This window comes from Watersipora subatra, chromosome 3 (genome assembly GCF_963576615.1).
Source record: "Watersipora subatra chromosome 3, tzWatSuba1.1, whole genome shotgun sequence".
Classification (NCBI taxonomy): Eukaryota; Metazoa; Bryozoa; class Gymnolaemata; order Cheilostomatida; family Watersiporidae; genus Watersipora; species Watersipora subatra.
In genome coordinates, this window is record NC_088710.1 from 8,718,038 (window position 1) to 8,790,126 (window position 72,089).

The 72,089-nt window shown below is 35.8% G+C and overlaps 3 protein-coding genes across 4 annotated transcripts; 1 reads left to right on the plus strand and 2 right to left on the minus strand.

The window, feature by feature from the left end:
* Positions 1–803: 803 nt before the first annotated feature.
* On the plus strand, positions 804–18,543 carry LOC137389774 (uncharacterized). 2 transcript variants are annotated; one of them, XM_068075871.1, is made up of 7 exons: positions 804–935; positions 5,302–5,455; positions 7,602–7,678; positions 8,418–8,426; positions 11,515–11,646; positions 15,106–15,303; positions 17,588–18,543. In XM_068075871.1, the coding sequence occupies exons 2-7, from the start codon at positions 5,307–5,309 to the stop codon at positions 18,310–18,312; spliced, it is 1,290 nt and encodes a 429-aa protein (XP_067931972.1). In that variant the 5' UTR covers positions 804–935; positions 5,302–5,306; the 3' UTR covers positions 18,313–18,543. The 2 variants fall into 2 exon arrangements, with proteins under 2 accessions (XP_067931972.1, XP_067931971.1); XM_068075870.1 differs by lacking the exon at positions 8,418–8,426.
* On the minus strand, positions 18,305–49,190 carry LOC137390306 (ATP-dependent DNA/RNA helicase DHX36-like). Its single transcript, XM_068076639.1, has 21 exons — positions 49,091–49,190; positions 46,233–46,330; positions 44,609–45,131; positions 43,687–43,820; positions 43,075–43,149; positions 39,770–39,865; positions 38,923–39,108; positions 37,075–37,286; positions 36,260–36,397; positions 34,246–34,348; positions 31,991–32,193; positions 30,681–30,835; positions 29,225–29,331; positions 28,702–28,800; positions 27,921–28,094; positions 26,704–26,790; positions 23,926–24,094; positions 22,590–22,668; positions 20,849–20,981; positions 20,381–20,551; positions 18,305–18,750 (listed from the first exon to the last, which is right to left on the minus strand). The coding sequence occupies exons 1-21, from the start codon at positions 49,188–49,190 to the stop codon at positions 18,574–18,576; spliced, it is 3,219 nt and encodes a 1,072-aa protein (XP_067932740.1). The 3' UTR covers positions 18,305–18,573.
* A 3,299-nt stretch (positions 49,191–52,489) lies between these two features.
* LOC137391861 (heat shock 70 kDa protein 1-like) lies at positions 52,490–54,592 on the minus strand. The gene is made up of 2 exons (XM_068078405.1): positions 54,499–54,592; positions 52,490–54,305 (listed from the first exon to the last, which is right to left on the minus strand). Exons 1-2 carry the CDS (start codon positions 54,590–54,592, stop codon positions 52,570–52,572), a joined length of 1,830 nt encoding a protein of 609 aa, XP_067934506.1. The 3' UTR covers positions 52,490–52,569.
* Between the last annotated feature and the right edge of the window lie 17,497 nt (positions 54,593–72,089).

Sequence of the window (72,089 nt, forward strand, 5' to 3'; positions counted from 1 at the left end):
AACTTCACTATTGCACCAATAATTTTTCTCCCAATGCTTTGTTTGTACGTACTGTCAATTACATATCTAAGTGATGATGAATGATTCATCTACAATATGTTTAGTCACTTTAGTGTCCCTGTCATTTGGTGGTTTAGTGTTCGATGTCGCTGACAGCAACAGCCAGTTACAACAGCTATAGTTTGACCAATTTTTTTTCAAAAGAACATTAAACAAACCACGAATAAGTAAGCCATTTGCATTGTTTTAAAAGGCAACGATAATTCCGACAAAAGCTAAATCAGTGTGGAATAATTTCTAATTTCGAAGTAAAAACTCAGGGCGAGTTGTGATATACATGTACATGTATACTTCTTCCTTATATCATTATATGGCCCTATATACTGTACACCTCTTACTGGGAAGATGACTCCGTAAAATGATTTGCGACAAAAATATTTGGTGTAACTGTAATCGCTATATTTCTGGTGGTCGGACTCAGTAGATTTCTAAAACAAACGGTAAAACATCGGTTTTAAAATGAAGCCTTTGATCTTCGGCTTGAAATAACTGTAAGTTCGAAGGTTAATGGTGCAACTACAGATTAGCAATATTACATAAAAAGTTTGTTTTATATTTTTAATTGAACAGTTTTTAATACAATTAAAATTTCATTATTGAAACATTGGAAATCTTAAACGTGCTTAATTTGACTAATATTTGAAGCATGGTGTTTTTTCCCCCCAACCTTTTTATATCACGTCGCAAAACGGTCATAGTGATTGGGTTACGTATCCGGTTTTTGTTAAAACGAGTTCGGTAAGAGCTGTTTCTATATATCGGTGTAAACGTCGTTTCGTCTCGCGAGCTAGCGATAGATTCTCTGCAACCTAATTTCTTGGAAAAATGAATATTGCGTTGAATGTGCTGTACATAGACTGACATTCCGTATTTTGGTAAGTTATTTCATATAGTTAACCTCTCACACGTTATTGTCGTCAGTGATTATTATTAGTGTTTTTGCAATCAGTGTTGCCTTCATTCTGCGCTCAGGCGTTGAGCAAAGAAAAATGTGTTTTCTTGAGCATGTTATTTTTGTTTTTGTTTCTATTTTGCTGCAATCTTGTAGCACATAACGTCTCATAGTTTGATCAAATAGTGGTCGAAGTATTGATTATACAAATGCTGCGAATACTGCACGGTTTTATAAATATAAAAAAATAGTATTCACATAATATTTAATTAGTAACCCATTGATTACTCTTTTGGAGAGGAGGTTATATTTTGCCATTCATTATAATTGCACATAAAAAACAATGTTCATTCGCATTAAACCCAAACAAACAGGGGCATGTAGGCCTACCTCTCACAAAATGTTTCGGCTTGGAAAAAGGTGATTTGATAAAGAGCCAACGCTGAACGACATGCTGTAGTATACCTTTGAAATCTTCCGCAAATGCCTAGACTGGCTAGCTATCAATGCTAGCTATGGTTATGATTAATATCCTGAAGCTCCTGCCAGGTTGTCTTGTACAGTACATCAAAACTCAGTGGGCATGACTCTGACACAGAGTTATGGTTCATACGGTAAAATAGTATTTAGAAAAAGGGCTAACACACAAACAGACCTTTTAGACTGGCAAAAATCTCGAGTGCAGCCATGGGCCTCATGGCAATAGCTGGCCCAGGCTCTGTGCTTCTTATGGTGTGCTGACGAAGTATTGTTGAAACTGGTTAGCTCATGCTAGGCTAGAACATTTACAGAGCTGTATAGGCCTACCACATAAAGTGACTTTTTATGATGATGCGGTTGCCGAGGGTGGTATTGCTGATGGCAATCCAGAAGGGGACATCAAAAATATAAGACTCCTTCTTACTGGTTTGATCTTCGAATGTTTCTTTAGTGTGCGCTTGTAATATTGGAAAGAAAACATACATCGCACTGGAGACACATCATCTGCTGACTTTTGAAAGAACACCTTTACAGAATTGTAAAAATGGAGTGAGCCAATTGTTAGAATGACCATCACAATGAATTTTAGACATGGAACATTCATGCAAAAATGTTTGTGTCGCTGGTAAGTTTTGCTCACAAAAAACTGTGAGTATATCACAAGTTGGTAACTGTGGGCTATCTACAGGTAAGACAAGAATATAAGACAGCAAATCATTAGCACATATACATTTGTATATGAGCGTGGCAAAAGGAATTTTTTGATTTAATGATACTAATTTTGATAATGCTAAGATATTATAGAACATTTAGACCAACAAAGGGTTTTATTTCCTTGAGTTATTTTGTTTGATAGGCTCATGGTTGACTCCAACAAGTTTCTGTAGCCATATTTGGTCTAGTCTGTCATACCTCTGTTTTGGTCCAAGAAAGTCACTTTCTAACTAATCCTTATAATCCTAATCTAACAAATCCTTCGAAATTATGTTTGCTACGATTCTAAAGTAATTGGCAAATATAATAACTTTGAAGGAAACTTTGGTAGAATAGAATCCTTTGATTCTGCTTAATTGTTCATGCAATTGAATTTATGCAACCCAAATTGTATATTGCCAATTGTCAACGCTTGTACAGCTCTCTGATGTTGTTGTTCATTTTAAAAGAATGTTCTTGGAAGAGTTGCACCACGGTTGCAACTGACAATTGCTAATAGCATTTAATAGCAATAAATAAAGGTATTTATAATAGACGCATTAAAACTTTTTTTTAGAAATATTACAAGCTTTAAATTACAAACATTATGTTTAGACAGCGTCTACTTTAACCCGACTTATTTCAACACATATCTGATTATTTATGTTTTACGAGCCTGTCCCATATTCTGCGCATTTGAACCTTTGGCAATCCTTGTGCTTGCACACGCTGAGCATATTCTATTTTAGCATCAGTTTTTATTGTTTTAGTACTTGCTGTCCGCCAGATAATAAGTTTGGAATTCTCAAATCTTTTACAGTAACACTTTGAGATGCGAGCAGTCTGAGATACGAGGAAAGTTCCGCACAAATTTTTACCTTGATATACGAAACAAGTTTGTAATACGAGCATACGAGACGGTTCTTGATGCGGCCTCTAGGTAGCCAAGTATGTGAGAGGCCGCTTACAAGAACAGTATCGCTAGGTCATTCTTCTGTGTATGTATGCTACGTTCATTTAAGTTGAATTTAAAGTTTGTTATGTTACATAGCCTCACGAAAGTGTAGGGTACCAAACATCTTGCTGTCAAGTCTCTTTTACTATGCCATTAACCGCTCAAAAGGTAAGAATTCTATACAGTACCGCACATAATAATGTTATATTTTATTGTAGATCATAATCACTAGATAGGTATTCGTTACTTTGTGAGCGCAGGAGGTGAATAAGAACAATCAAAATATGTTTTTCCCTAGTGATATTCTTCTTTAGGGAGTTTTTTGAAAGGGTGAGAATGGATTAATTTGTATTTAGTTATTTGTAAAGAAAGAGTGGATTTGGGATATGAGTGAATTGATATAAAGAACTCGGTCCCAGTAAGCATTTAGCTCGTATCACAAGTGAATGCTATAATTGACTGTAACTAATAGCAGACTTCCCAGCTAGAGGCGCTTCATTTATTTGCCCTTGTTTCACAGAATGGTATAGGACTGAGAATTACTGGCTGCATATAGTTTTCAGGAGATGACGACTTCTGTAGCAAGTTTGTAGCTTTGAGCCGCGTGTAAAAGGTAAAATAACACAGCTGTGCAAGTGGTTTTAGACAGACATTTCAGCTTTTCATGTCAACAAATACATGTAGATTTATGCTAGTGGTGCACTCTGAGCACATCAAGGGTTATGTTTAGTAAATAGTTCACCTTATAGAGTTACTTATAGAGATACTGAATTTGGTCTGACTCAGTTGTTTCCATATTCAATAAAACTTGCTGGTTGTGCTTTCACTACAATTTGGGTAGGCCTTTGTTTGACCAGGTCATTCAGCCTCTATTGGTTGTTTGGCACACAATTATGCATATAACAGAAACAAAACCGTGTTTACTAAAAGTATAAGCAAGTTCTACTGAGTTCAGCAAAGACACCAAGGCTAGTCTAATCCAATTATTTTGTTGTAATATGTTTATTGAAATACAAACAAAGGATGCTGCCAAACATCTTTACTATTTACTGACATAGCAATCATAGCAATCAGAACTACCTATCAGTGCCTGAAGCAATAAAGCGCGTATTTAAGCAATTAAGTAGCGCAATTTACAATAAAGCAAACTTAAGTTTAAGTACATGTCATGATACGTCGGCAACAAAAGAACAATTAAATCTTGATAATTCAGTCGTTCTACCCATTGACTATGAATAGCCTAGCGAAGAGTTCCAATGCAATTAGTGAATCATTCAAGTTTGAATAAGCTACCTTATTTTACAAGTGTTAAAATACTGAGAGAGTTCAAGTCTAGATACCTAATGTAGATAGTCATCCCTGACTGATAGTATATTCCTATCTTAAACAATCCTGTATACTTACTCTCCATTTTTCCCTTTTATTTTAAGACTAGCAGTAACCCTGGCAACGCCTGGGACTTCTTCCATGTTTAATCTGTTAGTCTGTAGGTGGGTGTTTAAGAGGCTGGTTTTCAGGACCTGATGGAGATTGAAACCAAATATTTTTAGTGACCTGGCTGAAGGCCCGGAGGTTATGTGTGTGAAGTTGGTATGAAACCAAAAAATGTAAAAACAGACACCGTTTACAAATACTAACAGACACGTAAAGACAAAGTAGAATTTATTAAATGATATTTAGCTCATCCCTTGGCATATGAATGCACGCAACACTCTTACTCTATGGGTATGTTCACGTTATTAGTGTTCTCAGATGTTGCAGCTGTTTGCTCTCGTTGTTTGCACATCCTGACTCAAGTAGTATTTTTGCATCACTTTCCACTCCTAAATTTGGTCATAATACTTGATATAAATTTATTTCTAAGTTTTTCTCTGAAATTTGTTGGCTTTAAACTGCGTTTATATATGTATATAATTTATATATAGGGTATAAGCTATATAATATATTACTATATTATATAGTAATATAGAATTTTAGAAGAACTGCGTATAAGGAAAACATAGAAACAGAAAACTAATTATAGATATGTATATATAATTAGTTTTCTGTTATATATATATATAATTTATATATATATATAATTAGTTTTCTGTTTCTACGTTTTCCTTATACGTAGCTCTTTTTCAAAAAATTTCTCTCTTAAGCGTATGAGTAGTTGTGCTAACGCGAACAAGGATGTTGAGCAGGGATGTTGATGGCATTATCGCATATTATTATGCAGAGAATATGCCAGAGGGTTTGTTGACTAGCTGTCAGAATAATGAGGGAGCTTTGGTAGACCACGGCTCCAAATTCCATCCTAAGCCAGAAGATTACTGCTATGAATGCCTTTGCCATAACGGGACAGAGCAGATGTGCCTCTCTCCAGCGTGTGGGTAAGACTTCAGACTCCACATATATTAAATTTCCATACAGCAAATTATAATGTAGCGATGTCTGGGTGCTCCAGTGCCGAAACACTACGCTGGGTTGACAAGTAAATCATGTTTCCATATGGTGTTATAGTAGAGGAATGGTTATAAAACAGATAGTTTAGAGAGTTTCGATAATAACAGTTTTTGCATATGAAGCAACAGGAAGCAAGACCTATGCGCGTGCACAAGCGTGACGCCGTTGGTCGCCAAGGCTGTTTCAATGGCACAAATATGGCGCATCGCACGGATGTTACACTTCTAAACAGCGACACTGAATCACAACAGAAGGTGAGCTACATGGCTGTTTCCATGATGGAATTGCACCATCATGGAAACAGCCATATGGGGGTGTGTCGCTACGCTGTCATGAATGGAAACATAGTAATTGTGGCTTCTAACATAAAGCATAAACAATATGAGAGATAAAACAACTCCCAAGGCATTGTATTCCAAACCGTTTGTTGAGTCATGTCACCCTTAACTGGATATGCATTGCATATTTGGCTAGATTCTCAATGCACTATGTGTTTTTGATAGAGTGTTTATAGCAGTTTTGTCTATTTATTCTTAAAATTAATTAATTAGTTAAAAGGGAAATAAGATTTGCGATCGGTTTGACTGAAGACTGGAAATTAGCTTGGCTGTGGGTTAGCTCTAAGCGCTTAGTCATTTAAAAAAGGAAATTTATTTAAGATAATGGTTTGCACCTTAGCACCTATGTATAGAAGCCTATGCCATAGACCTATAATTCTATATACCTTAATACTTATAGCAAGACCTACAGTTCTACATGTACATGCCTTATGCGTTGGCCTATAATTCATATGGCAGCTCTTATCCTAATATAAGCACCAAAATGGCTTATAGTAATGTATTACACAAACGGACCTTTGGTCTATGGTTTTTACTGGCCAAATACGGAACTTCATGAAGATCTAGTGAAAACCAATAAACTGAACTTAATTAAGATATATGGTATTGAAATTCGTAAGAAGCCTATAGGAAAAGGGGATTTAATAATGGCAGTGCGATACAGATTGATGTAGTATTAATAGTTTAGGCTCAATTTTCTTGGTATAACTATTCAGATTTCTTTATGCATTATTTCTAAAGCTTTTCTAATGTTTTGTTATTCTAGATCCACACAAGTAGGAGTTATGCTACCTTGGTTTTTAATTGCGGTTTGAAGGAATATTAGAAATACAGTCAACCTTCTACTCGCGATTGCCTTCCTATGAAGCGTGTTTCATATGAAGGCAATCGCCAACATTTTCAATTTAACCAACATGTGAATTTCATGAAACTATTTTACTCTAAGCCCCATTAATTTCCAGCATACGTTATTAAATACGTTATTTAAATATTCTTCAAGTGAAAGAGGTGTTAACAAAAACTCTAAAGTGTGTGTAAGGGTTTTATTCTTAATTTTCACACTGCAGGGAAAATTAAGAATAAAATGAAATGTAAAGATGAAAGTAAAGTTAGTTTAAAGTTCATTTAGTTTAATAAGCTATCTTGCACCGCTGACATGACTTGCACCGCTGACATGACTTGCACCGCTGACATGACTTGCACCGCTGACATGACTTGCACCGCTGACATGACTTGCACCGCTGACATGACTTGCACCGCTGACATGACTTGCATCGCTGACATGACTTGCACCGCTGACATGACTTGCACCGCTGACATGACTTGCACCGCTGACATATGCATTCTTTTTTCATATATTGCCCATGCTGCGCCTCCTTTTGTTTCTGAGGTAAAGTAGCTATAAAATCTCTTTATTGCATAATTTTTTTATATTGAACTAATATTGAGCTGTCTGCTGTAATTCTATAGCATCGGCTGCAGATTTCTACGATAAAAATCATGTCCTAGAAAGGAGTAACTTCAAGATGATTGGAGGTTAATGCCTTGGAGATGTTTTGAGTGGATTCTTCCTAAAAATAGCAAAAGCACTCTGTAGTGGCTGTCATGTCAGTTGCTATTACTGAGTCAGTTTATCCTATGAACTCGTCAGCGTGAAATCGTGTAAGCCCAAAGTTTTTAGGTTCCATTATCTTGATGATATTCGTGTTCCATGTCTCTCTTAATTATTTTCTAGCGAACCCCCTTGTAAGAAGTTTGAGAAGGTGCACAGAACTTGCTGTTCATTTGTCTGCACAAACACTACTCTATCAGGTAAGGAGCTGTTTGAATGGATGAGATGCTATGAGGGCCTGTGTTTTGAACCTTTGCAAAAATCTGATAGAAAAGCTGACGTTTTATACATGTTGCCTAGATAGTATAGCATCGATGTCAAACTGTTGACTTTCTGTGTGTCTACCATCTCATTTACATCTGCTCTCTGGAAAATCAACAGAAGGTATAAAGACACCATTGCCATGTTTCTTATCATATCTAACAATAGTTGACTATTGAACATGGCCGTGAGCTCTTTCCTTTGCTCCTTCCAATAGTTTCAAGCACATGCGCCTTTGAAAATAGTGATTTTATATAAAGCCTTGTGACAAGATATTGACTTCTGGTGTCACGCTGTCCATCATTTGATGAGATATCGGTCTGTGCAGATATCTTTTAAGAAAATTAGAGTAATGGTAAGACAGCTGGTTTTTGATACAAGCAAAGGTCTTGCTTCAAGTATGAGAAAAAGTCATTTATATTAGTATTTGATTCAACAGAACTCTGGTATTTGGGGTGACCCTATAGCTAGACCTGGAGGCTTGAACTTGGATGAAACTTGGCGTATTTGCTGATATGTTGTCTTAGTCTTGACTCGTGAGTCCAGGCACTGTGACAACAGTTTTTTTGTAATGGACTGGGCTATACATGTTGAAAGTAGTTTTAGAATTGTACTGTTACATGTGTGAAATAGTTTAATATAGTTACTATACATAACTGCAGTAGGCAAACTGATAAGGTTTTTTCGGTAGAAAATAGTTTAGTTTTGGTAAAAAATATCATTATGATGGTAGTAAATGTCATTCGATTTTAAAGCCATCTCCAGGGAAAGAATATTCTCCCTTTAATATCCTTTTAGCAAAGTTGGAACATGCATGTCAAATCTGTCATGAATAAAATTAAGACTGTTGATACGTGCAACACCCAACTCGCTACTCTTTGCCATGTTCTGTACAATATATCGTGTGGCAGCTAACACTTGTACATAACAGGCAGCAGTAGTTTGAGACTGAGTAGCATTAATTAACATCACTTATGAAGAATGGTGTTTTCATCTGCTATACTATGGTTGGTTGGTCTTCATTATTCAGAGCCATAGTTACAACATGCAGAATCACTGAACACATGTACACTATCTCGATTGTCAGCATTTTCTTTTGTGGTTGTCGACATAGCTTGATATGAGCAGGCAATTCCCTTGTAAGTTTAAGATTAGTCAAATCTACAATCTATAACATTTATTTGGGTGACCCTCTTGCTAAAAACTCACCAGTCGTGTGTGTATATCTGTATTTTATTTTGTCTGCAATGTTTTACATTCCTATACGATGCATCCGAGCTCCCGTTCTGTTTCCTAATCGCAGAAGTCAACATAAGCCTGAATGTGTAACGTTCTCTAGGACAGCTTCTCACTCCAGCCACCTCTCTTTTCTCACATCTGCTGGTCATAGTCCATACTTGAGTTATTCTGTCGCAAGTTGGTTGCTACAGGGTCTGGTTTCCTAGCTAAACAAGAAAGTTCTAGGTAAAACCATGTAGATATCTTCCAAGGGCGACAGTCAAAAATCAATCGCTAATAGTGAGAATTAATTATCAGTGCCATTCGCCGTCTGGCAGCAATTGTTTTGTGAACGCGAAGAGTTGGCTGCTCTGGTTTTTCTATTGATTGGGAGAAATAGTGTTACATACAATCTAAAACAATAGTCGGAATTGAAAGCCTGTTCTTGAGTGTTCAGTGATAGTGGAGGCAGCTGACTCACTGGAAACAGGAAATGAAAGGCGGTGAATATATTATTGATGTCTATGGATGTATAGCGCCGCCGTCTCTATCAAGAGTTTGCACGCGAGTCTATAGATTGGGACTATAATAATTTTCTCATATCTTGCGTGCGTAACAAATAAAGTGTCTTACAATACTCAGCCTCACGAATATCAATATGAAGCACTTGTGTGTTTGCCTTTGCTTGTCTAATCATTCATTAAATCCAGTGGCTCGTCCACCAGCCTACTGTGTAAGTGGTGTCTGGCGCAGCCATGGGCAGTCACAAGGTAGATTACGCAGTGTTGGGTGAGAGGAAGCCTGGGGAAAAATTCAACTACACGCTTCTGGCATCACAAAGAAATAGCGCTGCCAAGCCCTACACGAATAATCAAGGTGGTAGGAAAAGGCTCAAACACACGATGGTATTATTATAGTGTGGCGTTTTAATGTGTAAAAAATTTTAATGTCATTTTTTCGCAACTTGTGAACTACGCTCTGTTGTGTTATACTCTGTTGTGTTATAGGTATTATTACATGAATTGTTTGGATAGACCTAAGTAACATTAACATAAACCTTTATTCAATTATGTACCTCACGTTTCTTTAATCTACCTTATATATCTAAGCTTTACTAGCAGTACAGCTAATATATATATATCATATATATATATATATTATATATATATTTATATATATATCATATATATATCATACAGTATATATATATATATATATATATATATATATATATATATATATATATATATATATATATATATATATGATATATATATGATATATATATGATATATATCATATATATATGATATATATCTATGATATATATATCATATAAATATATATATATCATATATATATCATACAGTAGGCATATATATATCATATATATCATATATATATCATATATATCTATGATATATATATATCATATAAATATATATATATATATCATATATATATATCATATATATGTACATACGAGATGAATGCCCAGGTAATAAAAAAGTCTTCAAACAAAAAATTATTTTTGTTTGAAATATACATCATTTACCATTCTAACCGGAAATATCGTATAGAGTGTTATATATATATAGAAACCCATAGTAATTATGCAATCTAATGCATTATCTAATGCAATCACTGCCTGGTAAAAATCATCAAAATAATCATTAAAAAATAGTAAGAAAACAATATGTTAACCTTAATAACTATAGCTACCTACTTTACTTTCAGGGCATTTTGTGGTTATGGTCTGTAAGAAAATGTAACATTACAATGTACTACGTGCAGAGTTCTTATCTTCAAGACAAACGTGTAACATAAATGCTGACTTTTACTTATATGAATTTAGTTTACTAAAAACATACTTGAAGGAAGTTTTAGTCTGCAACTATGCAATTTAATAATAAACTTTTAACCAAAATTTTATCATTTATCTGTTTGCAAACCTGTTCTTACTATAACGGAGGATGCTGAACTGAGATATAATCGTCAAATTTAAATTCCGAGAAAAATTATTGTTATCGTTTTGCGGAAAACAAATTAGCTTTAGTATGGCGAGGACAAAAAAGTATCGAGTTTTATAGAGTTCAGAGAGTTTCAATTAATATGTCATTTAGGGTGTGAAATCGGAAAAGGGTGTGTAAAGTATATGGTAAGAGCTATAAATTGTAAGAGCCTTGGTAGACCCTTGGTTAGACAATAAGATTACTAACCTGTGGTTGCAATATTCGTGAGTTCAAATCTAGCACGATGTGAGGTTTTAATTCCACCATTTTAATAGCTATAGCTGGACAAACCGAAGTACAAACACACAGACACACAAACTTTGAGATTTATATATTTAGATAGAAGATAGATATATGCACATGTTTATCTTAGATATATACATACGTACGCGGGATATGTATGTATATATATGTATATATATATGTCTATATATATATATACATACATATTCCGCGAAGTCGTAACCCGGAGGTGCGCTGTAATTGAATATTGTCTTTTCTCTGCTATGGCTGGATGTTATAATCTTTTGTATTCACTGCTGCAGGTCCAGATGCTCTAAGCACTGCCGGTATACGGTTAGCTGTCAGCACGGCCACTTGTATCCTCATAGTTGCCATCATTCTACTTCTCATGCACAAACTTCGGCGACACAGGCTTTTCCTCAACATCCGACAAGGTTGGTCCTCTTGGCTACTAGACGACAAAAACAACCACTGCCATTATTGATGTGACATCCCTGATTTGAGTGTCAATTATCCTGAGTGCATTCTATCATTCCATCATGATTGATTTGGGGATTAATTAGCCTCAGAGTTCATTTTTCCTCTAAGTAGGAGTTGAGATATAGATTTTACTCGCTACAACCATGATTAATATATGAATAGAAATGACCGTGTGTGTGTGTGGGTCATATTGGTTAGAGAAACAAATTAAATAAAAACTGGGTATTTTTATGTACTAAATTGTTAAATTATATCTGCTGAGTGCAGCCAACATTTTGATTTGTGATCGTCTTAACAGATGAATTGTTCTGAGACCAATTTATACCCTAGAGTAATCTCTAAAATATGGTGTCCAAAGTCTCTTAAAATCATTCACTTTTGGAAATCAACAAATATCTATGCCGTTTTTCCGCACATGATTTGGTTCATACACCATTCAGCATCACTTGCTGCCTTACTTTTTAGTTTTGTATGTATAACTTTCCATTGGCATCGGTCATCATCAACCAAATGTTGTTTTTCATGATATGCCAAAAGAGAAAAGAAATCAACCAACAGAAATCAAGTTTTAACATCATGAATACGAAAAAAAACTTTTGTGAGTGGTGGTATTAGTAAAATATGAAAATAATTCTTTCGCTAGCATTATCAGAAATCATGAGCAAACATCTTTAAATCAGTTTTTCAAAAATTCTCTAAAATTGGCTACTAGTTACCGTGAGAAGGAAAGCAAACAAGATGCAAGACAAAGAAAGCCTGAAACTACCGAAAGTAGAGACGCTAGACATAAAAATCAACATTACAGTGTAAAAATATCAAATTAAAAAAACAATCAACATCAATAAGATGGATTTGTTAATGTTCACACATTTAAAGTTAGGCTAGCACATATCTTCATCATCATCTTTACCTGTTCCTTGATGGCTAAGGCTATACCTCGATTCCCATGTTCCTCGACTGCTAAAGCTACACCTTGAGCTTCTTTGTTTCCTTGTTTTTAACTTGAAGGTGACATGACTATAAAACCCTCTTTTTTATTCTGTCAATTTATTAATGTAGCCATTTATTTAGTCATTTTTCCTATTATATACATTGGTTAGTAACTCCTTTCTATTTTATACACTGGCTAGTAACTCCTCTCTATTCTATACATTGGCTAGTAATTCATTTCTATTCTATACATCGGCTAGTAACTCCTCTCTATTCTATACACTGGCTAGTAATTCCTTTCTATTCTATACATCGGCTAGTAACTCCTCCCTATTCTGTACACTGGCTAGTAATTCCTTTCTATTCTATACATTGGCTAGTAACTCCTTTCTATTCTATACACTGGCTAGTAATTCTTTTCTATTCTATACATCGGCTAGTAACTCCTTTCTATTCTATACATTGGCTTGTAACTCCTCTCTATTCCTCTCCTCTCCATTCTATACATTGGTTAGTAACTCCTTTCTGTTCTATACACTGGCTAGTAACTCCTTTCTATTCTATACATGGCTAGTGACTCCTCTCTATTCTATACATCGGCTAGTAACTCCTTTCTATTCTATACATTGACTAGTAACTCCTCTCTATTCTATACATAGGCTAGTAACTCCTCTCTATTCTATACACTGGCTAGTAACTCTTTTCTATTCTATAGATGGTCTAGTAACTCCTCTCTATTCTATACATCGGCTAGTAACTCCTCTCTATTCTATACATTGGCTAGTAATTCATTTCTATTCTATACATCGGCTAGTAACTCCTCTCTATTCTATACACTGGCTAGTAACTCCTTTCTATTCTATACATTGGCTAGTAACTCCTTTCTATTCTATACACTGGCTAGTAATTCCTTTTTATTCTATACATCGGCTAGTAACTCCTTTCTATTCTATACATTGGCTAGTAACTCCTCTCTATTCTATACATTGGTTAGTAACTCCTTTCTGTTCTATACACTGGCTAGTAACTCCTTTCTATTCTATACATTGGCTAGTAACTCCTCTCTATTCCTCTCCTCTCCATTCTATACATTGGTTAGTAACTCCTTTCTGTTCTATACACTGGCTAGTAACTCCTTTCTATTCTATACATGGCTAGTGACTCCTCTCTATTCTATACATTGGCTAGTAACTCCTTTCTATTCTATACATTGACTAGTAACTCCTCTCTATTCTATACATAGGCTAGTAACTCCTCTCTATTCTATACACTGGCTAGTAACTCTTTTCTATTCTATAGATGGTCTATATAGTCCCTCCTCTCTATTCTATACATCGGCTAGTAACTCCTCTCTATTCTATACATTGGCTAGTAATTCCTCCATATTCTATACATTGGCTAGTAACTCCTCTTTATTCTATACACTGGCTAGTAACTCCTTTCTATTCTATACATTGGCTAGGAACTCCTCTCAGAGGCGTTGTTGTCAGCAATGGCAGGCAGTCCATTGTGTCTTTATGGAGAATGTATCTTTTGCATGATAGCAATGGTTTCAGCTCCTGGTTTGCACTTTCTGGTACAGATGCCATGAATATTATTTCCATTATGAATAAGACACTAATGTGTGTGATGTTTATTATGCATGTGATTATGAAGATGTCTAGCCTTAGCTATGTAGACAATTTACATGTACTTGTTGCTTGTCTTCGAGTTCTATTTTTAGACTCGTTATTGTTTTGTATATGAGCGACATGAATACACGTATATATACATTTATATATCTCTATTCTATGTAAATAATTTGTATAATATTAATGCGTATCCCCTGCCTAACAGCACTTTACATTGATTCATGAGACACTTCAAAGTACTAAAGGTCAGCTGAGAATGCTGCAGCCATTCTCATCTCCGTCGCTTGACCGTTAAACATTTCTCTTTTCTGCTTTCTATTCACATGGCATATCACCTACTTCCTGTTTGTTTGTACTAGCAAGTAAATATCTGTATTTGTTCGTCTTTGATTCAGCTTTGAAGATGATTAACCTAGTGCAATATTCATTCATGCGTGTGGATTAATAAATGCTTAATAAATGCGGTAGAATTACACTCCTAGAAAGTTCCATGTTTCCATGTACATACATGTATCACACTTATTTTTCATCTTTGAGCATTGCAGTTTAGCGCTAAGAGATTTAGGCTGTGCTCACAGTATTGGCATATTTAATTTTGTTACTGTCCCATCCAATCATCATGGCTTTTCTCCACCTTTCATCTTAGTATTTGGTTGTTCGCGCATGCTTTGTAACTTGGAGTTGTTTACTCAGAACATTATAAATGAACTTTGCAAACTGTCATCCATATAACATCCGGTCTTGGGTGTACCAAGCGGTTTAATGTTGAGGTATGCGCATAAATGCATATTTCCTTATAGAATGAGATGTTGTATATCTTGCTTTGTAGTACATGTACATTTTCTCTTGTAGGCTTTCGTGGGCAGCATGGAGACAGCAGTACGGCAGTCGGTTATACATCGGCACACGATGAAGTCAATATAGATATTTCATACGAGCCTCTGCACATTCCTGGTGCTCCACCTCCTTACAGTCCCACATCTGATAATGTCGGACTACCACCTGCCTATTCGTCTATTGTCGACCGCAGCTCTTCTACAGAACCTCTTGGTCAGCATTAGCACAATTTATTTTACTGTTGTTTGTAACTCGCGCTACAGATGTATGCTGTTACAGTTCGTACCAATAGGCTAGCATCTCCATTCGGGGAGGTGAGCTAATAATAAGCTAGGTGAGAGGCAACTAGTGCAGTTGTTTGGGCTAGTATTGAACGTTGAGAAAATAACATAGCTACCTTTATTGTAAATTCAATCTCTGCATAGCATTACTATTTTTAATATTTCTTGTGCGTATCTGTAAGTTTTGTTTTCCGATTGCAACAATTAATAACAGCTGTCAGCAAAACTACCTTATAATCTGAAAATGAGTGGTGTACATGTCACTTGTCTTTTTTCATGTGAGACCAGCATTCTAGAGGTTTTTCTCACCGATTTTGTTCACCTCTTCCCCTTTCGAACATACCATGTAACAATTATAGTAGATCATTTGGTGTACCATAAATTAATTGCACATTGAATGTGGTGAAAGTTGACTAACTAAATGTGACAAGTGAAGCTGCAAATGGGCAGCAGCCTAGCTACAGAGAAAATTCCAGCATTACTCATGCGGATGTAGATGATTTAGCCTTGGTGCATTCATTATGGTATGCTCTGCTTGTCATTTACGGTCACAACCCACTCTGTGGTTTCTTTAATTGAGCTAATCAGTTTTAGTGATTTGTAAAAAAATACAATATAAGTAAGTTTTCGTCGTTTGCCAAGATTGTAATGTAGAGGTGATCAAAGTTGAAGTTTGGCTGTTGCGTTAATTAGGTCAGTAAAAGCAGTTTCTTCACCAGCTCCTCCCGATGTTTCCAATATCTAGACATTTCTGTTCGGTATTACAACAGTTTCGTAACAAGTTGTTTCCATGCCATGTATGAAGTAGGACAAGATTTGCTTATGTCGTTCTCTTCTTCTTTTCAACAACTACTGTGCTAATACGACTCTAAGAACCTCTAGTCTAGTAATAAGGTATGTCTAGTCTAGGCATATTTACAGCAGCCATTCAATAAATAAGGTGACTCTATTTATAAAATGAGTTCTATTTATGAGTAGAAGCCTATCTTTTGCAAGTTTATATAATCTCTACTGATGACTAGTATAATTTTCTTAAAATTTATGGTCACATGGTCGGTTTTGAAGTTTTCCTATAGTTACAAAGTTAACTATAGAAAAAGTTATCAATATTTTAGAAGCTGAAAGGTGTAAGTAAGCAAACCCAGTGTGATTTACAGAATCATAAATGTTATGCCGACGATAGTTTTAGGCAGAAAAATGTCTACAAATGGGCAAATTGTTTAGAGAAGGCGAGACAAGTATTGATGATGAATAAAGATCATGTAGACCTGTTGATATGAGAACTAACATGACTGAATCAATTAATAAGTTTGTTCAGTCTAAGAGAAGGTCAACAGCGGAAGATGATGCAAAGAAATTTGGTGTGTCAGTTGGTGCAGTCCACAAAATTGTTTATGAGGACATCACTTGCTCTAAAATCAGCTGATGCTGGATTCCCAAACAGCTGACCCGATAGCACAGACAGGAAAGGGTTGAGTTGTACTAATAGAACCTTTTCTAATATGAATGAGAAGATGATGAGTTCGTTAGAAGGATTCCACACAATTAAACGGAACCCAGGAACCCAAGCGTCAGTGGAAACGGTAAATCTCCTGTAAAAAAAAAGTTCTAGTCACAATAGATTAACCATCAAGTCATGCTTGAAACAGGCACCACTGTCAACAGGACTACCTCATGTGAACTTTTAAACAGGTTAAGAAGGAAGTAAAGAGTAAGCGTTGAGCTTTACAGTCAGCTGGAGTTATCTTTCACCAAGACAAATCTTGGCCCCATACAGCAGCCAAAACAACAGAAGCAATATACCAATTTTATTGGGAATCGCTACCACATCTTCCCTACAGTCCCCTTTTTATAAGGCAATCTAAATATTTTGCTAAAGGCATTCTGAGCTGGTAACTAACAGCTTCTACTTATAATAGAACTCGTTATGAACCGATTCATCTTATTTACTGAATGGCCCTAATTGTCCTCATATGTGTTACTTTGAGTAGATTCTGTTTAAGGCAATATCAATGACATGTCTGTGCCTGTCATAAAGGTCATAACCTGAAGATTATTATATATACGAACAACAAAATTATAATAGGATTCGCACATCTAGTCTTATAAAAGCATGAATTAACATCTTGGATGTAGAGCATTAATATTAATAGTAAAAGTGGGCAGCTCTTTATTGTTATGCTTGCAGCCTGAGAACATGCCCTCTTATGTTGCAGCTGAGTATGGAGCTACAAATACTGGATGTCAGACAACCCCTCCTCAAAGTGTTCATAACATAACAACTCAGGCTAACTCTTCTAACAACTGTGAGAAATCTGGTGCTAATCCCAATCTCACCCCACCCGATTTTCAGAACATGAGGCTGATAGAAAGGACAAGTGGGGTGGGGGCATCAAATACAGACCTGACTTTGAGAGTCGACCTGGGAGACTCTTGTAAAGACCTATGTGACCAAATACCCAGCGCTCGTTGTAAACCCTCCAACACTAGGACATCAGAGATACCCAAAGCGAATATGCCAGACGCGCGACTTCCTGTACGACTTGAACCTGTGGGCGGGGAGGCTGGAGTTTCCTCAACTACAGCTTCTAGCAGCCCGTTAAGGTATCAGGGTGCAACTGACTCGTGCGATGCAGCTGGTACATCTGGTGCAGTCAGTCAAAAAAGCTACAGAGAAAAAACAAATATGAGAAGTAAAAGTGCTGGCAGCTCACCTACAGTACCGAGACATAAAAGTCTAACGTTGACCCAGTATGGCTTTATAGATGATGGCAGCATATCGGATCTACTCGAGAAGAATGGTACAGTTATAGGCCTAGGTGAAGAGGAGCTCTTTGATATAGCAGCTAACAAACCTGATAGGCTGAATGCACGAGTTCGCAGGCAAAATAGAATTAAACGAAATAGTAAGCCTATGCCTTCCAGTCATAATCTCCAATAATAAACAATCATTTATTTTTATATCAACATGGAATGTTTTCCATACAACAATTGACATCTATTTGAGAAAAGACCCTTTTAGCGGTTAGGTTCTGTTATATAAAGATGTCTATGTTATTTAAAGCTCTATATTATATACACAACTAAATATTTTTCACTCCCTCCACTTTCTGTGTGCACTTTCTCATTTTTTCTCCTTTCGCAACCTAATAAATAACTTCAAGAGACCATATTCGATTGGCTACTTGTAGACATGATAGTTTTAGGGCCGTGTGTTGTCACGACGATTTCTTGGACTGGCACGTGCTGTAATGTCACTACCCAGCAGGTCCACAATCGCCTGCAGCGTCGCCCCTTCCTTCAAATCCGTATTCCAATTGGTTGGAAGAGGATTAGCAATCTTGTCTTGGAGGACATCATTGAGCTGCTTACGGAGTTCCTGCAAACAAGTAATGATTGGATACATTAAAAATATTCAACACATATTCGACTACGACACGGTCATAGATAACGCTGACTGTCCTCTGTCGAGCAAACAGAATTTGACGATTAGTGGGAACAAACAAGAAAAACGTTCACAAAACATTCTGGAAGCCAAACCGATGGTCGACATTGCAGCTATCAACCAAAACTAGTACTTTTGCACAAGTATTTAGCGCAAATTGCGTTTTCACATTAGGTTTAAGTGTGGAGTGCAGACAAACGAAAAGTTAATCTGTCCTAAGAGTTGCTTCGTGTGTCAAAACCACCGCATGTTAGCACAAAGATATTCATATGAATGTATTATTTTATTTACAGTCAACCATATGAAGTACAGTCGACCTTCGCCATATGATTTTAATTCATTCCAGTGCTAGCATCACAAGACGGAAACGTCGTATAGAGTGCTATAGAAATCCATGGTAATTATCTAATAAAAACACCCCCTGCTAAAAATCATCGAAATTTTATATATTTACTGTAAATTAAAAATTGAAAGCAAAATAATATGTTAATCTTAGTAACTATAGTTACCTACAGTAACTTTAGTGTTAAGTAGTTATGATCCGCAATAAAATGTAACATTACAATATTCTATGTGCGGTGTGTACCATGGGGAGTTCTTACTTTCAAGCCAGACGTATAACATAAACGTTGAATTTAACTTTAAAATGAATTTAGCTTACTAAACACGTACTTAAAGCTAAGTTTTAGTAAGTATTTGCTACTATTTAGCTGAACTTCAACTTTCTCATCGCTAAATATTTCATCACCATCTTCCAGTTTCGTTTTCACAATAACTAATAACGAACAACGCTGAACTGAGAGAGATCGAGCATCGTATCTCTTTCATGCGTTGTGAGAGGGTTTTCGGCGAATAGCATATCGGCACCTTCATTATATCGACATATTCGGCACACTGACTGCCAAATTTTAATTCCAAGAAAATTTTGTTATTGATATTGTCGGATGAGAAAAATGTGGTGTAGCGAAGACAAAAAGACATCGTGTGTAACATTGTAGGGCAAGATAATCATATAACAGGCTCATCAGAACTCGAGGGCACACTGCAATTCATTACAAAGACCAAAACATCACAATAAATATTTTAAGTAATTACCTTTACATGTAACATTAAACATAGGCATTATATAAAACTAGGTAAACAGAAAAGCCTCAATTCTGTGTGAAACTAAACTAATTAGTAAGGTTTTTATGTTAGTTTGCCTTAAAAATGGGGGAATAAAGCTTAGCAATGAGTAGGTTAGGTGATAAATTGTCTGATAGACATCCATGGTGTAACTTATTCCAACTTATGCTAAATATAGTTTCAATTAATTTCAATTATCTTTCATTATTTGTCATTTCATTTAATGTCTACCGGCTTATTTAAATTTGCTTAGAAAACTGTCTAATGTTTCGAGAACTTTTTAATGTTGATGTTGAAAATCTCTTGGTCCTGACAAAAACTGAACATCCTGACGAATACTCAAATTTTAAATTGTATGCTGTAAGGGTGATCATAAGTTGAGGTTTGACTGTATATTGCAACACTTTATTTTATGCTTCGACTCTTTCAAGTAACTCACATTAATAAGCTCTGCGTATTTCCAGTCACACTCAAAGCTTATCCAGTCATTGACAATGACAGCTTGGTACTTGGGTACCAACTCGTCATCTCCTTTCATCTCTAGCCTTAGCTCCCCACCAAAGAACATTATGGGGAGAGCGGGCATGAGTGTACTGTCCATCACTGTCACCTAATATACATAGAATACAATGATGATAGGCCCACTTACATGTTGAGGTTCTTCATGAACAAGTCCTTACTAAGTGTGCTGCCACTGCTATGGCTTTTCGCTTTGGTGCTCAGAGCTGGATATAGTGTTTGCATGCTCGCCTTAACAAAGACATGAATTTTTTTACTGAATAAAACCTTTATACAACTAACACCCATTAAATTGCCAAAGTATGCAAAGACACAGCCTGCCAAGCAAAGTAGTAACTTTCAATATATTTTCGCAGACTTTGACTTGATAGCGACAAACTTTAATTACCGTTGAGTTGATTTTAAGAAGTTCGTAGTACATTATCCATTGGCCATGCTTCGTCAAGTCACCCTCTGAATTTACAGACTTCGGGTGAAACTTGATACCTTTCTCCGTTTTGGTGCTTAGCTTCATAATTTGCCTACAATACGCAGTCAGTGTCGTCATTAACTGGAAAGATCTCGGGTAATTTTTAGGGTAAAAGAGTTCAGCTATTGCAAAACTTATTCAACTTTCGCTCTCCTATTTTGCCTGTATCACCTGATAGAGATGAGAGCATTCACAGCTGTTACAGGATTAATCAGCTGCAAACAGTTTCACATAGTTGTCCAGTATATTTTACCACAGGGCCGTATCCTCCGATACTGCAGCTACTGCCATGGCAGTACCATTTTTGAGGCTCAAAATCCCGGAATTCACGTCATTTTTGCTTGATTTTAACACTTTGGCTGGGGAAATGACCAAAATGTCGTTTATCGGTTTCGTGGGGAAACAGCATTTATGTCGCTTTCAGTAGACGTTTATAGAGCTGCCATCTCTTAACGTTAAACAAAGGATATGAATGCTAGTAAGTTTTAAATATCATCAACAAGATATTAGTCGATAAATTAAGATATGAAACGATTATGCGAAAGGCGTTGCTTTGTGCTAAAGAAATCGCACCTCCTTGGAAAAGAATAAAAGCTGGAAATACCAGTCAACATCGGCTCGACTTTCAAAACGGTAAAATAAAATATTATTTGATCCTCCGATCGTAAGTGATTTTTGGTGTGATTAGAGTAACAATAATTCAGATGATAGAAGTGATGTAAACTTTTTAGACTTTTATTATACTTGGAATATACAGAGAAAAACGATCGTTATGGTAGCTTGCACGGCAACGTTATAGCGTTGGACTCTACCGAAAGGAATGCTTCCAAGCATTTCATACAGAGACAATTGTACATGGTTGTATGTTTTGTAATAGTAGATATGTAAATGAATGCTTATGTACAAAAGATTTTGTTCATAGAAATAAATTTAAGTTTGAGCAATGCATGTAACATGCATAGCTCAAACTTAAATCTGCTACTACTTGCTCAGTAGCCTATTATAGACTATAGTATAAGTGCATTATTTTTAACATGGTGCTCTATTAATTTTACTTTTTAACTCTACAATATTATTTAATTAAATTATTTCATAGGAGACTACTCATCTCCTACACCATTCAGCATTGTACCCGGTGATAATTCTACTTAATGCTCATGCTAGCTGTGGCCAACCCCTTTAGCAGCTCTCATTCACATTATATTTTTAATAAGCGTTGTTAAAGACAATCTCAACAAACAGTTTTATATTTAGAAAACTGGATTATAATGTCAAATTTGCTGTTAGAACATGTGCCCCCATCAGGAGCTAAGTGTGCTAGATTTGCACCATTTTGACTAGTTATACTAAAAATTTTCTCAGGGGAGAACCCCCGGAACCCCCTCCCCCCACCAAGAGGGGGCTCAGTACCCCTCTTGGACTCTCTCCGCAGTACCATTTTCAAACAGATGGATACTGCCCTGTTTTACCAACACTTTAGGTTAAGTAATTGATTTTCTGAGCTTAAAATACACGTAGATAAAACAAACACATGAGTCAGAACGTTGCTCACTATGTCTTTGTGGGAGTCGTCCACTCATAAAAATGACAAGATCAGACAAAAAAGATTCTCCAAAGTCAGCTGGTATGCAAGAAATGGGCAGTTGAGTTGAATACATACCGTTTGCCTATGCACTTGACCTTGGCCACATTTGGATAGAGGCCAGCACACACAACAGCTCTTACCAGTGACATGTTGCCTGAAACACAAGTGCTGCATTATATGCTGATACCGTTAACATATCAACATGTCTTTGTTGAAGCATTGAAATGGTGAATTGCTAACAAAACGATATCACAAATGAGCTGGGTGTGACCAGGTAAGAAGGATCCGGATTTATGTGTTCTTTGAACTCAAAAAATTATTTAAGAATGTTTAAACTGTGTGTACTCGATAAAGATAATACGTAATCACAATTGAGGTTGTCAGGGTAGTGGTAGCATCTTTGATTGTCAACCATGAGGTTGGTGATTTGAGTCCTGCTTAATGCCGATTTGACAAAAAGCTCTCAGCAAGCTTTCAACTTTAAATTGCTGGATCTTTCAGATTTAGACCATAACTTGGAGGTCCAGTGCGTGTCCCACGCTGACAATGTGTGCACATTAAAGATCCACCTCTGTCCTTCGCACATTGGGTAAGTGAAATGGCTACCTGGCTCTGTCAGACTAGGCTTGTTGCGAAATGCATCCCTTCAGGTTAATCTGACAGTTCCAGAAGTGGTAGATACTGAGAACAAGGTCACCTCTTCTCTACAATACTGCTTGACCCAAGCATGCATCGCTAAGATGCAAGTCATTGTCAATTTTGATGGACAGCCAGACAAAAATCGCACAAATGAAACAAAATTCTTGAAAGGAGTTGCAAGCAATAGATTGATGCGCTACGTGATTATAAGCAGTAGTCAACACTTGCTGTTTGAAGGACATTCATATGTGAAGGCATCAAAGAAACCAGCTGATGCTATTATTGAAGAAAAAACCAACTGGTGGTTTATAAATACGTATATGTACAGTAGGTACTCCTACAGCATTAATATTGTTTCAGGAACGTTTACGTTATAGGAGTTTTACATTATATGAACAGTAAAATACGTGTAAATTGCCTAATCTGTTCGACGATTTTTCCAAACTTACCCCTTTGGCCATACAAAAAGAAAAAATAGACTTAATGTTTTAATTTGTGGGCTGTACCGTAACTGCAGTATTATTGGTTTGCATCGACAACTTCTCTCTTTTTCGTGATCTATTTCATAGGTTTTATAGAACATGATTGCGGCAAATTTATATAACAAGTTGATTGGAATTGCCCATCTTTCAACACATCTTAAAACATATTCATAAGTGGAGGTTTGGCTGCTTGAAGTTTTTCTTGGCTATTCATTGAAGCACCACATCAGAGGACGTCTTAAGACAAGCTAGCGTTATACCTTTACAAACAATACATTTACAGCAGTTACCTGAGTTCTGATTGGCCTCTTGGTTAGTTGAAGAAGAGGAAGAAATGAATTTGAGCTTGTGTAGCAACTCAGCAAACTGTCCCTTCATCTTGTGTACCAGTGAGACAGTACTTGCGGACAGGAAATTGTCCCAACAATAGGCAGACTTGTTGCTTGCATCCTCCCAACCCTGTGTAAAACCAAATCATTAAAAATCAGATGTGGAAAGAAATCAGCATTCAAGTAAATACTACAATATACTTTCAGAGTATATTATAGACTATATACATGTATATACTATGTATAGTTGTATACAGTACATATAGTAGATCTACTGTAAAACCTCTAACTGAAGACCACCTCTATTTGAACACCACCTCTATTTGATCGCCACAATGGGAGAAGGCTTGAAAAATAGAGCGCCACCCTCTAATTGAATGCCACCTCTATTTGACCGCCACAGTAGAGCAAGGGTTGAAAAATAAAGCACCACGGTTTTCAATTAGAGGTTTTTACGGTGTATATTATAGACGTGAGGTATTATAGACCAGGCTCTTTTCAACAGCAAACCTCCTTGACACTGCCACTCATTCTACATATGAGAAATTATGTCATAGCAACCTGTAAACAAAGTGTTTATCTATACTTCGAAGGATGTCCGGTCTTTTGTCAGTCCTGCCACCCATCAGTTCAAACCCACTTTTGAACTATTATAGTTGCATAGTACTATGACATCACACTGATCACCCAATCAAACAACAACATTACAAAATATCCTTGACAAATGAACAAGTGCCTTGCTAAACTGACTCCATTGTTGTCATGTCATAGCGCCATTATGCTGAGAGTGTCAAATCTCAGCATACGAACTTACTCTGTTCTGATATTTTTTTGTAAATCAAAAATGTCGTAAATATGGGAGCAAAGATTCTTATAAGAACACAGTGTTGTATTTAATTCAATTCACAATTTACAGACTTAATGATAAATATTTCAAGTAATTATATGTAACATTAAAACAAATGCATTATATACAACTATGTGAAGATCAAATGCGAAAAGTCATATTATATGTAAGAAACTGAATAAATACAGTGATAATCCATAAAGGAGCCGTTTATTTGCTTTGACATTACACTAGAGACAGGCGTATCAAGGCGACACAGGAGACAAACAGACAGAGCATAGGTAGCGATAGAGATACAAAGACAGTCAAACTTGAACTGCATGAACTTTGAATAATATTAACCTATTAATATATTATTTTATTTTTATATTTAATATTGTGTACTTTTTCCTACTTTTCACCTTCAGACCCTCCACTCTTCCAGGCTTTCTCTGCTTTTCATCACCTTGACTGTTTTCTTACGGCAACTACTTGATGGCATAGCAGATGTTTTAAATAATTGATGTTTTATCGTGTTTCCCTCTAATTTCTCGCTCTAATTCTAAAAATCATTGCTCACTTTTTTTCCTCTGCTCCTACCAATTCTTCAGACTATTGAAAGAACATATGAAACACTTGTTTAATAATATTCAAACATTGAACTAGGTTTGGTAAACTAGACCTGCATATATACCTGTACATGAATATCTACCGATTCAAAAAACTGAAACGTTTTAAAAAGCTTCGGATGTCATATGTTGACAAACTCCTCAGAAGTTGCAGCAGATATTTGCTCAATTCTATGTGTTATCTCAAACAACCTGTATAACAAGCTGGCTGCAAATCAATGAATGAATGTTAATGATAATAATCCTCATGATAATGGATGACTACTCAAGTAAACTTACATATCAAGTAGCATACAAACACTTCTAAACTACACTCAGTCGAACTTTAACTTACTACACTACCTTTGACAAAGCTCATGAACCTTACCAAATATGCTTGATGATGTTGGAGATCTAAGTTTTCTCTCATCCCTCATATAAACTAGGATTTCAGGCTAAATAACCTTTTCACTAGTCTTTGAACAGAACGAGAGCCAGCGAATTATATGTAAGTCTGTTTATTTGCATTTCTTCCAATAGTTATTGCCATTCCATTACTACTTTCCTTGAAATTCAACTACACCTTATATACCAGCTACCAATACCTAGCCAATCCACATTACGGAACTGTCTTACGCAAGAAGCTTTCTTCCAGTACTCATAATTCTTTTCTTCCAGTACTCATAATTACTTTGCTATTCTTTATGTTATTTTTGTCTCATGATGTAATTTGCTTTGAACATTGAATTTAATTTGACCGCTGATAATAAAGTTTATATCGGTCAACCTGAAGCCTTTTAAACATTGTGACAGCGTTTGTCTCAAATCAAACTTGGTCATAATGGCTCCACCCACTATGCAGTTATATTTAAAAAGTTGTGGACAACTTATTTATAATGAATTTTAGTTGCGATCTAGATGGCTAATAAAATGCAATTTTGTGTTAAAGCTGGTTTTATAAATTGTTTGAGAATGGGAAATACGTTCTTTAACCACATCATTGGTATCCTATTTGACTCCCACGATGGTGAATCGTGATTTCATGATTTAGAAATATGTCATGAAGCCACAACATGAAATGTAAGTAACCTAAAACAGTACTCACTTGTTATTCACTAACACAAATTTTATTAAAACTGTCAGCACTGAAATTCTGATGGTAACATAGCAAAAGGTGTAATCAACCAACTGGGAGCAAAAGGGTTAAGAACTCACAACTTAATAATATCGGAATTAAAAATGAAAGTTTTCAAATAGATTATTCCCATATCTCCAAAAATACACCACCCTAGATGTCTTAGGTACCTTTATAGCGTAATAGTACATGATGAGATCACTGAACGAGTTTTGAGAAAGGCGATGTCGAATCTTGTCAACTTCCTTCACCTTGTCCTGCAAAGTAATGTGTGAATGTAAGACGAGCTCAGAAGTGGTTCATGTACAGCACATACTCTAGTGTGATACTTGACAAAGGCAGGTCCTAACTTTTCAATTTTATCAAATGATCATTCATATCAAATTTTTTCCCACTGCTACATTGCAACAATCCAGCTGCAATGACACTCGCATGAGTTATTATGTTTGATGTACTTTTCATTCTCTTTTGATTTCACACATTGAATGCATTAAATATGTAATAAATACATGTTTGTATTTATTACATATATTAATATAACAATATTAAATAATATCTTAATATTATATAATAATAAGCATACATGGGCAAGATAACCTTTTCACCAGTCTTGAATAATTAGGAAAAATGAAGTTTAGATTCCTACATCAATCATTCAGTTGTGACTAATACTTATTCTCATAGAGTCAAAAGACAGCCAGAATGGACAAACCATAAGGAGAAATGATTACGCTATGATTACAAAGCAAGATCAGAGAGAGAGATAGAAACAAGTCCCTTGTATATTAGTATAGAAAAACCAGACATTCTGTTTTGGTTGACCATCAGCAGAAGCTACTAGTTTCCTAATGATCAAATACTTGCTACATTAAAATAAACGTTAAATCAGGAAGCAAGAATACCTAGAGAGAATTTGGTCGACAATAATCTATACTGATATAACAGAGATTAACAACAACAACAAATATATATATACATTTATATGATGATCCTTTCAAATGCATTACAGTATTACACAGTTGTGACATATTCCTGCAAAAAGGAGTTGTCTCGTCTTTTGAGGCATAAATTGACATCTTCCTACATGGAATTACCTTACAGCCCACCAGCCATGTTAGTATGAGTCTTCAGAGTAAATAATCGCAAAATGCCAACGATAGATGCCATGCATTGAATAGTTTATCATGTTCTTTTATGTATACTTCAAAATGCCAAAGTAAATTATTACAAGCTGTGAAAGTCAAAATGTTCATGAAGTTATTTTGTCATTTTGTAGTCACATGACAAAATGTGACTGCAAATGTCACATCTTTATGACTCAAATTAACTGGTCTTGTCTTCTCTCTATCGACCCTCCCTCACAAGATTATATGCTGTCATAACTCACCAATGGCACCTGGAATGGATCCTTGTAGTTGAGACAAGCGGCGATAGAGAGAACCGGGTCAAGGCAGGAGAAGACAGCAGCCATGAGTACCATTTTACCTGTATGAGGGTCCAGGGGCATCTGAGCTAGATGGTAGCCAAGAGGCGTCAGTCGCTCCTCCTCATCAAGCGCATCCTAGATCAATCGGAAAACTCAAGCTATTATATTTAGTTTTTCTACTACTTAAAGGAAAGGTCAAAATATAATCGTTGCTATAATACGAGCCGTGTCCGTCTGTCGGAAACAATGCTTGGAGGTTGGTGAAAACAATGCATTGCACGGGCAGTGAGCTCAAATATTCGGCTTTAGGAAAAACATTAGGAAAAACAATTGCGCAGTACAGGAGTTGAACCCAGAAATTTAGATTAGAAGCCAAGTGTGCTACCACTACACCACTCAATCAACTTTCTACATCTAAGAATAATTGGGCACATACTTATTACACATGACGGTCCCTCACAGCGTACAGGACTGCCAGCGCACCAGTTCATGTTAAAGATAGGCAGTACTGATCTCCATCTCCTGCCTTAATCAACCTTTTCAGCGGTAACAAGCAGAGCGACTGCATGATCAACCACGTTTATACGATACAATAATCAAACAATACCATAAGGATTACATAGCCTGGGCACCCTAGACCTAGGTAATGCCGCCCTATAAGCTACCATCAAATCAAGAAGAATAGAACTATTCAATCTCAAACCAAATCTAGCAGTGAAAACTTGATGACCTCCACACTTACCAAAGTTCTGAGGAGTTGAAGGGACGACTCAATAGCCTCTAAGCTCGGTGGGTTCATGGCTTTAAGGAGGAAAGGCTGGACATACCCTTGCTTGAGCAGCTAAATGTACCAACACTCACATGAGAGCACATATTCTATTGAACTCGAAATATCAGCGCAGAGAACATGCAGTGTAAATATCCTAAACTATACCTCAGTGAACCGTAGGAATGTGGTGACAACTACACTTGAAACGTAGCCTGCACTTTGGCAAATGTTTCATTGCATGACAGCAACTAGACATGTTAAACACAGATATCCACTGGTGAATCAGCAGTCATGATTTGAATATATATGAGCTACAACACGACAGACAAAGTAAATGGTGCTCCAACATTCAACATGTTTTATGATGTTTTCATGGCATAATTTAGAGAACATTTCTGTTTGAAATGAAAGTATTGCCAATAAAGTAATATAATATAACATATAGTAAGAAATATCATCATAGCTGGAGTATTTATCTCCCCTGTCAATACCTCACCTTTACATCAAGGCAAACATTTTCAAGTCTTGACCGAACCATCTCTGGCTGTTGGTACTCCTCCAAGGAGGCCTCATGGTGTCTTGTGTAAAGGTGGTAGCAGATGCCTACAGAGACAGACGAGAGATTATTCTTTTAAAGGTTGACTTGCAACAAAATTCACTTTACAGTTATTTGGTATCAAAAGATTCACCATGTCTTACTCTGTTGTGTTGTAGGTGCCAAATATGTGGAAATGTGATTACAAGCTCTCAAAAGCTCAAAAACGAAAAGCCGCCGTAGATTGGAATCCGTTTATTCCTCTGACGTAGTCATGAAATTTGGTTATTGTCTTGTCACGTGATGTTCCCACGTGAATTGAGAGGCCAATAAAAAGCTCAATATAAACTTATCGTAGCACTAGTTTATGACAAACACTTCGGGTTTTACCGAAGATCCCGTATCAAATATAGATGCTCGCTACTTTACAGTTTTGTTTCGGTTTGGTCTAATCGGCAAGTCGTAATCGGATCATGTGACCCAATACTTCGCAAATCATTTCTGCATCACTTTTTGATTATCACAAGTGACCAACAGGCTCGTCATGATTATTAGACAATGATATGTACTCCTTCAAGCTAAGGCTAAAAAATTGAACGAATTTTTACGGTAAGTTATAAGATATCAGTGCTAAAAGTGACAGCATTACAATGACGATAAAACAGACGCGTAAGAACAATAGACATGGTTTCATTGAATGCGTGAACTATATTTGGGAAAATATTTCGACGAATAAGGTTGCATGAAAGTGTAAACAGAAACCATCTACCACAGCTACGTCACATTTGAGCCATTTTGGAAAGAGAATCCAAACTACGACAGTCTCGTGTGGATGCGATTAACTGTTTGTTTTTGAGCTTTTAAGAGCTTGTAATCACATTTCCACACATTTTGCACCTACAACACAACAGAGTAAGACATGGTGAATCTTTTCATATCAAATAACTGTAATGTGAATTTTGTTGCAAGTCAACCTTTAACTATTTGTAAAATTAGTCTTCTAAAAAAATATTTATAGAACACGAATCAAATTGATGATTTTTGAAGCTAATTGTTTCTATATGCAATTGACTTGTAATAAATAGCTGTATGACGAATGCGAGGCTAGATGAAATTGTATCAGAGTAATTAGTACTAAACCATGAAGATAGAATTTTTCACATAACTCACAGCTGCCATTGAATAAACAACTCTCCTTGAGACACTTGCAACGCAAAGAAATGTTTATCTAATTAAAACTAGGAATTCATGCAAGCAAAGAATAACTGGAATTTAAATTAAGACTAAAAATTTGAATAAAAGTTGGACTTGGACTAGAAATAACCAATCAGATCAGTTGTTTTTATAAATATAATTGAAAAGTGATTTTACAACATAGGTAATTAAGAGCGTATTTCTTAGCAAATAAATAGCTTACCAGGCTGAACTCGTCCGGCACGCCCCCTCCTCTGCCTAGCGTTAGCCTTGCTCACCCACACACTCTGTAGGCTATTCATGTTGCCTTCACTGAGGTAGCCTGTCAGCTTTATTTTGCCAGCATTGATCACGTAGACAATGTCATCAATGGTTATGCTGCAACACATAGATTGATCACATAGACAATGTCATCAATGGTTATGCTGCAAGACATAGATTGATCACATAGACAATGTCATCAATGGTTATGCTGCAAGACAGATTGATCACATAGACAATGTCATCAATGGTTATGCTGCAAGACATAGACTGATCAGATAGACAATGTCATCAATGGTTATGCTGCAAGAGGGACATGAGAAGCTTAAGACAGACAGACTTTAGGACTATGTAAATTCTGGTGGTCTGTAAGCATTGATACTGTTTGGTCACACACACACACCGACTATATGCACTACTGCCTGGTCACACATACTGACTATATGCACTACTGCCTAGTCACATATACTGACTATAGGCACTACTGTCTGGTCACACACACTGACTATATGCACTATCTGGTCACACATACTGACTATAGGCACTACTATCTGGTCACACATACTGACTATAGGCACTACTGTCTGGTCTCACACATACTGACTACAGGCAATACTGTCTGGTCTCACACATACTGACTACAGGCACTACTGTCTGGTCACACATACTGACTATATGCACTACTGTCTGGTCACACATACTGACTATAGGCACTACTGCCTGGTCACACATACTGACTATAGGCACTACTATCTGGTCACACATACTGACTGTAGGCACTACTGTCTGGTCACACATACTGACTATAGGCACTACTATCTGGTCACACATACTGACTATAGGCACTACTGCCTGGTCACACATACTGACTATAGGCACTACTATCTGGTCACACATACTGACTGTAGGCACTACTGTCTGGTCTCACACATACTGACTATAGGCACTACTATCTGGTCACACATACTGACTATAGGCACTACTATCTGGTCATACATACTGACTATAGGCACTACTGTCTGGTCTCACACATACTGACTATAGGCACTGCTGACTGGTCACACATCTGACTTGAGCATTCTTCTGGCTAACAACATTGAACAGAAATACATTGCTCTTCAAATCTTTGCGCTGGTTATGGAGTCTCACATGGTTAGTTTACACACCAAACTAGCTACTAAAGGTATAACAAAAACATCAATTGGAGAGGCCACAGCAATAATCACAGAAGCATTGACGAGTACAGTTTATCATTAGCCATATCTGACCTACCTGGTTTCAGCGATGTTGGTAGCCAGGACTATCTTCCTGACACCTGCAGGGGAGCGTAGGAATACACCTTTCTGCTCCCTGGTTGGCATGAGAGAATGAAGAGGTATGATGTTGGTACACATATTACTCAGTGAAGATGAGATTATCTTATTCACATCACTTATATCTGACCAGCCAGGCAAGAATACTAGTATAGCTCCTTCCTAGAGAGCATAGAAATAACAACAGGAATAAACTTAAAACCAACAATAGATTATGCAGAATATACAAAAAATAATCATAGATAAAACACAAAAATAAAAAGAAATATACAAAGACAAATAGCAGTAGAGGAAAAAAATTGGAGCCTCCCTTAAGTTTTAAACTCTAGTTACCAAACTGAGACCAGGTTAGCTTTGGTTTCAGAAATACTTGACTAGTACAAACTGAGTTACTTTTAAATAATCAAAGAAAAAAATTAATGGTTACAGGAGAATAAAATAGATTTACTGGTTTTAATTTCCCAGCTCACTTAAATTCATTCATCTCATCAGATGTTGAGTTGATAAACTCTCAATCAATTACCAAAGGTATTCCACATACAGACTCAGATATTTATCTTTCCTCACCACACAAGACAGAACTCAACTTTCTCAACACACAAGACAGAACTCAACTCTCTCTGGATTAATTTCTTTAAGAAAGGGTAAGGAGAGTAAGTCATACTGCATCATGATCAATCAGTGGACAGTCTTTGCAAAATGTGGAAAAACCAACCTAGCATCAAAAAAAAGGGTTTTTAAAAGATAATTTACGAAATTATCCCATTTTTAATATTTGTAAGTGCATCAAAGTTAAAATGAGAATTTTACAAATCTTAAAAAATTTGACTTTTTCATTAGATTTGAAGTGAAACTAAACATAAATTTGTTTCTCTTAGACTGCAATTTATCAAATCATACGGACAATGCCTTTTAATTACTGCTTATTATTATTTATATCTTTAAACTCATTATAAAATTCTACATGTTTTAGTAAAATAATACTTATGCATGTTTCACCAGAACAACTAAAAACTGATCTGTTATAAACTTGGCGAATATCTGAAATGGTAAAACGGAGCCACAACATTCCTGGCTATTACAGCAGGCACAGTAGACCAAAATTTCTCATCAATGAAGATGAGTCTGTGTCAGAACACCTCCTTTCGCAAGTGTTAAAATTTCATCACATTACTAATATTTGCCAACCAAAGACTGAGAGCTACGAAACCATCAAGCGTGACCAACTATCTGATTGGTAGTGGTTATGTTCAAAGGCTATTAAAAAACTAAAGTTAGGTTTTGCAAGCAAAAAAATTTTGTTGACCATTTTGGTTTATGGGTCATTGGGACATGGCACTATGGGCATGAACATGGAGATTATTGTAAGGGTTTGATTGTAGAGGTTTGACTGCAGAGGTTTGACCGTAGAAGTTTGACTGTAGAGGTTTGGCTGGATAAGTTTGACTATAGAGGATTTACTGTAGAGGTTTGACTGCAGAGGTTTGACTATAGAGGTTTGGCTGTAGAGGTTTGACCGTAGAGGTTTGACTATAGAGGATTTACTGTAGAGGTTTGACTGCAGAGGTTTGACCGCAGAGGTTTGACCGCAGTGGTTTGACCGCAGAAGTTTGACTGTAGAGGTTTGACTGCAGAAGTTTGACTGCAGAAGTTTGACTGCAGAAGTTTGACTGCAGAGGTTTGACTGTAGAGGTTTGACTGTAGAGGTTTGACCGCAGAGGTTTGACCGCAGACGTTTGACCTTAGAGGTTTGACCTTAGAGGTTTGACCGTAGGGGTTTGACTGTAGAGGTTTGACTATAGATGTTTGACTGCAGAGGTCTGACTGTAGTGATTTGACTGTAGAGGTTTGACTGTAGAGGTTTGACTGCAGTGGTTTGGCTGTAGAGGTTTGGCTGTAGAGGTTTGGCTGTAGAGGTTTGACTGTAGTGGTTTGACTGTAGAGGTTTGACTGTAGAGGTTTGACTGTAGAGGTTTGACTGCAGAGGTTTGACTGCAGAGGTCTGACTGTAGTGATTTGACTGTAGAGGTTTGACTGTAAAGGTTTGACTGCAGTGGTTTGACAGTAGAGGTTTGGCTGTAGTGGTTTGACTGTAGAGGTTTGACTGTAGAGGTTTGACTGTAGAGGTTTGACTGTAGAGGTTTGACTGCAGAGGTTTGACTGTAGAGGTTTGACTGTAGAGGTTTAACTATAAATGATATAAATGTGACTTACTGGCTTCATCCGACAAATATGCTTGATGAGTTCAGCAACAAGTTTTGGGTGGATCTTGTTGTGATCCATTTCCAGTATATTCTCTGTCGCCTTATCGCTCAGACTACAATTAAGAAACATCTCCATAGACCAAAATCAGGTTTGTAGCAAAATAATACATAAGGAAATTTGATAAAGACTCACACAGATTCAAACCTTAACTCACAATTATCTTTACGTATGATATAAAATTTGACAAATACTTGTCCAGACATGCCATGAACATTCTGTCATATGATGTCAAAAACTCCCGGAAACACTACAGTTGTGTAAATCAAAACAAAAACAGGTAAACACGAAAAATAACACGTAAAAATATTAAAATGCAAAGATATAGAAATTGTGTTTATTTAAAGTATATCTAGTGTAAGTTAGAGTAAGTCGCCCCGCTATTTCTAACATTTACTCTATAACCAGTGTTGAGCTAGCACTGTCATTCACTTGTTTCCATGACGATGTATCAATAAAAGCTTATTTTCACTGAATACTGCCTTTAAATTTAGTTTTTACATATTATATAATGAATTATTCTAAATGCTATGCATAATAGCTCGAAGTAATTATTATTATTTCTAGGCTTTATAACTAATTACACAAAAGAAAATTATTACAAGAATATTCGCTAGAATGGTTTTAGATAGAAATTAACTTTATCTACAAACGATTCAATATCAATTATTTTAAGAACTAACAATGCTACTAGCTCATGACAAACACTACAGTGCATTCGTGTGAGATAAAATATGCTCAATGCGCATTTAACGCTGGAAGAGCAATTTCTTACGTAATACAAAAGCAGTTTATATAATAGATATTAGATAGATGCTAACTTTATTCACACCGAGCAATGCTGCTTAAAGAAAATTAGACCGTGAGATAAAAACAAAAACAATAAGGATCTTGACAATAAGAAAGATTTCATAGCCTGAGCATCTTACACCAGCACAATGTTGTCTTCCCATCAGAACAGATAAACTTTATATGACACTAAAATAAGGAGCCTGAAGAACACTTCCAACGCATGATGGGTTACTTTACAAGCAACAACAATCCAAATAGAACAGCTGATAGATGAGCGATTTTTTCAAGTCAATATGCTCGCTGTTCAAGAAACAACTTGAGATATTTACACCAACGGGCAAGTAAAATAATTATCCACATACACCGGTAAAAGAAACGCAGTGAGTTGGAGGATGCTCATGAAAATTTTTACCATCGTTGCTGTTTCAGCTGATTTACCTAGCTAAACAGTTTTTCGAACGAAAAAGCGCACAAAAAAGGATGGAAAATACAAAAACACTGTGCTACATTGTTTGAGATGTTTGAATGCCAAAAAGTATGTAAAGATTATTGGATATCGATTGAGCGGTTAAGGCGAAAGGGGGTCACAATAATTCCTTGATTAACATCAGTTACTCATCGCCATTACCTAAGATGACTGTCCCTAAGCCATGTCCTCAGCCATTACCTGATGTGATTGTCCCTAAGCCATGTCCTCAGTCATTACCTGATGTGACTGTCCCTAAGCCATGTCCTCAGTCATTACCTGTTGTGACTGTCCCTAAGCCATGTCCTCAGTCATTACCTGAGGTGACTGTCCCTAAACCATATCCTCAGTCATTACCTGAGGTGACTGTCACTAAGCCATGTCCTCAGTCATTACTTGTTGTGACTGTCCCTAAGCCATGTCCTCAGTCATTACCTGTTGTGACTGTCCCTAAACCATGTCCTCAGTCATTACCTGAGGTGACTGTCCCTAAGCCATGTCCTCAGTCATTATCTGTTGTAACTGTCCCTAAGCCATGTCCTCAGTCATTACCTGTTGTGACTGTCCCTAAGTCATGTCCTCAGTCATTACCTGATGTGACTGTCCCTAAGCCATGTCTTCAGTCATTACCTGAGGTGACTGTCCCTAAGCCATGTCCTCAGTCATTACCTGATGTGACTGTCCCTAAGCCATGTCCTCAGTCATTACCTGAGGTGACTGTCCCTAAGCCATGTCCTCAGTTTCTCCAAATCAGCCTTCTCCTCTTCTTTTTGTTTGCGGTTGTAACGGCTCCAAGAGGGACCTGCTCCCTTTAGAGAAATACGAGGGCCATCAGCAGCGTTGTACCTACCAGAACATCGGCAGCATTTTACCTACCAGAACATCGGCAGCAATGTACCTACCAGAATGTTAATAAGCATTATATTGACTGAGAGTAGATATTTTTCTGCATCATTATTGTAACTCATCGTTAGTTTACATAATACGTAAACAACTGAATGTAACAACAGAACCCATCATTTGTTTTACAAAGCCTCAATAAAGTTGCCCTTTTTAAATTGCAAACTATAGGCATTAGCAGCGGTGGTTATGCGCGTCCCACCCAACTAGAGCTGAGCAACTTTCAAACACTCTAAAACCTAAGATTCAATGGTAACTATTGTTTAGCAAAAAATAACACTCATAATTCATATGGCCATAACTGATAGAGGAATGGGACTTCATCTATATAGGAATGACTAAGGCTGCCATGTTCAATAACCTAAGTAACCGCGTCACACCGGCAACCAAAATGTAGCTAAGGGCATGCCTAGCAGAGGCCATAATACGTAGGTTATGTCTAACAGTGTCCATAATATACATGAGCGAACCTAACAGTGTCCATAATATACATGGGCGCAACTAACAATGTCTATAATATACATGGGTGTACGTAACAGTGTCCATAATACACATGGGCGTACCTAACAGTGTCCATAATATACATGGGCATACCTAAGTGTCCATAATATACATGGGCGTACCTAACAGTGTCCATAATATCCTCCAAGTAGTATTCAGTCACAGGAAATGTGAATCCAGGAATATTAAACATGGCGGCATTGTAGAAGTACTCCGAGAAATTCTCGGCATTCAGAGTAGCGCTCATCAGTATGACCTTGAGGTCAGGTCTGGACGGCAACAAGTCTCGTAGCAATATGAGCAAGAAATCTGTCTGTATGTCTCTCTCGTGAACCTCAAAAAATAAGACTTAACACAATGGACCAAGTTGTTTTACACTCACAAGACGATAAGTAATATGAATTTCGTACGAGTCCAGCAGACAATGCTGATAAGGTCTTATACGGTAGCTATGAAGTAGCCCCTGCTCGCAAATCTACTCTAATGTCATATAGGAAAATCTGCTGACCTATTATTAATCTGCTGACCGCAGGCTTTGTCCGATTTGTCAGCTTTTTGGAATTTAGTAAATGTTTTACTTTAAAATTTTAGATAAACTAGTATTTTTATCAAGTAGTTACTCAAAAGAATTTAAGGCTTTTCAAGAAATCAACTGTTTATGAAGTGACATAAAGTTACAAAGAGTTGACATACTTCTTGCTTCGGAGATTAGCAACAGTTTGGTTTTAGTTTTATTTTACAACCAGTCAAAATATTGTTTAATGTCTGTTACGTGATTTTCAGGAGCTCTTTTGAACTGGACAGCATCTGCTTTGCCTCTTGTGTGAACCGAATGCTTTTAATCAACTAATAGTGAAATATAAAGTAACTTACTTTTTCCATAGCAAGTTAATATTTATATTATATTATTTTATATATTATATTATATACGCTGAAAGATCCGTGCGCTGTGAGAGACCATCAGGTGTAATAAGTATGTGCACAATTATTCATAGATTCAATTATTGTATTATTGTAGGATGCGTAAAGCGTGGTCTAGTAGTGCTGTTGGCAGCGCAGTTGGCTGCGAAACAAAATGTCTGAGTTTATTGCCGTGCCAGGTAAACTTTTCTTAACGTTCTTAAAATGGCTTTGGAGAGACGGACGGACACGGCTCTTATTATAGCAAACGTTGCAGTAAAGATTTTAGGTCAATATATTCATATTAAATGATTTATTTCTGCAAAATTTGTTAACATCTAAATATCAATTTGAATCTCCTTAGCACGGACCGAGTTAATCAGCAATTAGATTAGATGCTGCCAATATCTAATGGTCTATACCCAAGCTACAGCCTTGACAAATAGCGTATTACCTTTGTCTATATGTATAAATCTCAGTGTTTGTCTGTCCCACGTGTGTCCAATTATAGCGATCAAGTTATAGGAATGAAAAATCCACTTTGTGCTGGAATTGAGCTCGGAACCTCCTGTTCTACAGACAGGCGTGTTAACCGCGATGCTACACTGTCCTTGCCATACCATGGAATAATTATGCACATACTTATGCAGAGCTTGTGAAAATACTATTACTTACCACTAGGACACTTGAAGATCATAAATGCGTAAGAGACCATGATGCGTAGCGCAACGATTATAAGCACAATTATAAGCCCAAGATGGCTTCACACTGATGGACACAGCTCTTGTGATAGTAAAGATTTAAGTTACTAGCTTATGTTACTAGCTTATGTTACTTAAATTCATTGGGGAAAGAAATTTTCTGTACAAAAACGTTTTTATTACCTGTGCAACTCCGAGCATTCATCTAGTCTAGTTATATCAAAAGCAGGAAATAATAAAGGCAAATATTCTATAAACATGGTAGCCATAATAGATGAATCAAACTTCTTCTACATGCACAGTTTGCATACGTAAGTCAAATTACAAAACTATAGCTTAGCTCATTCATAAACATTTCTATAGAAATACCTCATCAACAATGACATGTGAGTAATTGGTTAGATGCTTATTATGAGTGAGTATTCTAAGAAGAATTCCAGTTGTGCAGTAGGTGATGGAACCATAACTCCTAGGAAGGGAATGAGACAGCCTGATGCTGTAACCAACGCTGGCACCCAAACTTTCACCTCTCTCTTCTGCTACTCTTTCAGCCACCTGTTAACAGTAACTCTGAATAGAGTATTTAAACCAGTTTTCCCAGCAGTAAGTAAATATCTTAGTTGTTGATAAAGATATGATCACAAACGCCATTTCAACGCAGCTGCTGAAAGCGATAATTTGAAGGCAGTCAAATAAATCTGCGTTTGAAGACTTATTAGAAATTCTCTCATCAATCTTATAATAAATAAATCAAAAGGAACTGATAGTTGACAATGTACAACTTTTGTTATCATATAAAAAATTATAAAACTAATGAGAAAGTAAGCGGTGGTGAAACATTGTGCAAACACAGAAAATGACCGACAGATGAAATGACTTGACTCTGAGCATGCATACAAAATGGCCATAAGACTAAATGGATTATAGCCCATGTAAATGAGTCTACATACTAAATTGGACACCTTATAACATAACACTTTGGACACCTTATAACATAACACTTTGGACACCTTATAACATAACACTTAGGCAACCCTACAGAAGCTGCCACAATAAAAACTGGACTGTAACAGCTCTATACAGAAATGGCTACCAGATGAAGTGGTCAACACCCATATAAACCTACAGAAATGGCTACCAGATGAAGTGGTCAACACCCATATAAACATACAGAAATGGCTGCCAGATAAAGTGGTTAACACTCAGTCAAACTTACAGAAATAGCACTGATCCTCCTAGGCTGGGTGCAGATGACGTGGCAAGTTGAGCCCTGGTTCTTTGTGATATGATCATCAAGGATGAACTGGGGCACCTGCAAAGCATCAAGACAGCAGTAGTCAGCATATTCTCCGCTAACTATAGCCCAGCCAATATAGTGAGCAACCATACATATTTAGAGTTGCCAAAGTTAAAAATAAAATTCACAAAATTTTACAACATCACCTATATTTACCGAAAATGTTGGTAACCAAGAGAGATACAGTTAAATTACTACTGATACTCATCCTGCTAAATGTAAGAACACAAAGATGTAAGGACACCAAGGTTAAACTCTGCAATCAACTATCGCAAAGAGAGTTTAAAAAATCTGCAAACTGTCATTAGAGATACGACAACCATGGAAAAACTAGGGGCTAGTGAGACTTGGACCTGAATCAGCTGCGCCATCAACAAAGCTCTCTCTAATGCAAATGCAAAATGTGCAATGTTAAACATATCGATAAATCTAAAAATGTTGCTTTGGAAATTCTTTATTGTCACCTCACTCAACATTACTCAGGACTCAACCACAGCCTAGTTACAGTTAAGTTATCTTGCTTGGTTTGTAGGGCAGTTAGGAGATACTTTGCCTATTGCTCAAGTAACCTACATGTGAACCCATTCATGTTACATTTTAACTAAAGAAACCTTTAAGGATACGTAATGCATAGCAGCTAGTGAACCATGTAAAGAGACAGGAAGTATTATAGCTAGTGAACATGTGAGGAGACAGGAAGTATTATATCTAGTGAAACATGTGAGGAGACAGGAAGTATTATATCTAGTGAAACATGTGAGGAGACAGGAAGTATTATATCTAGTGAAACATGTGAAGAGACAGGAAGTATTATATCTAGTGAAACATGTGAGGAGACAGGAAGTATTATATCTAGTGAAACATGTGAGGAGACAGGAAGTATTATATCTAGTGAAACATGTGAAGAGACAGGAAGTATTATATCTAGTGAAACATGTCAGGAGACAGGAAGTGTTATATCTAGTGAAACATGTCAGGAGACAGGAAGTATTATATCTAGTGAAACATGTGAGGAGACAGGAAGTATTATATCTAGTGAAACATGTGAGGAGACAGGAAGTATTATATCTAGTAAACATGTGAGGAGACAGGAAGTATTATATCTAGTCAAAAATGTGAAGAGACAGCAAGTAGTTTACCTAGTAAAACATGCGAGGAGACAGGAAGTATTATATCTAGTAAAACATGAGAGGAGACAGGAAGTATTATATCTAGTGAAACATGTGAGGAGACAGGAAGTAGTTTACCTAGTAAAACATGCGAGGAGACAGGAAGTATTATATCTAGTAAAACATGAGAGGAGACAGGAAGTATTATATCTAGTAAAACATGAGAGGAGACAGGAAGTATTATATCTAGTAAAACATGTGAGGAGACAGGAAGTATTATATCTAGTAAAACATGAGAGGAGAAAGGAAGTATTATATCTACCCTAGGACACTTATGTATTCGCGGCATCTAACTTTTGCGTTTTCGCGGCAACATCCTCTCGCAAAAATTTCATGAGCGAAACAAACTATCACAACGAACGAGCGAAAACGCGAAATTAAATGGCTTTGTTCATTGATATTCACAATAAAATCGTCATATTAGAAATGCAGGCAATTTTCGTGTGTGGTTGGCTCATTGGGCAATTTTTGCTAAACTCATTATAGCTAATACACCGACTGAGCAGCATGGCAAAACAAATTAAGATAATGAGTTTTTTGGAAAAGCCTAGACAAATGAGGAAGATGATGATATTAGTTTAGTCATTGAATATGTAACTGATGAGGATGACAGTCTGGTAGGGAAAGTCATAAAATTGAATAATAATTATTGTGGTGATGAATTTTATTACCAACCAAAAGCAATAACAACCCGGAGCCATGGCCACCGCGGCACCGCGTGCTATAAATACTTGAATTCTAATATTGGTACCACATCAGTCACTGCGGCAGGGACCTTGACGTCATTGATAGTCCAGAAGACAAATGGCAGCAAGCGATCAAATTGCATTATTGATGTCGATTACACATTCCTACCTGCGGTTCACAAATACAAACTACCGTACTTTTCGGACTATTAGCCGCTACTTTTTTCTGATGATTTAAGCCATGCGGCTTATATAAGGGTGCAGCTAATCTGTGGCTTTTTCTTTCACCGCTAGGGCGAACTAACGGGAATCTCCAATTAGTGCGCTTCTAGCGGTGAAAGAAAATACGAAACAATGCCTCACGGTACTGTCCCGCTAGGCACTAAGTTAAAAAGAGTCGGATAATACGAAACTTTGCGGTCCTGCACTGTTCCACTTTAAATGGCAAAGTTGCTGCCACGTTAAAAAGCAGTCTTTAGTTCTGCGGCCTATACTAAGGTGCGGCTTATGTATTGTTTTATTATCGTTTTTTGGAAAATAAAGCCGATGCAGCTTATATAGAGGTGCGGTTTATAGTCCGAAAAGTACGGTAGTCCCAAATAGAAAAATATTTCGTACCAGTGAACTGGACCTGAGGAATCTAATGTTTGTTCCACTGCATTTATTTTCACATCACTATATTTTCGCACTCATCAAAGCTGCGAAATTAAGTTGCAGCAAAATTTTACTCTGTATGCTACTCGCGAAACTAAATACTAGCGAAATATAAGTGTCCTAGGGTAGTAAAACATGTGAGGAAACAGGAAGTATTATATCTAGTAAAACATGAGAGGAGACAGGAAGTATTATATCTAGTGAAACATGTGAGGAGACAGGAAGTATTATATCTAGTGAAACATGTGAGGAGACAGGAAGTATTATATCTAGTAAAACATGAGAGGAGACAGGAAGTATTATATCTAGTGAAACATGTGAGGAGACAGGAAGTATTATATCTAGTAAAACATGAGAGGAGACAGGAAGTATTATATCTAGTGAAACATGTGAGGAGACAGGAAGTATAATATCTAGTGAAACATGTGAGGAGACAGGAAGTATTATATCTAGTAAAACATGAGAGGAGACAGGAAGTATTATATCTAGTGAAACATGTGAGGAGACAGGAAGTATTATATCTAGTGAAACATGTGAGGAGACAGGAAGTATTATATCTAGTAAAACATGAGAGGAGACAGGAAGTATTATATCTAGTGAAACATGCGAGGAGACAGGAAGTATTATATCTAGTAAAACATGTGAGGAGACAGCAAGTATTATATCTAGTGAAACACGTGAGGAGACAGGAAGTATTGAAGCTCATAAATCTTACCTGAGTTGTCTTCCCACATCCAGTCTCTCCACTAATCACAACGACCTGGTTATCTCTAATCACCTCCAAGACTTGCTAAGAAAGTATGAATATTATATGAGCTTTTCAGTTCCATGTTCATTCACAAGATAGAGACAGAAGGAGAAGAACAGCAGACAATGCTTTCATTCTTACCAGATGATGCCAGATTTACTTAAACCCAACAACTGCTAGCATTACTAGAAAGACAATAATGTCAGCAAACATTTTATCAAATAAGAATATACATCACAGTCAGAAGAGATTTGATTATCTGACATCTACTAAATGAGAATTCTTACAACAGTCTGCGATACTCTGAAAAGTGTATTTGCAAAGAGAGCTGTCTTCCAATGGGCTAAATTAAAACTTCATATTAGCACCCACCATGCTGCCTTCAAACGCCGAGCCTTTAAAGCAAACAGTAGCAAATCAAATAAAAACAAAATCAAAGAACGGAGCAAGTAGTACTTTTTTGTCATTGCAAGTCAATAGGCAATAAGATGGACATGCGGGCTACTCAGTTAGTTAGGCAATAAGATGGACATTCGGGTTACTCAGTTAGTTAGCCAATGGCCAGCAGTCCTCACTCACATCTTGCATTTGATATGAAGGTAACATCTTCCGGAAATCCAACAGAGGGCAGCCTTGGGTATTGCGATCGATCAATTCATCCTTGAGGACTTTATTTCTCACGGGATCATCTCTGAGACGACTCGCCAACATTTCTGTGAAAATCAAAAGCATAGATACTATTAGAAGTTGACTGTAGAAATCATATGTGCTTCTGGCAATAGAAAGCTGACAAGAGATTCCCTCAAGTGGAATAAGTGAACCTTATGCAGTAAGTCATTCTGCAGACTGTTTCATTGCACGTAAGCAACTCATAGTGTAAATGGATTAGCTGTGACGCACAGTTGTCGTCACAGAAGATAAACAAAGCAAAAATTTCTATATTTTACAAGCAGTACTGAAAAATTATATAGAAGTGCATGAAATGTGAAGGTTGAATGTTGCATTGAAATAAGTTTTTAAAAATGTCATTTTAGAAGTTTTCAAAACACAAAATATAAGCTTTACATTTGCAGATCACCATTAGAGTTTAAAAAATATTGTGTAAAGGTGAAAAGAGATACAGGTGGCAAAAACACAAGCAGCGAAAAGGACAAGCAGCGAAAAGGACAAGTAGCGAAAGAAACAAGCAGCGAAAGAGGCAAGCAGCAAAAGAGACACTCGGCCAAAGGGATAAAGAAGCTAGCAAGAGGAAAGTAGTTAAATTTGTACTATTGAGTTTTGATTGATCAAAACTTTCTACAGCTATATTGATCACTAGAACTTTCTATGGCTTCTATGTTATAACAATTAAGTCACTTGCCGACAAACAACCTCGTTTAGTAAATCTGAGGTGCTTGTGATTGCAGTGATCGCTTGTTCAAGTGTCTTCAAAAAGCGAATCAAGTACTAGTAAACAACCACATTCACTATTATAACTTAGTATCCTTAAAAATGTTCTTACCCTCAGAAGTAGGGTGAAAGTGAACGCTTGTGTCCTCAGTCTTAAATTCATCAGTTGTTTCATCATCAAGTAAACTTATGATGTCATCATCAGATGAAAGCTCAGTCTTAACATTTGCTTGACCTTCTGCAGATTTGTATTTGCCTTGAAGAGATTTCTGGTCAATTAACTCCAAAACGTGTGATCGAGGATCTTTTGACGTACCGCGAGCTGATTTATGGTCCTGAGACCAGTTAGAAGGTGACTTAGAACGGGTACTAAAATTTTTCTGATAATTGTCTGGCCCGTGATCATGTGACTGGTGACCCTGTGCATGGTGATCATGAGACCTATGATCAGATGGTCTGTATTCATGTGACCTATGGTTATATGGCTTGTGATCTCTCCACCGAGATGAATGTTGTGAGGCTGAAGACGATGAACTCCAGGCTGAAGAGCTCGGAGCAGAGTCATTCCTGCCGTGATTATGCAAAACTTTCTCGATATTCTCCACTGACTGCTCATCCAGCGTAACGTGCAGCCTCTAAAGACAACATAAGAGTCCTTCGTTTAGGTTATTACAAAATGAATAATCACAATATATTAGGTTAGTTATCTGACCACGACTCATTGTTCAAGCTATAGGCATTACAGTGCCTTTTTATTTGTTTTTTTGTGGCACCATATGTAAAACTTTTTTGTTAGGAAAATGATGACTGCCCGATAAAAATGTATGCCTATACTATATATAATAAAAAACACTGACTGATATATATATATAAAAAAATTTGTCTGTCGACTGTTATTTTTTGTTGTAGTGCAGGATATAGCGATCAAGTTATAGGAACGAATAATCTGTTTCACACTGAATTTGAACTCAAAACCTCCAGTTCTGCAGACCGGCGTGATATCCACTAGGCCAAGCGGCTACATTACCATGCAATGGAATAATTCTGATTATACCCGGTTACACCTGATTGCAGCAACGTTCTTGCAATTTCAAATTTTGCTAAGTGTCATTTTTTTTGATTGACTCAATAAGAGACAGCAATTAAAATTGAATTGGAATGATGTCAATAAATTATAATTTTTATGTAAAATAAAAACAGCTGCCTTATAGTAGTACAAAAGTGTTTAATGAATTTTACCACCTACATGCCTTCATTTGCTTTGCTGCACTTCTATGCAGAGTGATGACATCAATATGAGACATTAGTTGCTCAGCAAACTAATATTTTGACAGGCCCATCAATGAAGCATTCTAAAAACTTTGTGAATAAGGAACATTAATAATATTGCCAAGACAACTCCAAGTTTTTAATATAATGGTTTATCACAATACAGGTCATAAATTTTTCTTCGGAGTATCAGTATTGTCACGATGAGACAACTCCAACTCACTAATACAAAAGTTTATCAAAATATTCCTGTTCATCAGAAGATAAATTTTTCTCCAAATATAATTCTCGCGGTTTAAGCTTGTGAAATTAACATACCAGAAATTTAATCCCAGCTTCTTTAGTAAAGTTTTTTAAAGTCTGTAAATCAATTTTTCATCCAAAGAGATAAGCAAGAATATAATTGCTAGAACCATGTTATTTCGATGAACTATATGTACTGTATTACAACACAGATATCTACATACATTTGCATGTTCTCTCTTGGCTTGGCCTCGTCGGGCATACCACAGTCCAATTTCCTTTCCTCTCAGTCCGGGAGGTCGCCTTGTGTAATTGGAACCCTCTATTGACAAACAGGACAAACTAACCAACAGAGAAAAACCTAAACTTTTATAACAGTCTGTGTTATATAGGAGGTGTGACAGGGACAAAGTCTGCACATTTTACAAAATAGTTATTAAAAAAATTTTTTTCAGAAAACAATTTACAACCTTTCAACACTCTTAGACACGAGCAGTAATATCAATCTATGACAAACACAAAGTATAGTCGTTGATGTTACATAGCAAATTATTTGCTAGACTAGCTAAATCTTCTATATAATTATATAAATATCAGTGTTTGTCATCTGTCATTCGTGTGTCCATATATAGCAATAAAGTTATACGAACATAAAATCTGCTTTGCACTGGGTTTGAACTCAAAACCTTCAGTTCTGCACACAGGTGTGCAATCCACTAGGCCAAGCAACTACATTGCTAAGCAATGAAATAATTCTAGCCATACTCATTACACCTGCCAATTGGTCAAAATAGCGCCTTCACACTTCCAGCGGTATGCTTGAAGATCATGCGTGAGAGATCATAACGCAATCTTTTTTTAACCTTCAAGTGCGGCTTCAGAGGGATGAACACGACTCTTATTATAGTAAAGATTTAGACTAGCTTAAGTTACTAGCTTAAGTTACTAGCTTAAGTTACTAGCTTAAGTTATTCAAATTCATTGGGCAAAAAAACAGCCAATTAAAAGTTAATTTTCTATCCAAAAACTTTTTTATTGCGCCCTGCAATGCCGGGCATTCACCTAGTGGCTTCATAAATACATTATCACCCTTATTATTATTAGCATTGTTAGTAATTTTCTCTTAGCAGAGGCTTTAAGAGAATTTTGCTCAAGATAACCTGACATTAAAGTTTTTGCTCCGTATTACGTAAAAACTTCCACATAACGTAGTGTCAAATTGGTGCCAGTTTTCAAGTTCGATTTGAATGATGAGAATAAGATAGCCTTAAAAATATCATTCATCACCCTTGATGCACGCGGGAGAAAAAATGACATATAGTTGGGATCTCCTTATATATTATTTGTATATATCTCATACAATTATAATTGTATTGCCATTCTACCTAATTCTTCAAATACCTGATTGCTTACTGCTGTCTCCCAATACATGCAATATTATTTTGCTATTGTAACAGATCAAGCCAGCAAAATTTAATGTCAGTTAAATATTTTCAATGGTATATAGATTACTTGAATATTTCAGAAAAAAGTAAATGCAAAATCTCTTGATTCCAGCTGCACAAAAAGTCTATATTTTCCATTTCTTACTATACACACATGTATATAAGGTATTGCATATTCAGCCTATTCAGCCTATTGCAGATGAAAGCAGATGAAACCTATAAATGGTGTAGAGTGAGGCATGATGCAGTTACTACTGTGTCAAGCTTTTCAAACTCCTGTGTCACACCCCCTTAAATATGTTATATGGCAACACCGAAACCTTAAACCAAAAATCTTTTATCAAAAAATGCAACAAAAACTTCATATAAAACATAAACCGTGTGTCGAAAAAAACATTGAGTGAAATATTGGGACACATATTGGCTCGTTCTTAGTTTACAAATGAGTGGATTTTAGAAGCATCATTATGCATAAATGTATTATCAGAAGGCTAACGGCGAGTTTGTAAAAAGTTGGCCAACAAAAAGAGAAATGTACGCAGACTAGGTGGTCGTTTTACAACCGAGAAAGAAGTTCCTCGGAACTAAAATAATCAACGCAAATCAGCAGACAGTTACACTAAAAGTAGGTTAACTAATGTTAATGAACTCATGTTAAGTTGGTTAAAGCACATAAATTACATAATTTTTTAATATATATTTCAAAACATCAGAGTCTTGGCTTTCGAATGACCCTATATTCAATACACAAAGAATAATAGAACTATGAAAAACGGAGTGCCAAAAGTACGTCCTGCAAAAAAAACACTTGGTTCAGGTACTCAAAATGTGGCGTCATAATTCTCATTTAGCCTTAGGTCGTCGATCCCTTTCGCTGCCATTGAGGCTGCGTTTTTCTGTGACATTCAGTGCTGTTAAACCCGGAGAGCGCTAATAATAAACTGAAATTCTAGATAATCAACAATGCCCGCGATCGTGCTAACGCCAGACCAATACAAACACACGTTCTGGGTTAATTAATTATGCTTCAATAAATGTACTGTCGTTGATAAAGGTAATGAAATCACATCGATTAAATTATGACCTGCGGATGCGTGGTCCTAGGACTAAATGTCACTTTCGCGAGATCAAGCAATGCTTGAAATTAATTAGTCTCAGTCGTCACCCTTAACATCGCATTAAGAATAAAGAGCTAGTGCATAATATCATCGGGAAAATATAGTATGGTTCTTGGAGTCTGAGGTACTTATCATAGAAAAAATATGTACATGGAGAACTAATGACACTGATTCCTTTGTCATCTTCATTCGTTCTCTGGAGTTGTCTTACCTTCGCCTGCCACTAGCGTCATTATCGTCACATTCGTAGTTGATAAATAAGCGGTAAGAGCACACAACAACGAATATGAGAATTGTGACGTCACAATTTTCGAGACTATGCCAGTAAACGTTTTCGCGGTAGAGCTCTGGGGAAATCCTATAAACACCAACCAATGTCTGTTTCACCATGGCAAACAATAGCTCATTCGAAAGTCAAGACTCTGATGTCCTGAAATATACAATAAAAAATTTATGTGCTTTAACTAGCTCCTCTTCTTAGGAATTGTAAGAATAATCACTCTGCTCATTTATGCCGACCTTGAGAAGCATCTTGACTTGATCCTTCTGCACTAGCATACTGTTGCTCTGAGTAACGCCTTCTGTGTCCACGTCCGCCAAATCGTGGTCGATACGCCATTCTACATTGGCAAAAATAAATAGAACCTTGAAGCCTAAAACTGGAGTGACGTAAAAAAAATTTTTTATCAACTGGCATCATGCAAAGTTGATGCATTGAAACATCCAAATAGCATAGCTGAGCTGATAGCCTGCTTGACTAGGTAACTGACGAATACAACAAAAGCTTACATGAAATTGGCTGAAATGATAACGTATAAAACAATCCAGTCAGAGGTCTTCAAGACTCATTGATACTGTGACAGAGTTACAAAGACTTACGAATGTGATTCATCTGAGATTCTGAACATCCTTAAGGTATTATGACAATTTATTGATTAGTGAAAGAGTCTCGTTGAATTTGTATTACACATTCTCATAAGATATTGCTACTATTACGCATACATTTTAGCCATTTACACAAAATGAAGTTACGGTGTAATTGGAGTTTTTTACAGGGTCGTTAATGATCAAATGGACTAAGCCAAACACCATTGCAAGTGAGTGTCTCCAACAAGGGACGAATGGATCTAGGCAAAGGTGTAAAAAACCAGAAGAACAAAAGCTTTCATCTAGAACTGGGTTATCAAAACTCATGGACTGTAAATTGATCCATGCAGCGATGGAGGACTTTTTATACTAAAACCACAAGCGATGATTGAAATTGAGAGAGGATTGGATCTGCAATTGACACTAATTGTACAGCGAACATGGCCAAGTTGGTCCAATTTCAGATCTTTCCGAAATCTATTCATGGATCTTTCAACTCTGATTTTGGTAATGTATTTGCAATAGTATTTAAGCGTATGTGTGTAGGTTTATTAAAAATATTTCAAATAGTAAATGCAAAAATAAAGTATTGAAATGATTAAATTGAATATTTCATATAAAAATGATAGATTTAAGTAAATTTTGTCTTGGACCACACTAATTGAATACTTTAGGTTCAAATATGTTGACTTAGATCTATCAATTTATTGATTATTTATTAGTGTTACTTGAGAGAGTCTTGTGATTAATGTTATTTTTCGTCAATTCATGATAAACTAATGCTTACTGTGCCATTCTGTTTATGGACTGGTGTGTTTTTTGTGCATTTGGGTGGTCTATTGTGTGCATTGAATGTCATGCTAATTAGTCTTGTGAGCGCTGTAGTCAGTAGCAATACCTCCTACAGTTACAAACATTATTGATACACAGCTCAGGCATGTAAACAGCACCAAGTATTCTAACCATAGATATAATAAACCATGATAAATATAATAATATATTATATCTATGGTTCTAACTGATGATTGAGTCAGAAATGGTCGTAACCTAGCAATCAAATTTTCAATAACATCAATAGGTGATTTCTTCAGCAGTGTTTGAATGATGAAAATGGAGCTTTCATATCGATGTACCTCTTTTTAGATGCAGAAAAGTTATCACTAAAGCATTTTGGGTCCGCTAGAGTATTACGTTAACCTATGTAGGGAGTGTGATAATGCTACAAATGTTGCTCAATTCATGGATGTATCTGTATTAAAAATCAATATTGTGAAGCCTATAAGAAAATAACAGTAGCGACAATTATCCTAATCATATTTAGGGAAAGCATGCAGTGGCATCACTGAACATTGTACCACATGCTAGTTAAAGTACGTACAACAAATCTTTTGTTCCCACAGCTCAGTTTAAATGTAAAATTATGGTAATATGTCAAGTAAACTTTAATTGATGAGCTTGTACAATATTCACTTCTCTACTTGAGTTGGATACCTGCCAGTGCGAGAAAAATCCTACTGTACAAAGATATGCAGAAAAAGCAACAAAAAGCAAGTTGGTTTATACCAATACAGGTAATAGCATGTAAATCATGGCTACAGATGGCTAACATAGTCTGCTAATCTAACAACCTGCCTAATTTTTTATTGCCGTTATTAGTAGCTTCATTTGCTTATGCCATGAAAATTGCTTTTGATAGTTGTTTGGTCAAACCATTACTTAAATTTTTTTTACTTATAAACTGCACAATTTGGCAGGCAAGTCTGTTGTCTTGGGAGAAATTCGCAGCTCATGCAAACATTGTTTTTTGTTATAGATATTTGCTACCTTTTTGTGGTTTAAAAACACGTTGTATTCGCAAGCACTACTACTTTTGCCTTTTCCGCCTCAGAGGTTCTTTGCCTCAGCTCGCCTTACGCTCGTTTAACAGCAAAACAGTAAATTTACTCGATAATTACGCCCACTAAACTTTGGATGACGTTGACGCATATACATTTAGTACCACGAATATAAGCATTGGTCTGGCGAAACCATTAGAAAGCCAAATTTTGGACAATTTAATCACAAAAAGGATTCCATTGATTATCTCGAAAGAATGGTCACGTACATATATTTAAAATGCCTACTGCCGTTGTCAAATTGCAATAAAGCATAAACACTGAGCCAGACAGAGAAACGTGAAAAACGACATGCTTGATATTATCGGTCACTAGTACGGCAACACGCTAATTTAGTAATGTTTACAGTACTTTATAACACTATTAAAAATATTTAAATTACAAACCGCCTTCTCGGTCATGCTCTCACACAATAACAGCAACGCTCCAATATAGGTACATGTACAATGCTTGGCGAGGAATCTTTTTGCGTTCCCGCGTTTTAAGTCACATCCGGTTGTAAATCCTCTCGCTAATCTCGCTAATACGTACCTTTCTCACAAACCCGACACCCACAAATAAACCTTCTACACACCTTTTAGCTGATAGATTGTCACGAGCATGCAACTCCTTAATCACAAAATCAATGCTTACTTACGTTGCAGTTTATACATTACGTGTATATGTATTAGGATTGTAGCTACACATGTTATGCAGTTATAAATTTATCATGACATTTATTACATATATAGTAAGTTTAACACTTGGAGATATGATAGTTTTATACCATGATGTGACTAGCTATTCCTACAAGCAGTTGTTTTTCCAGAATTTCATGCAGAAGTGGCGCTCAAAATAGTTTTAATTGCTTTTAAACACACGATTGACTAATTTTTCAAAAAGTCTCTATAATACTTTTTGCCTATGTAGATCTTTCATTTTACATTGTGATGCACGTTCAATTAACAAGCCTGTTAAACATGTCTTCTCGCTTCATGAAAATATTCATTTTAGCTTTGTACTGTTATTTATGCAAAACGCTATGTCATTATACTATAGAGAAACACAAATGGTATACACTTTTCCACAAACTTGTGTTAAATAACAATGCGAAAGAAATATATTCTTTGTAATTGAGAAAGAATGTGGACGAAATTTTACAGAACTAACATATAACAAGAGACACAGACTCAAACAAACAACTTGAACAGTAAAACCGCTGTCCATAGGTCCCGTAGACTGGCTATTGTTCTTGGGTTATTGATGAAGTTTTTTCATAATTGGAGAGCATATATTTTGCAATTCCGTGAGCTGGTGTTGGCATTCGTCTGCCTCTGCCAATTGATTGCTATCCATCCAGTCTACCACCTTTTGACATTCATCCTTGACCGTGGTCAATTCTTCTGCTGATAGCTTGGACTGATTTTCTTCTGCTGCCTGTTTGTATTGGTAGACTGTGCTCTCAAGTAGGTTTCGGGCGACGACACGATTTTTCTGTTTTTCATCTTCTTTTCTGTACTTTTCAGCATCCTCTAGCATCTTGGCAATTTCTCTCTGGCTAAGACGCCCTGTGTCATTAGTGATGGTGATTTCCTTTGATTTACCAGAGCTTTTGTCTACTGCTGACACATTGAGAAGTCCATTAACATCAAGGTCAAAGGTCACTTCTATCTGTGGCACTCCCGTTGGGGCTGGAGGAATTCCAGTCAAATCAAATGTGCCGAGCTTGTTATTTTGGGCTGTCATAGCTCTTTCTCCTTCGAATACCTTAATAGTGACAGCCGGTTGATTGTCAGCGTATGTTGTGAAGATTTGTGTTTTTTTTGTGGGAATCCTTGTGTTTCTGTCTATGAGGTTGGTCATCACACCACCAGCTGTCTCTAGTCCCAGAGACAAAGCAGCCACATCAACCAAGAGTAGGTCTTTTACTGAATTATCTTGATCGCCAGACAAAATGGCTGCTTGAACAGCAGCTCCATATGCTACTGCTTCATCAGGGTTTATCGATCGGTTTAGGGGTTTTCCTCCCATGAAGTCCTGCAGTAACTTTTGTATTTTTGGAATTCTAGTAGAGCCTCCAACGAGAACTACTTCATGAATTTCTTCTTTAGACATTTTCGCATCTTGTAAGGCCTGTTCAACGGGCTCGAGAGTTCCTTGAAAGAGATCGCTGCAAAGATCTTCAAACTTGGCCCGAGCTATGCTCGTGTAAAAATCAATGCCTTCAAACAGTGAGTCAATCTCAACATTTGCTTGCGCACTGCTTGACAAAGTTCTCTTCGCTCTCTCACAAGCTGTTCTCAGTCTTCTCAGAGCTCTCGGATTCTCTCTCATGTCTTTCGAGTGTTTCTTTTCAAATTCATTGGCGAAGTGTTCTACAAGGCGATTGTCAAAATCTTCACCTCCAAGGTGTGTATTTCCAGCAGTAGATTTTACCTCAAATACTGAGCCTTCAGATATAGTTAAAATTGATACGTCAAATGTTCCACCACCTAAATCAAAGATAAAGACATTCTTGTCTCCCTCGAGACTTTTGTCGAGTCCGTAAGCTAAGGCAGCTGCTGTTGGCTCATTGATGATTCTCTTGACTTCGAGACCAGCAATTACTCCTGCATCTTTAGTTGACTGTCTCTGAGAATCGTTGAAGTAAGCTGGCACAGTAACAACTGCCTCGGTTACTTTCTCTCCTAGGTATGCTTCTGCAGTCTCTTTCATGCTTGTCAGAACCATTGCACTAACTTCCTCTGGGCTTAAAATTTTTGTCTCCGCTTGATACTCTACCTGAACTTTAGGTTTTCCATCATCATCGATCACTTTAAAAGGCCAGTGTTTCATGTCGTTTTGGATAGACTCGTCTTCAAACTTTCGTCCGATTAGTCTTTTGGCATCAAATACAGTGTTTGCTGGGTTCATTGCAACTTGGTTCATCGCTGCATCTCCTATAAGTCTATCAGAGTCGGTAAAGGCAACATAGCTTGGAGTCGTCCGATTTCCTAACAAAAGGATTTTAGCAAACATCCACTATGTATAGATGGTCACATTGTAATCAATCCCCAAAGAGTTTAGAATTGCCAATTAAGTTAATTTCATAAAAAATTACCACGCATTCGCTTTGAACTGGTCATATATTGTTGTTCAAGACTCATTGCTGATGATACGTTTAGTGCTATTCAATAACGTACATACCTTGACTATTAGCTATGATTTCAACTTTTCCATGTTGGAAGACTGCTACACAGGAGTAAGTAGTACCAAGGTCTATGCCGACAGATTTTGCCATAGTTCAATGAGCAGAATTTCCTTGCAACTTCTCAGTTTAAACCGGCTACTACACGGAATGCTGCGACGTAACGTCTTTCTTAACGTCATGCATAGTTGGCATTCTGCTATGAGCACGTGTACTCTTGAGTATAGAGTAAAGACCACTTATGATCGATAGAATTGACCAGTGCCGTGTACGAGAAAGTTACACGGCCAACGGCAAACAGGCCACGCCCACTAAGTTTTGCATAATAGCTGATGGAGATACTGCAACATTAATTAACAAAAATCGACTCTCATTTGCAGTAGTTTCAAAACTGGCTTTGCATCTCATACCTTTGAATGGAAATCAAAATTCTCTACAAGATGATGTCAATAATTTGATAATTTATGATGAGATAACCCTTTTTAGGCTCATCAAAGCAGAAGTCTTAGCTAAATTGGCATATAGCTCAAATTCTGATAGGTTTTGTAACTGCAACCAGTTTCTGGTTTGTTTCTAGGGGAATTATATGTTTTAATGTTTATGTAAAAACCCTATGTGCTGCTGCTAAACTGTCAACAGATGTAACAACATAGGGGCTGACGGCAACACTCATTTGAATACTACAAGTGCGCAGAGTACTTATCAGTTCGAGCAAGAGCACAGCAGCAATTGCAATTAAAGTATTATCTTAAAAAAGCTTTGATTGTAATATATTGCAATTCATTTTAATTACAAAAATACAAACAATAGAAACATACTGCTTAAAGTTGGAGTTGTAAATACAAAAAACTGCTTCCATTAGAAGCAGTTTTAGAAGCATTAGAAGCTCAATTTTTCACCTCCATTTCTCACCTGCCACACATGTCAAAAGATGTCTTTTACACAAAGTCAACAGATTTACAGACAGAGTTAAAAATGAAATACTGAAGATATTTTTGCTAGCAAGCGTCAGCCATTGAGCAAATAACCAAAATATTCGAATGAATATTGCTGCTAGGTACATAATGTTGTTAATAGGGTTTAGGAGACGCTAGAAATTATGATTAAATGAATAATGATTTGGTAGTTTAAAATCATATTAATAATTAAATCATTTTAGGTTTTTAACTTGCATTAATAATTAAATCAATGTTTAAATTGAATTAAGCATTAAATTAGCAAGTACATATATTTTATAAATTATCAATATATTTATATATATCAATATATATCCATATATATTAATATATCAAGATAGAACTACATATATCAATATATTCTTATACATGTATATGATATACGTATATATATATATATATATATATATATATATATATATATATATATATATATATATATATATATATACTATTATATATACTACTATGTATACTACATACGACATACATACTATATGTACTACTTATACTATAATAGTAGATATTATACTAAAATGTATATCAAAATGTATAATATATATCATTTATATAAAATGTATATATAATATATCAAAATGTATAATATATATCATTTATATAAAATGTATATATAATATACATTTTATATAAGTGTATATATACATTTTGATTTACATTTTAATATAGTATCTACTATAGTATAGGCCTAAGTAGTACATATAGTATGTATGTCGTATGTAGTATACATAGTAGTATGTATAATATATATAGGCCATTTAAATATATAGTCTATATAGTCTATATATATATATATATATATATATATATATATATATATAGCAAAGCTTATATATATATGCAAAGCTATATCGCTTGGCATATATATATATATGCAAAGCAACATCAACCACGAAGCCGAGGTACGTCACAAAGCCATTACCGAATACAAGAAACGCCTTCGGCAGGTCATACGGAGCCAGCTCAATGCCAAGAACCAAGTCATGGCAATAAATACCTACGCACTGCCAGTAATAAGATATCCAGCAGGCATAATAAAGTGGACTGAGGAAGCCATCAAAGAAACAGATATAGCAACTCGTAATCTGCTGACCATGCATGGAGCACTCCACCCAAAATCTGATACTACTAGATTGTATCTTGATAGGAAAGATGGCGGTAGGGGACTCAAAAGTGTACAGCAGACGGTGAAAGAGGAGGAGCAAAGCATCATAGCATATGCAGCCTCCATGGCCATCTCAGATAAGTTGCTAGCTGAATTTCAATCGGCTGCTCTTACAACGGACCTACGCCCTGATGATGAGGAAATTGACTGGCACACGAAACCTCTTCATGGTGCTTACCACCAACAAATATCTAAGGTTGGCAATCTTCACCAGACATATATGTGGCTAAACAAAGGAAACCTAACGGCCAATACAGAGTCGCTAATCATGGCAGCCCAGGAGCAAGTGCTCCCAACAAGGCAACTCCAAACGAAAATCTATCACACTAGAGACGATCCTAGATGCAGACTGTGCAAAGATGCACCTGAGACCATCCAACACATCATCAGTGGATGCAAGCAGCTAGCAGGGAACGCATACACTGAGCGGCATAATCATGTCGCAGGTGTTGTGTATAGAAGTCTATGTGATGAGTATGGCCTTAATAAACCACAACACTGGTGGGAAGCTCCTGGTAAGGTCAATGAAAATGACCGGGCTAAGATCCTCTGGAACTTCTACATTCGGACTGACAAGCATGTCCTGGCAAACTAACCAGATATAGTGGTGGTAGACAAGGAGAACAAGAGGGCTACTATAATAGATATAGCAGTACCCAATGACTACAATATAGCCAGCAAAGAAAAAGAAAAGGTAGAGAAATATCTCCCTCTTGGAGAAGAAATTGAAAAATGCTGGAATGTAAGAACAACTGTAATCCCAGTAGTCATTGGGGCACTGGGCGCAATAACACCGGCGCATAAAATGTGGCTTGCCCAAATACCAACAGCAATCAACTCAGGTGAGTTGCAGAAAAGTCCGCTATTGGGAACAGCTAAGATCTTGAGAAGAGTGCTCAAACTCCCAGGTCTCTGGTAGGAGACCCGAGTTAGAGCAGAATTTACCACCCATACGGGGTGTCCGGGGTGAGGAAACAATTTTTTATATAGTATTATAGGGTATTATTATTATTAGTATGTACAGTATATATTAATATTTCCAACATAATCCCCTGCTCCACCAACACGCATAATTGGCTGCCATAGAATGACATGGAGATTTTAGTCAATATTACAGAAGTATGTTGAGCTTTATATATTTTAACATAAAACCCGTTTGGCTTTTCAATAGGTCAATAGGTCAGTTCTGCCAGTAGCAGGAATTGTATTGCCAATGTCTGTCATCTGATACATCCACTATGTCCCGCGTTAGGGGTTCGCAATGAACATCCTCAATGAATCTCAGCTACCTTTCAAAATTGAGTAAATAAATGAAAATTTTTATCGGTCATGAATGAAAGCCTAAATGGCATCATTATCAAGTTTCCATAGAGCGATAGCATGGCGACCCACCCCTATACAACCTTGCGATGTCATGGAAACAAGCGTGTCGTTCTCATCCTGTTGTGACTCAGTGTGGTTGTTTGGAAATGGAACACCCAGCCAATGCGTCATCTTTGCTCCGTGGATTTGGCCTAAGCGACTAATGACATCACACTTGTGCATAGGTCTTACTTTTCTGTTACTTCCTATGCAGACATAATTATACCTTGAAATTTTGAGTCGCACAATCATCGCTCCACCATAGCGAAATATATATGGAAACATGATTTGCTTGTCAGCCCAGCGTAGCGCTCAGCACTGGCTACGCAGGTGATGCTATGCAATGGCTGTATGGAAGTTTAGCAAATAACTTGCATAATTGATCAACCTTGGGAATCAAATTTAAAACTACTTAAAGAAGTAAAATCATGCACTTGTTTTAATTTTAGTAACATTATTTTCCTGCCAAATAGTAAGATATGAGAATATGTACCAATGAGCATGTTTTTTGTTCATTCTAAAAAGGTCTCCTTTCGTGTTCTCAGCAGTTAAAAAGTTCAATGTATTCTATAAATATCTACTATTGTCTGTTGACAGCTGAGCTAATTATTTATATTTTATTTCACAGCCTTATTTTAGGAGTTGCAGTCTCCTACATCAGTTCACATCGGCAACTTTTCACTCATCCTAAATAACTGCATAGGGAAAAGTGTAATTGCATATATATAATTTTGCCCAGAATGTGCCACTTAATAGAGGTAATAACAGAGTGTACCAACCTACATATTTTTGAAGTCGGGTTCACACTGATCATTATTCATGCATGAAATAAAACTGGATGAATAGATGAAAACATTTGTGCAGACTAAAAATATTTGGGCATGTCACAGGTCTTTTGTGTCACACGTCAAGGCCAACACGTTTCAAACAAATCTCCACACTCCAGTTGTCTCAGTTGGCACACCTTTTCTCACAACCATTACGAGTCTTTGCCAACATGCTTAACCGACATGCCAGCATAAGGCTAAACTCTTTTGAACCCTTAGCTAAATGGCTATATACAAAAGGTTCTGTATCAAAAAATGACACAACAATTGAGATTCGACACGGCAGCAGGCAGTGGCATAGGCATAGGCAGCAGCACTGAGTGTAAGCCAAACGGCTGCCAGTGTAGAGCCTTCATACAGGGTTTATAAGAAGTTGCCATTAGATACATTCCTTTTATCATCCCAACTGAAATGGTGAACACTTTTGCAGCTCAAGTTAAAACTGGTGAGCATCATGATAGTGAATTAGTGCAAAAGTTGAAGTTGTCCTCTATCGTTTTATTACAGTTAAGTACAGTGCAATGAGTAAACAGGTGAACTTCAAACTGTCAACAAAAGAAGTCTTGATAGGCAAGATTTCATTTTTTATTACACCGGGGAGCAAGAAGATGAGCTGGTACACAGGCTATTGTGGTATATTTGTAGCTCTCAGGCTATTCTAGGCTCTCAGGTTTTTAAATAACAGTATGTCTATTTGTCACTGATGAAAGACCTATATGCAATAAGACATGAGCATCATGCGCTTCTGCTTTTCTGAGACCGCTATTAAAATAATTTAGCCTTAGTACCAATGTTTGGGTCTCTTTGTTTAACTTGAAGAGAGCTAGTAACTAGTTTAAATTATTGGAGTTATGACTGTGAAGTGTCTTTTAAGTCAGTTGACACGATGGATATTAACGTCTGCGACCGCTGTCAGGGGCACGTGGATTCATAATAATATAGTCTCCATGACTCACAATAGCTCGGGACTTTCCGATCGCATACATTACTCCTCTAACTTGCATATATTTCACCTTGGAATGTGAACCTACAGAACAGAAATGGTATACGTATTAACTATCAATGATTGATGAAAGTGAAACAAAAAATCAGTTTGACACATTGCCATTATTTGTGGGAACTATGGCATTTGTCAAAAAGACTATATACACCCCATGACCCAACAGCAGTTTTTTGTGAATCCTTCAATTCTATTTTCCAGATTTTGTTTCTGACACATACTTTCTACTTTCTAGCCTTGTGTGTGTACTCATGTGAGTAAAAACACGGACTCGAGCATGAACTCTATTGATCGAGTTCATGATTGTTAAAGAGCATCGTTGCACAAACAATGGCCCATGATCTTGGTTAGACATGTCTGAATCCGGTGGTAAGGGAACCTTAATAGCTAAAAACTATTTAAGTTGCAGGGCACAATGCAAAGTTGGAAGTCATTCCATTCACCACCAGTTGCCTTTGGTAAGATTTGAACCTCCAACCCATTGTTTAAGAGTAAGCACTCTAGACCACTAGGCTACTGCTTCCCTACTTGTTAGCAATTTACCTTTTTGGATTTTTATTAGGAGACGGTTGCTCTACCACTCTCTAATTTTTAGTCACAATTTCATCTTTTTACCTTAAAGTCTCTAACATCTTAACATACTTTGACCCATTTATCCTCAAAACTGTGAGTAATTTTGGATGTTCACAGCAAAATTACTACTTTGCTGTGAAAATATGCAAATACTGAAAAGATATACTATAAAAAGTTGGCCGTTTAATTAACTGCGGATGTTAGAATCTGTCGATCGTTTTACAGAGCAATATCGTCAATTTTATTTGGTCATCTCTGCTATTAGCTACTAAAGGGAATGTATACAAAGTTCAGCAAACGCAAACCCCATCCAATAAAAACAGGCAATGAACATGAGAAAGGATGTCAGTTGACACCACCGCATTGAACTTTATATTATTATTATTATTTATATTGATTTATATTTATTATTTACACAGTATTTAGAGTATTCATTAAAGCTCTAGTTCTACCATAAATAGATATGAATTATATTATCAGTGGTCAGTACCATTCAAATTAAATTATACCATGAGACAAAAACAAAATAAAGAACTATTAAGTAAAATTAGTTTTGTAGATTTTTATATTCTGTTTTTATCGGTTAATAATTCAAGTCAAATGTTATAAAATTGAACTTTCAGTAAAAGATCAGCAAGCTATTTTAGTGATGATTTTTTTCAATCTCCAAGTTGACAAACGGTTTGTGCGTTAAAAATTACAGGTTTGAATTCAGACTGGATCAAACGTATGCAAATAGTTTTATGTTCTTGATAAATAGTTCGACTACTAGATTATTTTAGTATTACATTACTGACCTCTAGCCTCAGTTTCTAATACTAATAGGACATTTTTATAAGTGACTACCATGGATAATTTCAACTGGTGACTTTGCTGTCTCTCTCCTTGCAAATGTTAAATTAATAACTAAGAATTTAAACTTTAAATATGCAATTACATAGAAGTAAAAAATTTTTTACCCTAATATGCAGTCTTTTGCGACATCAATGTGTAGCATCACTGTGCGACATCTCCGTGTGACATCACTGTGTGACATCATGATGAAGCAACATCGCCATGCGAAATCACCTTGCAACTTCACCATGCACCATCACCAGGTGACATCACTGAGTGACATCACTGTGCAAAATCATTGTGTGTCATCACCGTGTGACATCACGATGTGACATCACTGAGTGACATCACTGTGCAAAATCACCGTGCGACATCACAGCGCAACATCGCTAGGTGACACTATGACTATGACGCTTTACATTTCATGTTCGAGTGGTTTTGAGTTTTATTCCAACGCAGTGCTTATAGGAATTTAAATCATAGCTGATATGCTACACGTAGCTGTGACTGACGCACTGCAGTTGGTCTGATATATTTCTACATAATGAAAATGCTAAAATAAGGATATTTTGAACTAGAATACTTGAAGATAAAATAGTAACAAAGTCAATAAAAAAGCAGATGGAAATACAGTCAAACCTCAGCATATACTTAATATTTTTTATTATTCACTTTGTATGTCAAAATCATTGTATGTTGGAGCAAATAATATAATAAGAACTTTTTTTTTCAATTCATTTTAAAGCTAAAAAAGAATGATAATTATTTAAGCTATTACATATATACATATAGCGCTAAAATGAAATTAATTATTATAAAACTATGCAAAAACTTAAATATAAACTCCAAATAATAAGTACTTTACAATTTGGAGTTTTTTAATTACTAATAAATTATAATTACATTATAATTTATGACATTACGTACTAAATTACAAACTAAATTAACGAAATAATAACCAGTAGTAAAAGAAGGTCGAGGCTTGGTAATACATGTGTGCACATGTAAGTATGTTGGTAGACTGGGTGATAGAAACGAGGAGAGTAACTTACTCTAATTTGCGCTAGTTTCATCAACTGTGTTTTTCATTTTTACACATTTATTTTTAATGCTACCATCTTTTTACGCAATTGTAATATTTGGTAGAATATTAAATATCATGTGCGCAAAACTGCTTCATTTGTGAGAACAAAATTCTGCACCCATTTTACTTTGCGTGTCAAAAATTCACATGAAAAAGCAATCATAAGTTGAGGTTTGATTGTAAGTCAGCTGCTTCATACGTACTTAAAGCGCAAAGAGAAACCACTTGTATCGCGTACAATGGTTTGGCATATTTGGAACCAAATATTTTGGTCTTTTTTGCTTTAGTGACATTTGTTAGTCCTTCATCCAGTTTCGTGGCCCAATTCACCAAACCCTTATGATGGTACTCACATGTAGAAGGTGCAAGAAATTTGAGTTTTTGATGGACACCAAAAGTTTTACATGTGTGTAGTGGCACCACCGGCTTTGGATCTGCAACAGAATTCATTGTTTTTTCCTCACAATGACCAACCAGAAATCTCACGAATGTTAAAGACAAGGCATAAACTGCACTCAGTAAATGTCAGTTACCTAAATTCATCATGTAATTTAACTATGTGCTTTTAATTTTGGTTCAAACAAAATATGTCATTTATTGGTTAATAGGAAATGTCAATGACTGAATATATCCAATCTTTACTATTATATTTACTATGATAAGAGCCGCATTAGTTTGTCAATCTGTTTGTCCGTCTGATCGAGGCCACGCTAAGAGCATTAGAAAGAAAATGATTACGCTGCACAAAAATCGAATCCTCACATTTCGATTCAAAGCAAAGCACATTACCACCTTTATCACTCAACCACCTTTCCACATCTCAGAACAACTGTACACATAGTTATTACACTCGACAATCTTTCACGGCACATGGGAATCTCTGCGGGCTAGTCTTTACTATAATAAGAGCCACTTCCGTTTGTCTGAAATCACCATTGGAAGTTGGAAAATAGGATTACATCCTGCGGGATTCGAACTCGTGACATTCAACATACCTGCCAGAGCTCTTAAACCAGGGCTAATCTTCAACTTTCCAGCTTATCAAAAAAATTGTGCATTTTGTTACTCTCTGCGCTCTATCGACACACCTAACAGTCTCTCCCACCACTCGAGACTACCAGGGTGATAACCACTATGAAATATGTCCTGGAATTTCCGTCGTCGATTCCGTCATAAAAACTTTCAAAAGTTCCTAAAGCTCAATCAAGATAAAAAAGGCATCGGCAAGCAGCAGCTAATGCCTCTTTTTTTACAAAAGTTCCTACAAGGCAACGAATGGCTGGTTTGCAAAAGAACTTGCACCATGTTTGCCAGAATAAATGGCTGGTTTCAGACAATTCATCTTGGTTATTACAACCAACTTTGCAGCAATACGTTGAGCCCTAATACCATTCATGTATAATTAGTCTTAGTGACCGAAATTAATTGCAAAATATATGCATTAGAACTTGCATAAAGCTGCATACAATAGAAACACTCTACAATTCCTTCATTTTATACGACATGCATCATTTTTAAACATTTCTATTTGCCTTTCATACAGAGTGTACAATGAATGCATGCTCATAGGTAATTTTAACATGCTATTGTAAAAAAGAAATAAATTTTTTAATGATGTTTAAAAGAAGATACATATAAATTTTTCATGCCTGCTTTCTTTTTTTAATATCACAAACAGGCTGACCATAGCAAATGGCCGAGCAAAGAGTGCTAAACCAATAAAATAATTTTAATCAAATATATGTGGAAATGAATCAAGCTTCTTTGGCATTCACTTCCCCGAACTTTTTAATTGTCCGGACAACATCTGAGGTGCGTATAATTGTACGATATGACTGTCTCTGTCTAAAGAATGATAACTTTGACCGATGGTTGGCTCAAGCGATAGACAACGCGTGCGCATGAGTAAATGTTGTCGGCTACTGTAATTTTTGTTTGTAATTATTACTGCTGTTAATATTATACTCTATTCTATTTCAAATATAATCATATTTTGCTCTCTCTTTCTCTCATGCATATACACATACTAGCTGCTCTATCCGTGTTGCCCTGGTATTAAAAATCAGCTTATAAGCAATGAGAAGTAATGAGAGTTGCCTGCCACTTGCTATTAGCCTGGCACAATGGCAATAGATAATTTGAGTCAGCTTATTAATATGAGCTACTGCCTCTCATGCCATTACGCCAGCAGAAAAGCGGTAGCGTATTTGTTCCCATGTAGCGATATACATATATTGCCTAACAAATCTGTCAAGTATGTGTGGCCTAATTAGTAAGGTGTCAGTCTGGTGAAGGGAAAGTTCCGAGATCAAATCTTCTGCGAAACAGTTTCTTTATTGCAAGATTTTACTAGCTGTAGCTGGACACGCACAACGGCGAATGAATACACACACGAACAACTTTGAGAAATATATATAGATACATGTATGTACTGTTTTGTAGCCTAGGAATATATATGTGTGAGACAATATAGGCTGTTTAATGTAAAGTACCGAACTGAATTTTCAATGCCCCCATTTATTCAGTGTCTGGACATGGCCTAGACTGTATTAATGCTAACAAACGAGAGTTGTCTACACTCCTCTTTCACTCTGATTAACTTCAGTGCTGCTTTACTGAGCAGAACAAAACCCTAGATTAAAAGCAGATGATTAAAACCTTGATTGAAGCTCAAACTTACCAGCCAATAAGATCCACTATAGGTGGAGGATGTAGGAGTAGGTACTATGAAAATATGAATTATGAAAAAATAAGTTAGTTTTATGGAAAATGAGCAAATTAAAAAAAAATTTTAAATAAAACATTGAAAAATTAAAAGAAAATTTAATTCAAAGTTTGCAAATAAAATAAACCTTAAAAATTTTTTTTTCAATTTCATGGGAATTACTAGTCATTGCTGACATTTTGGTAGTCATTTCTGTAGTAGTGTACAGTTACATGTTATGACTTCGATTAATTCTGCAAGTGTACAGCGACAGTCCATAATACCTAGTAAATACTGCGGTGCTAGTATGCAATGACTAGCCGTGATTTCACATTTCTAAGTGATCAGTCCATTCCTTATCTTATGCTCGAACAATCTAACAACAAAAAAACACTAAAAGGCCATACCAGTCTTAGCCAGTAGATCTTGAACAGCCTGCTCTTCACCAAGTGTTTTTATGCCCAACTCTATTTCTACTTCAGATTCAGCATCATACAGGTAGACATATCTATTGGTATCTTGCTCGTTGACATATGAGAACACACTTACACATGAATCTCGAGTTGGTTTCTAAAAATTAGTACACACTCATTAATATTTCGCTTAATATAATACTATGTTATATTAATATAACACCATGTAATATTAATATAACATGGTGTTATATTAATATAACACTATGTTATATTAATATAACATAGTGTTATATTAATATAACATGTTATATTAGTATAACATGTTATATTAATATAACACTATGTTATATTAACACATGTATAACACCTATGTACTTCTGTAGGAGCTGATGAAAACCATTTTAGCTAAACTTTCTTCTGTAATAAAGTCATCGATAAAAGTTTTCATCTGTTTAAAAAAATATTGTGTTACAGTGTTTTTTAAAGATGATGGCTCAATGTTGTAGTAGTTTTTAGCAGAAAGTACTGGTGTTTTTTTCTATCATTTGTGATTGTTTTGATGTTTGAGATGATCTGACTGCCAGGATTTTCAAGATTAAAATCGACCAACCTTGATCATGGTTAACACCGTCAGAGATTCAAGCAAATGTACGATTATGTCTATAGTTGAACTTTAGTAAAGGAACTGACAGAATAGAGACGCGTAACGCTGCAACTTGAACGCAATAGCCGATATCAATAACGAGAGAAACAGGCAACTGAGCAACTAGTGACGTCATTTTGACACATACTTTTCTTTTGAGCATTTTAACCGTGATTAAGTTTTATTGATTTTAATCTTGAAACATCCTGACAATCAGATCACCTTCAACAACAAGATCAATAAAAAATGATAGGCAAATACCAACTCTTTCGGATAAGATCTACTAAAATGTTGTCTACGTTCATCTTTAAGTATCCAAATATATGTGCACCTTTATGCCGGTGCAACTGAGAAGTTACTATAGAAGTGTATAATTACTCTACATGAATTGGCCGAATTGGTACTGTTTTGCCAGCAATAAACTTGGTATCTGGCTCAAATACGTCTGTAAAAATGGTGTCATCCATTCGCAAAACGTTTGGCTGAATTCCAACTTTAATAAACATTCCACCATCATCAGCATCTGTGCTTCTATCCGTCTAAAACAGCAGGTACACAGGCTGATCGTCGCTATAATCACTGGTGAGATTTGATCAAAGATGATGAATATTTGATCAAATCAATCAAACATGATTGATTGAAGATAGATGAACTTTCTTCAATCAATCTATGTTATATTCTCCTATTCGTTTCTCCATCTATAGCACACGACAATATGTTATCTTTTCCTGTAATGTTAGCAGAACATATCAAGGAAAAACAACTCTTAGATAAATCCCTTCTATAATAATAGAAGCAATTAATAAAAGCTGACAAAGAAATTGGTACAAACTTCATTATGAATTATGCCAATAATAACTGAAGAATATGCTCAAATTTAGTCTTGGAAATTCCCATAAGACAGCTTTGATATGTATGACACCAACCACTGTCAGCATGTCACTGTCAACATATGAACAATGTTATTAAAGATATGAACGATGTTGTTAAAGATATGAATGATGTTATTAAAGATATGAACGATGTTATTAAAGATATGAACAATGTTATTAAAGATATGAACAATGTTATTAAAGATATGAACAATGTTATTAAAGATATGAACAATGTTATTAAAGATATGAACAATGTTATTAAAGATATGAACAATGTTATTAAAGATATGAACAATGTTATTAAAGATATGAACAATGTTATTAAAGATATGAACAATGTTATTAAAGATATGAACAATGTTATTAAAGATATGAACAATGTTATTAAAGATATGAACAATGTTATTAAAGATATGAACAATGTTATTAAAGATATGAATGATGTTATTAAAGATATGAACAATGTTATTAAAGATATGAATGATGTTATTAAAGATATGAACAATGTTATTAAAGATATGAACGATGTTATTAAAGATATGAACAATGTTATTAAAGATATGAACAATGTTATTAAAGATATGAACAATGTTATTAAAGATATGAACAATGTTATTAAAGATATGAACAATGTTATTAAAGATATGAACAATGTTATTAAAGATATGAACAATGTTATTAAAGATATGAACAATGTTATTAAAGATATGAACAATGTTATTAAAGATATGAACAATGTTATTAAAGATATGAACAATGTTATTAAAGATATGAACAATGTTATTAAAGATATGAACAATGTTATTAAAGATATGAACAATGTTATTAAAGATATGAACAATGTTATTAAAGATATGAACAATGTTATTAAAGATATGAACAATGTTATTAAAGATATGAATGATGTTATTAAAGATATGAACAATGTTATTAAAGATATGAATGATGTTATTAAAGATATGAACAATGTTATTAAAGATATGAACGATGTTATTAAAGATATGAACAATGTTATTAAAGATATGAACAATGTTATTAAAGATATGAACAATGTTATTAAAGATATGAACAATGTTATTAAAGATATGAACAATGTTATTAAAGATATGAACAATGTTATTAAATATATGAACAATGTTATTAAAGATATGAACAATGTTATTAAAGATATGAACAATGTTATTAAAGATATGAACAATGTTATTAAAGATATGAACAATGTTATTAAATATATGAACAATGTTATTAAATATATGAACAATGTTTTTAAAGACTACGAATACTGGACTTGAAAGATACAAAACGATAGTAATTAGAGATTAGTGTGCTGTACTAGACCAGGTTATAGCTACTTACAACAAGCTTGTATGGATCATGATAGCAACTGTCAGGATAGCTGTCAAATCCATCCAACGGTAAAAGTTGCTCATCCAGCAATCCTACGTTCTGTTTTGTTCTCTCTTTTATTTGGCGAGCACCACATGGTAGTATCACATTTGGACTGCCACCATAGCTTAAATAAATAGCTTTATCTGTCATTTTACAATCAAAATCACTTTCACTGAATGAGCGAGTAGTTCTTTTCACAATTGTGTCAAGATTGCAGCTTCTAAGACTGTTGTAAATTACCTAGTAACTAATTATTAGTTACTAGTAATTAGTTACTAGTTGCTAGTTATTAGTTACTAGTTATTAGTTACTAGTTGCTAGTTACGTAAATTGAAGCTCAACAACATAATAAACAGACAGAGACGAAAATCACACCGAGATGAAGGTTCTATGCAACCTAACTACTGTAGATGGGCAACAAATTCTTCAATACAAAAGACACAAACACAGCATGTATCCACCTTAAACATTAATCTTAACTATAATCCTAACTATAATCTTTACAATAATCTTTACTATAATCTTTACTATAATCTTTACTATAATCTTTACTATAATCGTTACTATAATCTTTACTATAATCTTTCCTATAATCGTTACTATAATCTTTACTATAATCTTTACTATAATCTTTACTACAATCTTCACTACAATCTTTACTATAATCTTTACTATAATCTTTACTATAGTCCTAACTGTAATCTTAACTATAATCGTTACTATAATCTTTACTATAATCTTTACTATAATCTTTACTATAATCTTTACTATAATCTTTACTATAATCTTTACTATAATCTTACTTGTTCACTCCGATGCTGCAAGTAAACGACATCAACTGGTGCGATCGATGTGATAACTTTTATTTACAAGTATTCGACTCAAACAGAGTACACTCAAGATTGTGATAAAATAACCAAATGGCTTATAGTTTTTCAGCTGCCTACTAGTTCTAACTTCCAATTCTGCTGCTGTAGCTCTCTTCTATACTACTGCATAGCCAAGTAAACTACTATGAACAGGAGAGATAGATTAACTACATGTAGTACCACAAACTCACACAAAAATACAACATGTCCAACATATCGTCCACACTGGTCAAGGCCGTGTTATCATCCAAAATGCTGAGCTGAACATATTAGCTGTTACAAACCAATAATCTTTAGATGTTGACATTTCTATATATAGGTACATATATTATATAGATATGTCTTTATATATATACATGTATATGTTTTAGATATGTTTTTTATATGTTTTTTTTGTATATAGAAATACAAAAATTGTATTTTAATAACATACTATGTAAATTATACATATAGAAATATAATATACATCATAATGATATATATATATAATAATATAATATATAATATATTATATACCATATCATTATGATAAATATTGTATATGTATTTTTATTAGAATATATGGTATATAATATATAATATATATAACTATATATACATGTATATATATTATACATAATATTTGACTCTGTGGTGCATCTTTTATTCCATCTATGCCAATTAGAGGTCGGATGTTATAGCAGTAGATGAGAGAATAAGTTTCCTTGGCCTCTGCACAAACATATAAAATGTAAACTCAAATATTTTGTCTATACCGTGTATACAAAATATATAATATATATGGTTGCTCGAATTACTAGAATTATAAGATTTGATGAAAACTAAAGCGAAGAGCATGAGATGCTGACCTGGTGCGTGGCGTCCCCTACAAAAGAGCATTGACAGTGCACTTGCCAAATAACGGTTGCATTCACATTTTAACACATGACATGCTCCAGCATATAAATATAGATAAATAAGGAAAGGCAACTCTCACAGATATTCTGGTGAGATACAGTAATTAGTTTAAACATGTTGAGTTGCTAAATGCAAAAAAAGTTGTTTCTCAGTTTCTAAATGTTTTTTTATCGACATAAAAAAGAAATAGCTCAAAAATTGCATTACAATTTTTTTATATTCAAGGTCAGATTTGATATCAGATTCAAAGACAGGTTCAAGGTCAGGTTCAAGGTCAGATTCACAGCCATTGACTATTAATGCTGAGGACTATCATTAGCGCTGAGGCAGGTTCAACCTCTAGGTTTCTAACTAGTGCAGATAACTAATATTGACCTTGATCTGACTTTGTTCCTGGCAGCTCAGTATAATATTCAGTTATTAATGTTTTATATTAACAAATTATAGCATTTTTTCCTCTTATAGAAGTAAATCTTTAAAAACAGATGAGATTGTAGTGAACATTTTTCAGAGTTTTACAACATAAAAATGCAGAATGATCTTACCTGATAACTGGGTCCGCATGAGATTCTTGCGACCTCCCCAACAGCTCTGAACTTTACGTGTGCATCAGCATCACTGTAACATACCAATTACATCACTGTAACATACCAATTACATCACTGTAACATACCAACTACATCACTGTAACATACCAATTACATCATTGTAGCATACCAATTACATCACTGTAACATACCAATTACATCACTGTAACATACCAATTACATCATTGTAGCATACCAATTACATCACTGTAACATACCAATTACATCATTGTAGCATACCAATTACATCACTGTAACATACCAATTACATCATTGTAGCATACCAATTACATCACTGTAACATACCAATTACATCATTGTAGCATACCAATTACATCACTGTAACATACCAATTACATCACTGTAACATACCAATTACATCCTGCAACATACCAATTACATCACTGTAACATACCATTTACATCACTGTAACATACCAATTACATCACTGTAACATACCATTTATATATCAGAAATCTTTGGCACATATAGGCCTATACATGTTTATATAAATTATCACTTGATGAAAGCAGATCTTTATCTCCTTGAAACAAATTGGTAGTGAATTGACCAACGGTAAGTGCTCTTTGTGTATTGAGTGCTCTTTCTCTGTTATTCCTTAAAAAAACTAGTGTTTTAACAATAATATCTTATATTAATGTAAATTTCAGTGTTTGTCCATCATTCACGTGCCCAGTTATAGCGATAAATTTTTAGGAATGAAAAATCTTCTTCGCACTGGATTTGAACTCGGAACCTGCAGTTCTCCAAACAGGCGAGCTAACCACTAAACCGCAAGGCCTACTTGCCATACAATGGACTTTTTGTACAAATACTCATTACACATGCCAATATTTAATGACTATTGGTTAAAATACCTACGCTTGACGCTTGGACCAATTCCCTAGAAAAAAATATATATTAGAAGAAAAATAGAAGAATTTCCCAAAATGCTATAAATATATGTATACTAGCTGAATGCCCAGCGTTGCATGGGTGGTAACAAAAGTTTTTGCATAGAAAATTTATTTTTAATTGGCTAAGTTTGTTTCCTCAACAAATTTGAGTAACTTAAGCTAGTTAATCTTACTATAATAAGAGCCGTTATTATAACTTGAGCCAGCGTTAGGAAAATATATTGTTTCATGACCTTTCACGCGATCATTACCTTTGAGCGTGCTAGCTGAAGAGTGAGTATTTCAACAATCGGCATATAAGATTGGCAAGTGTAATATGTATGATGTGCACAGTTACTTCATAGTATAGCAATGAAATAGCTGTGTACATCAAACTATCAAGCTACGGGAACTAGAACGAACAACAACGCAAGAGAAACATATGTAGGACTTTGTAAAACAGGCTTTAAAGCTAGGTACAACAACCACAAAGCC

Coding starts and splice junctions, on each gene's coding strand:
- LOC137389774 (XM_068075871.1), top strand. CDS start 5,307: ATGCCAGAGGGTTTGTTGACTAGCTGTCAGAATAATGAGGGAGCTTTG. Junction 5,456..7,601: donor TGCCTCTCTCCAGCGTGTGG/GTAAGACTTCAG, acceptor ATTATTTTCTAG/CGAACCCCCTTGTAAGAAGT. Junction 11,647..15,105: donor TTTCCTCAACATCCGACAAG/GTTGGTCCTCTT, acceptor TTTCTCTTGTAG/GCTTTCGTGGGCAGCATGGA.
- LOC137390306 (XM_068076639.1), bottom strand. CDS start 49,190: ATGGCGTATCGACCACGATTTGGCGGACGTGGACACAGAAGGCGTTAC. Junction 34,349..36,259: donor CTTAGGGACAGTCACCTCAG/GTAATGACTGAG, acceptor TCTTAATTGTAG/TCTGAGCGATAAGGCGACAG. Junction 18,751..20,380: donor AATACGCAGAGCTTATTAAT/GTGAGTTACTTG, acceptor ACTTGTTTGCAG/GAACTCCGTAAGCAGCTCAA.
- LOC137391861 (XM_068078405.1), bottom strand. CDS start 54,592: ATGGCAAAATCTGTCGGCATAGACCTTGGTACTACTTACTCCTGTGTA. Junction 54,306..54,498: donor AATCATAGCTAATAGTCAAG/GTATGTACGTTA, acceptor TCCTTTTGTTAG/GAAATCGGACGACTCCAAGC.